This window comes from Ipomoea nil, unplaced genomic scaffold (assembly GCF_001879475.1).
Source record: "Ipomoea nil cultivar Tokyo-kokei standard unplaced genomic scaffold, Asagao_1.1 scaffold0684, whole genome shotgun sequence".
Taxonomy (NCBI): domain Eukaryota; kingdom Viridiplantae; phylum Streptophyta; class Magnoliopsida; order Solanales; family Convolvulaceae; genus Ipomoea; species Ipomoea nil.
The window spans coordinates 128554-200642 of record NW_017617112.1 but is presented as its reverse complement, the minus strand read 5'-3'; the positions used below and the strand labels follow the sequence as shown (position 1 = coordinate 200642).

Sequence of the window (72089 nt, the reverse complement as noted above, 5' to 3'; positions counted from 1 at the left end):
AACCGCGGAGGCCATGTATGGAATTGTGTTAATATCGCCCGAGGGATCTTTCATAGCGGCAAAAAATGGAAAATCACCTTTTTGTTTTGGCCCTAGCATTTAAGGAGGCACTTTCTTGGCTAATAGAAATGAATATTTCATCAGTGTGTCGTCTCACGGATTGTATGTGTAACACCCCGAAATTTTTAAACATTTGAAGCTTTATATAATAAAGGTGAAATCTTATTAATTCCCAAAACATAATGCAAAGAGTACGGGGTGCTATGCCACACCTAAGCTAGAGAGCTCGGGTGCACAGGCTAACTAACTACTATCCTCAATAATGCAATACATAATCATGGCACGCAGGCCGAAAGGGGGAACTAACTACTTCTACACTTCCAGGCTCTAGCGCGCTCCCGTGCCTACTCTTCTGTGCCTGAAAGCCAAATATATCTGTTCAGCGAGAGATGCTGGTAACCCACTCCAACGCGTTGAAATACAATACATATAGACATATATATAGATATACGAAAACCATTTTGAAGCATAAAGATATATCGTACGAGACTCTAGCTTTTAAAACAGGGATAGACTCGACAGATAGAGCTAAGCACAGACAACAGTTATACCAAGCATATACAGTTTACAAACAGGCAAGACAGATAAAGATAAGCACAATTAAGAACCATAACCCAACATATATGATTCCCAGTATAAATCCCATAGTCACATCCCCAAGACACTCATAACAACAACTCGCCCATATCTCATCACACAAGCACACTTTGTTGGCGCCACAGGACCAATCGCATGCCCATACATGTGGGTCAGCGCATATAGCTCTGACACGGTCCCGCAGCACCCTGCCCCGTATCGCAACACGGAGGGATCGATCGCAACCGACCGATGAACCGCATCTCATCATAGTGTTTGATCGCAACCAAACAGTGGACCGCAGCCCAAGAGTATGTCATCTTACCGCAGCCAGGAAATATGAACCGCAGCTCATGTAGAAACGTTTGATCGCAACCAAACAGTGGACCGCAGCCCGAGAGTGTAAATCTGACCGCAGCCAGCTTCTGAACCGCAGCTCAGGAATAACCAATCCGATCGCAACCGAATTGGGGTATCATGCACACATAACACATAGAATGCACAGGCAGCCCACATTACACATTGGGGAGGGGGGGAGAAAACGTATAACAAAACCTATGCGTGATCCTTCACATACTAAGAATAATCCTAAGGGGTTCATACTTCTTCCACGTAGGTCAACGGGATACCAATTCAACTAGCATGCAATATATAAGACTTATAAACCTACGAACGGTACCCGACACATCAAACTAGACATAGGCACGATAGACGGAGTCCGTTGGGACACCACGGGGGTCGGGGGAACATCAAACGGGGAAGCCAAAATCCCAAATTGGGTATTTTTCCAGCGGGTAGCCGGTGGGTGAGGGGTCACCCGCTGGCTGCCCGCCGGCGACGATGATTCCGGACAGCGGGTGCCCGGCGGGCAGCTACCGGCGACGTCAACAATGGCCGCAGGTAGGTGGCGGGTCCCCTACCCCCCACTGACTCTTTTATCACAAAAAACGTCCCGGGAACCTTTGTGGAACCCGAAACCATGCTCAGACACTTTTAAACGCAATTGACAACAACATGTGGACAATTAACGGATCTAAACGCAAGAAACATACGGCACATAACCTATCATGCTTTTCTAAACATAATCAACACCCAAACATGCGAATTCCCAGCCAATATACCAAGAATAATACCATACGTGTTTCACGATACAACCTAGGGTTCTAATCACTTTTAAATCAAAGAGAACACACTTCATCTTCTAATATCAAGATTCGGTAAGAATATCACATAAACATCAAGAACATCATACAATTATCACATAATTAACAAGATCATCATAACTCCTCAAGAACACCATATAAACATCAAGAACCTCTTATCATCATCAAGATCATCAAGATTACCCATGGAATCATAACAACAATTACCAAGATCAATATAACGAATCATCAACAGACGAGAGTATAGGGAAGGCCTAAGAGGGGAATCATAGCTATGAAAATAGGTTTTGTTGAGACATGGGTTACCTCTTAGCCTTAATTAATTCCTTGGCTATGAAGGGTCTTTCTTTAAGCTTTCTTCTTTCTTGATTTCTCCTAAGGGGATTCTTGGAACTTCTTGTGTGGTGAGAGATTATTGTGGTGAAAGATCTAGGTGCCTCCTATATCCCTATTTATATATTTAAGACTCCTAATTAGGGCCTGGATGGTATGGGTTTACTAATTCTATTCCTTATAGGACTAAGGGCTTATTTTAGGGATAAGGGTCCATGGTCCATAGTGGACCATATTAATTAATTAAAGAGAATTCTAATCATAATCTGAATAGTAAAAGGTTTACTTTCTTTATTCCTAGTAGGCTTAAGACTCTAATTTAGGCAAGGGTTCACGGTTCATGGTGGGCCTTTGTTAATTAATTAAAGGGAGACCTAACCGAATTAAATCATATTTAATTATTATTAATGGGATTAATTAAATAATTAATCCGGGATTGAAGGCCGTAACACGGGGTGTTACACTCTCCCCCCCTTACGAGAAGCTTCGTCCCTAAATCTTAGAAATCATTTCAGGGATAACGAGTCAAAAGTAATATGGTGGTCATATAGAGAGAATGTATTCTATGGGGAGAATATATAATAGTATATCTATGTGTACTGGGTTTTTTGGGAACGATTGGGTTAAATGGATTAAGAGAGTGGGTTTCAAACTTGAGGACAAAGTGGATTCAGGAATTAGGATCAAAGTTTTCAAGGTTGCAACTTAGGGTGTGAGGTTGCCACCTTGTATGGAATCGTTAAAATAGGGAATCAAGAATGTGGTTTGAAGGGTAGAAAGGGTTTTGAAATAAGGAGGGGGGCCGATTTTCCGAGGGAGGGAAAGGAATTCGGCTAGGATGGGTTAAGGGTTCTCGATCTTAAGTGACTATTTTGGTTTGATGTTTTGATCACGACGTATTTGACGAATTGATGATCCTTCTTCCTTGGTGTTGGCACTTGCTTGACTTTAAGATCCTTGTTAGACCTTGCTTCCCAGGCTAAAGTTTCGTCCTTCTCTCCTATCTTGAGGGAATCTCCCGTGATGATTTAACACTTACTTCTTTAATGCGTCCAAGGTCTTTACCAAGCTTGGTCAACCAAGCCAATCTCTTAGGGCGCACTTCCCAAATTCTTCCCAAAGTTTCTTGGGAGTTGATAAACTTTGGGTTGACTTGCTCTTCCTATTGAATTTCATCTCCTCTTTAGGGAATGAAATTCTTAGTAAGACTTCATGTCTTCCCCGAGGTTCGGCTTGTTGTGCCCTTTTTGTGTTACTTTTAATGATGAAGGTGTCCTTGCATGCTCTTGTTCTTCTTGAAGCGCAGTTGGTTACCTAATCTCGTTGTGGAATGACACGGTGAGTTTACGAGTCATCTCATTTCCTTGTGGGTCCTTAATGACCCTTGAGATCTTGGCACAAATGTGCTTTTTACTTTTTTCCTAGCACCACGGACTACGTCGCTCTTGATTCCATACGACTTGAAAGGAGTCCTCTGTTTTTCTTGAACGATATCCATGGTTTGAAGGAGTCCCGATCCATCCTTAGAATTTTGACTTGTAAGGCCTTTGTGAGTCCATAGCACGAGTTCCCAACTCGCCTCCTTGGTTTGCACAATCCTTTATGCCAATCATCCCTAGTCGGTTGCATCATAGAGTCCAACTTCAACTCCACGTGTAATGCAATCGGTTGTTCTTTTCCGACGGTGTCTTGTGTGTCAAGGTCTTTTACCGATGACACCATGTTTGGGCGACCCATGGTTCCTTACCCAAGACTCGCGTTCATCAATCGAGGCAGACAAGTGCGCCATGAATCAATAAAATGAGGAGTTAAGAAATCAGCACATTGTACCAGTGGGCGCGAGGTGGGCGGTCGTCCGCCTGCCACGCTCCTGTCAGGGCCCCGTCAAGGACCTGTTAGGGTCCCATCAAGGTCTCGTTGGGGACCCGCGGGAAGGTGACTATGAAGGGCGAATTCCTTCGGGAAAAATCCCAAAAATGCACAGATTCCTGTCCCGACAAGCCCCATTCCCATGTGCACAATAAAAGGACTCGAATACATAAGTTGACCCATCGTACAGTGTTATTGATCCTTAAGTACGAGTTCTAGATGAGTCAAGACTCTCGTATGTTCTTTCCCTTCAGTAGGTCGGGTCCGGTTCCCAATTTAGCGACCTCGTCATCTTCATCGGGTAGTTGGTTATAAGCCGACTTTTGTCTTTTCCTTGTTTGATTAATGTTAAGCCTTCTTGGTTTTTCTTGGTGTTCGGCTTGTCGCTCGTCCTTTGTTCAATCCTTTGGTGACCAAGTGTTTGGCGATGCATTTCTCTTCCTTGGAATGCATTTCATTGACTGCCCTTGACGTCGCCTGGTGTTTTGGCGATTTTGTGTGTTACATGTACTTCTTACGGTGCCTTAAAACCATCAAGGTCCTTGTTCCAAGGTAAGACCCTTATCGTCGGGAGGCTCTAGTTGTAAGATACTTTCCATGTGTCTGTTGCCTCTTCTTGTCATATTGAGCCCTTTTCGACAATTCGTGCTAACGATTAAGGAAAGCTGTTGTTTACGTACTACTTTACTTTCTTGCATTTAATTGGCGTTCCCAATCTCCGGGCTGGGATAGTTGCGCCCATTCTTAACCAGTTCCGAAAGGGTTCGCTCATGCTGGAGGGAGCGGTCTCCCACTTCTGTTACTTCTTCTTTCGGATTTGTTCCTGAATTTCCCCGTCCGTAGAAGTTGGCGTTTTACTGGTGTAGGCTTCGTTGGGTGTTCGGGGTTTGCTTACAATTAGGGCCTTCTGGGTTTTGTAGTTTGGGGTCTGTCACCGACTTCTTTATCTTGGTTGTCTCTGTAGGATCTAATTCAGGCGCGAAACGAGCCAGCTGGAGGAATTGTTTGTGGTATTCCCTGATGGTGGCCATCCCTTGTTTTAGGTGGATAATTTCCTCGTACATGGTTTCCCTTATGGGTGCGGGGTGGAATTGTCCTCGTAGCCGTGCCCCTAGGCACTCCTAGTTGAACCCCCGGTTGTTTCCCATAAGTAGGTTCTTCGTGGATTTATCAAAGATTAGCCTCGTGTCTTGAAGTAGAATGAAGCTATCTCTACGCGGCGTTCCTCTAGGCATTCCACTAACCCGAGGATTTTGTTGAAGGTTCGGATTCATTCTTCGAGGAGTGTGGGATCCTTGACTGTCTTCTTGTTGGCGCCATGCTGCTGGTTTTCAGGGCCAATATTTATTGTAATGATGAGTCAGTGTGCTACACCCTTACCTTGGTGTGGTAAGCGTAGGGGAAGTTCTTTTAAGTTAGAGAGGGATAAAGTGAGGGGAGGTTATGTGCAGGTTTCACAGTCTCACCGCGCGTCCTAAGGTTCCTGAATCCTATGTTCCTAACTACCTAGAGTTCAAGCCTAATGTCCTAAGGTCTGTCTTAATAGTCTTATCCTAGGGTCAAACTTAGGCTCTGATACCAACTGTAACACCCCGAAATTTTTAAACTTTTGAAGCTTTATATAATAAAGGTGAAATCTTATTAATTCCCAAAACATAATGCAAAGAGTACGGGGTGCTATGCCACACCTGAGCTAGAGAGCTCGGGTGCACAGGCTAACTAACTACTATCCTCAATAATGCAATACATAATCATGGCACGCAGGCCGAAAGGGGGAACTAACTACTTCTACACTTCCAGGCTCTAGCGCGCTCCCGTGCCTACTCTTCTGTGCCTGAAAGCCAAATATATCTGTTCAGCGAGAGATGCTGGTAACCCACTCCAACGCGTTGAAATACAATACATATAGACATATATATATAGATATATGAAAACCATTTTGAAGCATGAAGATATATCCTACGAGACTCTAGCTTTTAAAACAGGGATAGACTCGACAGATAGAGCTAAGCACAGACAACAGTTATACCAAGCATATACAATTTACAAACAGGCAAGACAGATAAAGATAAGCACAATTAATAACCATAACCCAACATATATGATTCCCAGTATAAATCCCATAGTCACATCCCCAAGACACTCATAACAACAACTCGCCCATATCTCATCACACAAGCACACTTTGTTGGGGCCACAGGACCAATCGCATACCCATACATGAGGGTCAGCGCATATAGCTCTGACACAGCCCCGCAGCACCTTGCCCCGTATCGCAACACGGAGGGATCGATCGCAACCGACCGATGAACCGCAGCTCATCATAGTGTTTGATCGCAACCAAACAGTGGACCGCAGCCTAAGACTATGTCATCTGACCGTAGCCAGGAAATATGAATCGCAGCTCATGTAGAAACGTTTGATCGCAACCAAACGGTGGACCGCAGCCCGAGAGTGTAAATCTGACCGCAGCCAGCTTCTGAACCGCAGCTCAGGAATAACCAATCCGATCGCAACCGAATTGGGGTATCATGCACACATAACACATAGCAAGCACATGCAGCCCACATTACACATTGGGGAGGGGGAAGAAAACGTATAACAAAACCTATGCGTGATCCTTCACATACTAAGAATAATCCTAAGGGGTTCATACTTCTTCCACCTAGGTCAACGGGATACCAATTCAACTAGCATGCAATATATAAGACTTATAAACCTACGAACGGTACCCGACACATCAAACTAGACATAGGCACGATAGACGGAGTCCGTTGGGACACCACGGGGGTCGGGGGAACATCAAACGGGGAAGCCAAAATCCCAAATTGGGTATTTTTCCAGCGGGTAGCCGGTGGGTGAGGGGTCACCCGCCGGCGACGATGATTCCGGGCAGCGGGTGCCCGGCGAGCAGCTGCCCGCCCGCCGGCTGCCCGCTGCCGGCGACGTCAACAATGGCCGCGGGTAGGTGGCGGGTCCCCTACCCCCACCTACCCCCCACTGACTCTTTTATCACAAAAAACGTCCCGGGAACCTTTGTGGAACCCGAAACCATGCTCAGACACTTTTAAACGCAATTGACAACAACACGTGGACAATTAACGGATCCAAACGCAAGAAACATACGGCACATAACCTATCATGCTTTTCTAAACATAATCAACACCCAAACATGCGAATTCCCACCCAATATACCAAGAATAATACCATACGTGTTTCACGATACAACCTAGGGTTCTAATCACTTTTAAATCAAAGAGAACACACTTCATCTTCTAATATCAAGATTCGGTAAGAATATCACATAAACGTCAAGAACATCATACAATTATCACATAATTAACAAGATCATCATAACTCCTCAAGAACACCATATAAACATCAAGAACCACTTATCATCATCAAGATCATCAAGATTACCCATGGAATCATAACACCAATTACCAAGATCAATATAACGAATCATCAACACACGAGAGTATGGGGATGGCCTAAGAGGGGAATCATTGCTATGAAAATAAGTTTTGTTGAGACATGGGTTACCTCTTAGCCTTAATTAATTCCTTGGCTATGAAGGGTCTTTCTTTAAGCTTTCTTCTTTCTATTGATTTCTCCTAAAGGGATTCTTGGAACTTCTTGTGTGGTGAGAGATTATTGTGGTGAAAGATCTAGGTGCCTCCTATATCCCTATTTATATATTTAAGACTCCTAATTAGGGCCTGGATGGTATGGGTTTACTAATTCTATTCCTTATAGGACTAAGGGCTTGTTTTAGGGATAAGGGTACATGGTCCATAGTGGACCATATTAATTAATTAAAGAGAATCCTAATCATAATCTGAATAGTAAAAGGATTACTTTCTTTATTCCTAGTAGGCTTAAGACTCTAATTTAGGCAAGGGTCAACGGTTCATGGTGGGCCTTTGTTAATTAATTAAAGGGAGACCTAACCGAATTAAATCTTATTTAATTATTATTAACGGGATTAATTAAATAATTAATCCGGGATTGAAGGCAGTAACACGGGGTGTTACAGTATGGTTCTACGGAGTACAATGTAGCAGCGAACCACACCCATTCACTTGTATGTTGGAGTCATGATTGACCAATGCAGAACTTTTATGTCTTTATTTAATTCTGTTTCTGTAACACCCCGTGTTACGGCCTTCAATCCCGGATTAATTATTAAATTAATCCCGTTAATAATAATTAAATATGATTTAATTCGGTTAGGTTTCCTTTAATTAATTAATAAAGGTCCACCATGAACCGTGGACCCTTGCCTAAATTAGAGTCCTAAGCCTATTAGGAATAAAGAAAGTAAACCCTTTACTATTCAGATTCTAATTAGGAATCCTAGACCTAGTTATCTATTAGGAATACAGGAAGTAGGCCTTTTACTATTCAGACTACGATTAGGATTCCCTTTAATTAATTAATATGGTCCACTATGGACCATGGACCCTTATCCCTAAACCCAATCCTTAGTTCCAAAAGGAATAGAATTAGCAAGCCTATAATATTAGTTCCTAACCAGGACTCCTAAATATATAAATAGGGGACTTAAGAGGCACCTAGAACCCCCCACCACAATAAACGTTCCACCACCCCAAAGTTTTCCAAAAATCCCCTTAGAAGAAATCAAGAAAGCAAGAAAGCTTAAAGAAAGACCCTTCATAGCCAAGGAATTAATTAAGGCTAAGAGGTAACCCATGTCTCAACAAAACCTATTTTCATAGCTATAATTCCCCCTTAGGGTTTCCCCCATATTATTGTGTATTGGTGAGATATGATGATTATTATTGATGTTTGATGTGATGATCCCATGAGGGATCTTGATGATCTTGATATTGGGAGATTCTTGATAACTATGGTGTTCTTGATAATTATGTGGAGTTCTTGATGATTATGTGTCGTTCTTGATAATTGTGTGATGCTCTTGATGTTTATGTGTTATTCTTACCGAATCTTGCAATTAGAAGACGAACCGTATTCTTGTTGATATAAAAGTGATTTAGAACCCTAGGTTGTATCGTATGATCTTATTCTTGGATTATCGGGTGGGAAAATCGCATGTTTGGGTGTTGATTATGTTTAGAAAAGCATGATAGGTTATGTGCCGATCGTTTCTCGTATTTGATCTGTTAATTGTCTACGAATTGTCGTTAATTGCGTTGTAAAGTGTCTAAGCATGGTTTCGGGTTCCACAACGGTTCCCGGGGCGTAAAGTGATGAAAAGAGTCAGTGGGGGGGGGGGGGGGTAGGTGGGGGATAGGGGACCCGCCACCTACCCACGGCCGAGAAACACCGCCCGGCAGCGGGTAGCCGGCGGGCGGGCAGCTGCCCGCCGGCGACCCGCTGCCCGGAACAGTATTATCCGGCGGGCAGCCGGCGGGTGGCCCCCACCCCCCGGCTACTCGCTGGAAATTCATCCCACCCGGGATCCCGGCTTCCCCGTTTGATGTTCCCCCGTTCCCCGTGGTGTCCCAACGGACTCTGTTTATCGTGCCTATGTCTAGTTTGATATTTCGTGTGCCGTTCATAGGTTTACGAGTCTATTATATTGCATGCTAGTTGAATTGGTATCCCATTGACCTAGGTGGAAGAAGTATGAACCCCTTAGGACTATTCTTAGTATGTGATGGATCACGCATAGGTTTTGTTATGCGCTTCCTCCCCCTTCCCAATGTGTAATATGGGTTGCATGTGCTTGCTATGTGTTATGTGTGTGTGTTACCCCAATTCGGTTGCGATCGGATTGGTTATCCTGAGCTGCGGTTCAGAAGCTGGCTGCGGTCAGATTGATACTCTTGGGCTGCGGTCCACCGTTTGGTTGCGATTAAACATTTCTATACGAGCTGCGGTTCGTCCTTTTTCCTGGCTGCGGTCAGATGACATTCTCTTGGGCTGCGGTCCACTGTTTGGTTGCGATCAAACACTATGATGAGCTGCGGTTCATCGGTCGGTTGCGATCGACCCCTCCGTGTTGCGATACGGGGCAGGGTGTTGCGGGGCCGTGTCAGAGCTACATGCGCTGACCCTCATGTATGGGCATGCGATTGGTCCTGTGGCGCCAACAAAGTGTGTTATGTGTGGTGACATGGACGAGTTGTGATTACGAGTATCTTGGGGGATGTGACTATGATTATGTGTGGTGACATGAAGATATATGGGATTTATATTGGGGATTGTTCATGTTGGGTTATGATTATTGTTTATGCCTTGCCTTATCTGCCTTATCTGTTGTGAACTGCATATGCTCGTTATAACTGTCGCTTGTGTCGGGCCTTATCTGTCGAGTCATTCCCGGTTTTAAAGCTAGAGTTCGTAGGATATATCTTCATGCTCAAAATGGTTTTCGTATATCTATATATATCTCTATATGTATTGTATTTCAACGCGTTGGAGTGGGTTACCAGCATCTCTCGCTGAACAGATATATTTGGCTTTCAGGCACAGAAGATTAAGTCACTGGAGTGCGCTAGAACTTAGAAGTAGATAGTTTCCCTTTTGGCCTGCGTGCCACGTTTACGTATTTACGCTTTGAGGATATTAGTTAGTTAGCCTGTGCACTTGGGTTCTCTAGCCCAGGTGTGGCATAGCACCCCGAACGCTTGTATTTATATCTTGGGATTTAATAAGATTCTACCTTTATTATAAGTTTTAAATGTCTTGAAAATCTGGGGTGTTACAGTTTCGTTAAGTTATGTTCTTAGATTAATTTGCATGCTCATACCTTAGCTTCGTTAGTTTTTGCTCAGGATCATTCTATGTATTGGGATTCTATCCCGCCTGACTCTATTACAGCTTTGATCAATTAATACAATCAGCAGATTGGTTTTTCAAAAAAAAAAAAAAAACACTCTGTTCTAATCACTTATTGAAATGAGATCAGATTTAGTGTAAGTTAATTGTCGATATTGTTGTAAATTAGAAATGAAATCATTACATTATGTGTTTGCCCATACGCACAACATGTGTGGGCTGCTTCTTACCTAGCTGTGCCGGTTGGTACTGGAGAGATTTTTACACAATGGAGGGAGAGGATTCTCAGCAATGGTGATGGCATGACATGTGTGAAAATGGTGGGAATTCTTCATGCAATATGTTCTAAGTTCTAACACGGTACGAGTTGCTCTTTGGAAGTTTGTTGAGGCAAACTGGAGTGCGTGGGCTGATTGTATGTCTTCTCCAATGAATTTACCCGAAGCAGTAGAGGTAAACACCACCGGTGAGCACGCCATGAACTTACTTCCTCATCTGTAATGTGTCTGCCAGGCTATGTCCTTTTTTTTTTCATGGTGAAAGAGTGTTCAAAGCTGACGATAATGACCCCCTCCAATGCTTTCAAGAGCTCCTTTTGGCAGAAGCATTGGCAATGAATGAGGTTCTAGGGTGGATCAAAGATAGTGACCTAGTCAGCGTTCCGGTGGAAACAGATTGCCTTATTATGTTTTGTTCTAGCCTATTGGATTCTAATGAAGATTGCTTGTATGTGTTAAATAATCCTTTATGCGCTATAACTTAAATGCGGAAGCACAATTAACAATGATCGCATGTAAATCAAATCAATCAACTAAACAATGTTCATGATCATAGACTTTTAATTAAATAGGAAAGATAGGACTTACTTGGTTCCATTGAAGATGTAATCTCTAAATTGAATGAATCAATAATATAATGCTTCACCTCTCTGATCCGTATACCTTATTCAGCTCCTGATGATACGGAGACTAGAAAACTTAGAGATTTGAAACCGTTAAGATCCCTAGAGTTTTCCTGGGTATTTATAGATGTGATGAGAAACCATCTTTCAAGAGGAATGGGGAACCTCCTTTAGGAATAGAAATCCCTTTAGGAATAGAAATCCCTTTAGGAATGTGACCTCCTTTTAGGAATGGAAATCCCTTTAGGATTGTGAAACCCATAACCTTATCCATTATACATCTTTTAACCCTTATAAACTTAAAATTTTAACAGAATGAGAGGGAGGGAATTTCACCCAGTAATTCTGCCTTTACACATCACTAATCATCAACGTGAGTACCTTATGGAATTACAACCTTTATTATATAAATCATTGTTAGGAAATAATTATTTCTAACAGTCTCCCACTGATTCATATGAGCATGACACCTTAATTATATGAATCAACGTTAGGAATAAATTATTTCTAACAATCTCCCACTTGATTCATACATGCGTGACTTTACAATTTTCAATCCTTAATTTGAGCTAACTTAATATGAAAATGTAAATGTCACCACCTTATCGAACTTTATTAACCGAATCATGTATGGCGGTTACAGGCCTGACATAGCGTCCTGCTCCCTTCCATGTATCACAGTTAATAAGAATTCGAACCATAATACTAAGGTAAAATCCGAAAGTACCTTATTCCTTATGTCATAAATAAGACCATTGTTATCACTTCTGAATTATGCATAAATAAGTGATCAACATCAACCATAACAAAATCAAAACCTGAATAGATATTTAAGAGTATCATCAACCTGATGTGCCATCAAACATAAATCCATACATGTATGGTAGAGTTAACCGATATACAAGGACTTTACCAGTATGCCCATCCTTCCAACATGGCCAATGAAGGTCATGGGCGCCAATCCCTTAGTCAACGGATCCGTGATCATAAAATCGGTGCCAATATGCACTATTGATACTCTTTTGATTTTGTACCTTCTCCTTAACAGACAGAAATTTCAAATCCATGTGCTTGGCACCACTAGTATATCTGTCGTTCTTTGAGAAGAACATAGCTGCTGTATTATCACAATGAATCCTCAATGGTTTGGCTATAGTGTCGACAATGCCCAAACCATAAATGAAATTACGCAGCCATGATTATTGAATTGTAGCCTCAAAGCATGCTACAAATTCTGCTTTTATAGTGGAAGTAGCAATGACAGGCTCCTTCACACTCATCCAAGATATTGCTCCATGAGCAAGTGGAAAAATATATTCGAATGTGGATTTTTGGGTATCCAAACATCCGGCATAGTCTGAATCCGAATAACCTATAACCTCCAGGTTATTCGTTCCTTTTATAGGTGAGCATGTGGTCCTTAGTGCCTTGTAAGTATCACATGACCCTCTTTTGCAGTTTTCCAGTTTATATCTTTCTAAAACTTTGTTAATGTACGTCTTCTAGGATAAACCTAAAATCCCATGCGATCTATCACAGAATATTTCTTATTCCAATCACATATGAAGTCTCACCCATATCCTTCATTTCAAAGTTCTTAGAAAGATATTCCTTAACATCACGCAACATCCCTTTTATTATTATTAGCAAGAACAATGTCGTCAACATGTAATACTAGGATTACAAACTTGCTTCCATTAAACCTTTATGTAGATACACTGATCAACAGTGATCAAAACCAAATGACAATTTCAAGTATCATTGTCTAGAAGCATGTTTTAATCCATAGATCGACATCCTCAATCTACATACCAGATTTTCCTTTCCTGTGGCCATGAAGCCTTGCGACTAATCCATGTATACTTCCTCTTTTAATTTACCATTCAGAAAGGCAATTTTAACAATCATTCGGCGGAGCTCAAGAACACAATGAGCCACCAAAGCCAAAATAATTCTCAAGGAGAATTATTATCCTGTATGGCTTGGTTAAATGAGACTGGATAATTATCAATGCTCAAGTCACTTTCATTCTCAAGTGCATAAACAATATAGTCATCAGGAATGTCTGATCTTTTCTATCTAGTAGATCTCCTTAATGCCACTTCCTGCTGAGATTGCACTTGATCATCATCTTGAGTTTCAACCTCATCTTCATTTACAATAGCTTCCTCATGTGGAGTTGGAGCATCTAGTTGTTGTTGTTCTAAAGTATTTCCATAAGGCTACACTGCAGCAATAGGAACAACAACAGGAAAAAAGGATCACTTGATGAATCTGGATCCATCAATGACTCATTAATCTCAACATTACAAGCTCCCACACTCCCATAGACTTCGCTATTTTAAATGAAGCGAGCATCACCAGACTCAACAATCCTCGTACTTATGATTAGGACAATAAACATGTACCCTTTAGACCTTTCTGGATATCCAATGAAATAACCACTAATGGTTCTGGATTCCAATTTATTTTCATGTGGATTATATATCCTCACTCCAGCTTGACAGCACCAAATGTGAAGATGCCTCAAACTAGGTTTCCTTCTTGTCCACAGTTCATAAGGTGTTTTAAAAAAAAAAAGAACAACCTTACTAGGAAACCTATTGAGTAAGTATGCTGTTGTCTTTAATGCATATATCCACAATGAAACAAGCAATGTACAGTTATTTACCTTACTCCTAACCATTTCCCTTAGAGTACGATTTCACCTTTCTTCCACACCATTTTGATGTGGTGTGCCTAGCATTGTGTATAATGCACAAATGCCCTTAGATTCGAGGAATTTCTTTAAATGGGCCGAGAATTTGCCCAACTTTTGATGTTTTCCCATAATACTCATCATCTTTATATGATCTAGTTGTCTTTACCTTTCTATTTAATTGACTCTCAACTTCAAATATGAATGTCTCTGGGACATCCACAGACTGAGATCTTTCACGCAGTAAATAGATGTAACAGTACCCAGAATGATCATCAATAAAGGTAATAAAGTATTTATCACCGCTCCAAGACGGATCATCAAAGAGATCACAAATATCTGTATGTATTAAATCAAGTAATCATGAGCTTCTTGTGGCTGAGTGTACTGATACCTGTCTGACTTGCTTTACCTTTATGCAATCGACACATGCACCATTCCAGTCAGTAAAATCCAATTGAGACAAAAATCCAACTTTAATAAGTCTCAATATTCTTTCTTTGGATATATGACTAAGCCTTTTATGCCACAAGTCAGCTGAAGATTCTTTTGGTGCACTCCTTTTAACACAAACATCACATTGAACAAGGATTTAACAAAGTCATCATTAAGATTGAAACAGTATAGTGTATCCAACAAAACACCAGAACCATAAAGGTTTTTGTTGATATGAACATTTGTCTCCAATCTTAAAGTAAAAACCCAATGTTTCCAACCTAACTGTTGAAACAAGATTTCTAGAACAATTTGGAACATACAGACAATTCTCAAGATCAAGGCAAAAACCTGTATCCAGCTTAATTCTGTAAGTTCCAATACCTTCAATTCTAGCTTTCATCATGTTTCCCATGAAAAGACACTTTTCATTTTCCATGTGAGGTTAAAACATCAAAAATCTTGCTTAATGTTATAAACATGTGTTGTAGCACCAGTGCCTAACCACCAAGTATTAGAAGGAACCTTAACAAGATTGGATTCAAAGCATACTGAAACTGAATGTATACTTTTATTTCCATCCAAGCTTTCCTCTTCAGGCATTCAGCCTTCTTGTGCCCAGGTTTGTTACAGAATAGCATTTCTACACTTTCTGAACATCACCTTGCACCTTCATAGGATGCTTGACCTTCCTTTTTAAAGTTGCTGCTATTACTACTGACATCAAAACTGTCACCATTATAGCGTGATACGATAGTGTTCACTGCAACATTTATCTCACATATCAATTGCTCTAAGTAACAAACCTTTATTCAGACAATTTATAGACCTTAAGTTTGCATTTAAATTTGCCTTTGAGTCAAATTTACCGACATGCATCATTCACACATACTTGAATGAGACTATTCATCAAGTTTCAATTTAATATATAGGCCATCTTTGGACATGCACTACATATTAACAAAACAAGAATCATAATCTCCTAAATTGTCATTAATCACATGTCTGATCTACCTTTGGGCAACCGCTAGAACCATGTGTTAATGAACACAAATGTTTATCAATCATTTAGTGTCATTCAATGATGCAAAAAACCTGTGTACGATAAACATTTGTAAACATAAATAATTATTTAGCTATTTCCTTGAGTGGGCAACTTTGGTGACTAACGCACTCGCCTTATGCTAATAATTTATTTATGTGAATAAACTTTAATTTATTTTGTAACATAAACATAAATGGTTATTTAGCTATTACCATGAATGGGCCGCTTTGGCGACTAACGCACTCGACTTATGCTAATAACTCTTTTATGTAAGTAAACCTTAATTTATGTTGTAACATAAACATAAATGATTATTTAGCTATTACCATGAGCGGGCCGCTTTGGCGACTAACGCACTCGCCTTATGCTAATAAATCATTTATGCGAATAAACCTTAATTTATATATATGTTATATTCATAAACATAAATGATTAATTAGCTATTACCATGAGTGGACCGCTTTGGCGACTAACACACTCGCCTTATGCTAATAATCATTTATAAACATATATATATAAATTAATAATGGATATAACCTCCAACCATAATTGATCCCAAATGAGCATATAATTTAAAACAAGTCCTTAATGCCTTAAATAAATCAAACGGCTCAAATATAAACCCAAATTAAATGAGCCTAGAATTTAAAGCAAATCTATAATACTTTAAATAATCCAAATAGACTCAAATATGAACACAAATTAAATGAGCCTAAAATTTAAAGTGACTCCATAATACTTTAAATAAACCCAAATAGACTCAATTTAATTGTCCAAACAAAATAAACCTTAATTTATATGTCGTTCTCTTATAACATATAATTCATGATTTGATAGAGACAAACCATATAACATATGAATCATATACCGTACGAACACAGTACAACTAACATGATGTTTCTTGATTCCATATGATTCAATTCCAAAACATATACTCCGTATACATTATAGTATATACATACCAACCATATATGTTTGTTAATTGAACAGTACGCACATATGCCACATATAATATATATACTATACAGTACATTCATTGTACATAGCTTATATGTATATCAACACCCAAATCCAATGCAAAACAATAGCTTATATATACACAGTATAATATCCGGATATATCCATGTATACGAAAAATAGCAAAAGCACAGTATATGTAATGCATATTCAACTAGACGGAGATCAATTAAGGGCTTTGATTCCATTTGATTCAAGATTTGATTCCAAATCAACAAACAAAAAATAGCAAAAGCACAGTATATGTAATGCATATTCAACTAGACGGAGATCAATTAAAGGCTTTGATTCCATTTGATTCAAGATTTGATTCCAAATCAACAATTATATTCAAATATAAGCAGTACGTACAGTACATAATTGATTCCAAAAAAAAAAAAAAAAAAAATCAAACATGCCAATCAATCTTAATATATGTATGAACAGCGTACATATTATTGATGGCATATGAAATCAAAAGTTAATTGAACCATAAATTACGACAGTGACAAATGGATTCCAATTAACAAACCCATAATAAATTAAACCTGATAATTAAAAAATTCCCAAATATCATGAACCCTAATTTTAGTGATTAATCATTTACAAGCAGGCTCTGATACCAAATGTTAAATAATCCTTTATGCGCTATAACTTAAATGCGGAAGCACAATTAACAATGATCGCATGTAAATCAAATCAATCAACTAAACAATGTTCATGATCATAGACTTTTAATTAAATAGGAAAGATAGGATTTACTTGGTTCCATTGAAGATGTAATCTCTAAATTGAATGAATCAAGAATATAATGTTTCACCTCTCTGATCCGTATACCTTATTCACCTCCTGATGATACGGAGACTAGAAAACTTAGAGATTTGAAACCGTTAAGATCCCTAGAGTTTTCCTGGGTATTTATAGATGTGATGAGAAACCATCTTTCAAGAGGAATAGGGAACCTCCTTTAGGAATAGAAATCCCTTTAGGAATGTGACCTCCTTTTAGGAATGGAAATCCCTTTAGGATTGTGAAACCCATAACCTTATCCATTATACATCTTTTAACCCTTATAAACTTAAATTTTAACAGAATGAGAGGGAGGGAATTTCACCCAGTAATTCTGCCTTTACACATCACTAATCATCAACGTGAGTACCTTATGGAATTACAACCTTTATTATATAAATCATTGTTAGGAAATAATTATTTCTAACAGTATGTTGGCTCCATTGTCCACGAATGTATTAGTCTCATTAATAGCATAGTTGGATGTATGGTACGGTTCATTTTATTCGTAGAAGTGACAATCACGTTGCCCATTCTCTTGCGAAAGCGAGGGAGCGTGGCTGTGTCACTCGGTTTGGCGGGATGTAACGCAGAATTTTTTGAACTTGTTGCGAATTGTTGATTCATATATAGTTGTTAGGATAATAATTATTGTGGCTCAAATTGAAGACAATTGCATGCAGCACTCCCTCCACTATCGCAATTGCCGCAAGCACGTACTTCATGTATTGCCTAATTGTTGTGCCATTCCTCCCATCACATGCGCATTTCTCTCTATTTTTCTATGTATAAATAGGTTAGTTTCATTGTTTTCATTGCAACATCAATATTGAAATCTTCTTTCTTCCTTTTGCATTCTCTCACGTAGATAACATATCTAATCTAAAAACATAATAAGCTTTAATCCAGGTTATGTCCCTGGTTTTATGTCCGTTTTTTCTATTAACTTTTTTTTGTACCTTATGCTATAATTGTTGTACTACATAATTATTTGGAGAAAAATATTCCTGCCGTTATAACTTCTGTTATCTTTCACATTATTATTACCATGCACATGCATACACAATATCTTTTTCATACATTCTTCAATTGGTAAGTTTGATTTTATTTAGATTTAATTAAATGTTACCATAGTTATATTTAGTAATATATCATTTCTATAATTCTTACTTCATTAATATTAATATGAATATAATTCTACAATATATATATATATATATATATATATATATATATATATAGATTTTGAATCCGGTGCACACCCCCTAGTTAGCCGAGCCCATGAGCACACTCCCCGATCGTTGATTTTAATTTTTTGACGATTCAGATTGATTACCACTTAGATCCCATGTTATACTGATTTTAGATGAAGCATGAGTCTTTTTGTCCTTAAACACTATATTTATTACTTTCCATTTCATTTATTTCCATGTTTATAAAGATTTGTAGCGTTATTTCAGCTCTCCTTAATCAATATTTCTCTCTCTTAGTAATTTTCTTTTGAATTTTACGGCGGTGTGTGCGTGTGTGTGGAATGGTGTGTGCGTTTTACTGTAGCATGGCTCGTACACCATGACGTGCTGGTTGTTTTCATAAAATTATGCGTTTTGGTATGTGCGTTTCATGATACAGGCATGTACATTTTGGTTTGTGTTTTACTAGTTTCGGGCGTGTGCGAAACGTAGATATAGTATTGGTTTGTGAACCCGACAAATGGACTGACGAAATTGTTATTGGGTCGATGTTGAAATTGTTATTGGGCCAATTTAATTAATTGGATCATAGAAATTAAATTGATTTAATTAGTCCAATTAAATTTGATTTTGGGCTATTGAATTAATTGATTAGTTGGCCCAAGCCCACTTCATATTTGAATTTAAATTATAATTATAATTTAAATATAATATTAATTTTATTATATTTGAATTAGATAATTATAATTTAATTTGAATATGAATTAGATTATACAATAATGAACCTGGACTTGATCTTAGACAAGGTTCATTTTCCTAATTAATTAATTAATTAATTAGTTAACTAAAAAGGGGAGTTGGTTGAGGAATTTTGGTTAAGCTTTTAGTATAAATAGGGCCTTCGTTTTCATTCCAAAACACACTTGAAAGCTTGAAGAACTTGAAAGCTTGAGGAACTTGAAGGCTTAGAGCTTGAAGAACAACGCTTGACAACTTGAAGACTTGAGGAGTTGAGAACATTTGAAGAACAACTAGAGCATTTGAAGAGCTTGAAGGCATTGAAGAACGCTTGGCATTTTTGTTGATTTTGCAGGCAATTTGAATCCATTGCAGGTACTTTGGAGCTTTGCAGAATTGATTGTCTCGAAGATCTTGACGTCTTTTGAAGGCATTTGAGGATCTTAAAGCAGCTTGAATCCATTGCATGTGTTTTGAAACTTTGCAGGGTTGATTATTTCTAAATTCTTGACATTCGTTGTTGAAAGTCACGCCAATTGAATCCCGGAAGCTACGCCACTTGAATCCTGGAGGCACGCGCCAATTGAATCCCGGAGGCTACGCTATTTGAATCCCGGAGGCACTGCAATAGATAACGGCATTGAAGAACGCTTGAAGACTTGAAGGCATTTTTGTTGATTTTGCAGGCAATTTGAATCCATTGCAAGGTCGATTATTTCTAAATTCTTGACGTTCGTTGTTGAAAGTCACGCTAATTGAATCCCGGAAGCTACGCCACTTGAATCCCGGAGGCACGCGCCAATTGAATCCTGGAGGCTACGCTATTTGAATCCCGGAGGCAGTTCAATAGATAATGTCAGTGAAGAATCAGAGGACTAGACAGAGATTTTGTACCTGCATTTGAATTATACACACGCTATACACGGAATTTTGTGAATATATACCAAGTTTACTTTTTGTGTTTACAGATTTTGGCACGCCCAATGGGACAACTCTGCCTCTCATCTCTTCACTGTTGATTCACGAGCTCTACAAGGAAGGAATCCAAATGGCATCAAGAAATCCCTCCTCCAAGATGACCTATGCTCAAGCTACCCGCTCCAAGGGATCATCCGTGGCTGGTTCCGGTGATAGCCAAAATGTGAAAGGAGCAATGACTCGGAGCCGAGTGAGGAACCTAGGGGTGCAACTGAACGAGACCCAGAACATGGTTCGTAACATCGTCTGAAGGATTGAAAGCAACTCCACCAAGTCATGGAAAGCTGCATATGACAAGGGTTCATCTTCGACGATGGAAACTGTTAGCGACAAGAGTCATATGGGCCCTACTACCACAAAAGGAACTCCCAGCAGCGGAAGTATGACTCCCCCAAAAGGAACCCCTGGCAACGGTAGCTCGTCTCCTACATCTCAATCATCACCTCTGCAGAAAACATCGTCGGAATTGACTCACAGCTACACAGTCATGCCCGTTATGACGACGAACGCAGCTTCGGTGGAGGAACAACTAGCAAACATCACCAAAGCTCTTGAGGGGATAACTACGTTCATGCATAACCAAGACAGGAGAATCAATGAGCTTAGTGAAAAGGTTGAAAGTGGAAGAAACGGCGAAACAAGTCGAGCTTCTGAGAAGCAGCCTCAAACTCAAGAGGATGAGATTGATGTCGAGTCACCGCGTCATGAAAGTAGGCCAGGAATGGAAGAGACAATCTCTCGTCCACCACCCGCTGAGAAGAGTATTCCAATTTCTGAGGGCATGATACCTGTAGACCAGTTGAATGACTACATCATGGGAGCGATCAAAGGGAAGCTTGAGGGAGGACAATCTCCATACACTTACACTAAGCCCTATACTCAGAGGATTGAAGAAATGAAGATGCCGTTGGGCTATCAACCTCCCAAGTTCCAGCAGTTTGATGGAAAAGGCAACCCAAGGCAGCACATCACCCACTTCATTGAAACCTGTAATGGTGCAGGAACATACGGAGACCTCCTCGTCAAGCAGTTCGTCCGCTCTCTGAAGGGCACTGCCTTTGATTGGTACACCGACCTGGAGCATGGTTGCATTGATAGCTGGAATGATATGGAGCGCGTGTTCTTGACCCGCTTCTACAGCACAAGAAGGACTGTCAGCTTCTTGGAGCTCACCACTACCCACCAATGGAAGGGTGAGTGTGCGGGCGCTTACATCGAGAGATGGAGGGAGTTGTGCCTTAACTGTAAAGAAAGGATATCCCAAAGCTCCGCAATTGAAATGTGCATCCAAGGGATGCACTTCGAGCTCTCTTATATCTTGCAGGGAATCAAGCCTGGAACATTTGAAGAATTATCCAGTCGTGCTCATGACATGGAATTGAGTATTGAAGCCAATGGGGGACTAAACATGTCAAGTATGCCCAGCTCATCAAAGGCACCTACAAACCAAGATGTCAACAAATGGAGTAAGTTCTTTCCAAAGCAAGAGAAGAAAGAGACGATGAACGTGATGACAGGACCAATGCAGGTTTTCACCAAAGTGTCTGAGAAGCCCAAGCAAAGATCATTCCCTGGCCCATCAAGGGGGGCTAGAAAAACAATTGTTGAAGAGTGGCAGGAGAAACAATATCCATTTTTGGATTCTGACGTTTCTCCTATGTTTGACGAGTTGCTGAAACTCAAATTAATTGAATTGCCTGAGATGAAGCGCCCCGAAGAAGCTTCTAGGGTGGATGACCTAAACTATTGCAAATATCACCGTCTCCTCGGCCACCCAATTGAAAAGTGCTTTGTCTTTAAAGATAGAGTCATGGCGCTTGCTCGAAATGGAAAGATAGAGCTTGCAGATGCTAGCGCAAGCACAAACCAAATTTCATGTGGGAGGTTTGCTCCATTACTTCTAGAAGATGAGGAGAATAATGGGGGCAAGCAACATAAATGCACACTTCCATTTAGAGTAAAGCATGCTGGCGTCCAGTATTTAAAACCATCACAACTTGATCCTGCTAGTCATATTAGACCATTAAAGAAAATGACAAAGCAATGGGTTGAGAGGAAGTCGGCAAGGAACCCTGTCCATGACTCGAAGAAGAAAGGACTTCCCAACAAGCCACGGGCACCAGTTACCCTAGCTCAATACATGCCAAAGGGGTTTCGCCTGAAAGCAGCGAGGTCCAAACTCGCAAAGCCGCATCTTACACTGCGGAGATAATTTTCAAAGATGAAGATCTATTGCTTGGTGGTGCACCACACGATCGCTCGCTGTTCGTAGACGGTTATGCACGCGAGCGAGGAATCAAAAGGATTTTGATTGATCAAGGATCGGCTGTGAACATTCTGTCACTCCGAGCTATAAAAGAACTTGGCATCTCTACCGACGAGCTCTCTCAAAGCCACCTGATGATTCAAGGTTTTAATCAAGGTGGGCAAAGGGCACTAGGTACCATCAGACTCGATCTCAGGGTCGGAACATTGAACTCAAATACACTATGTTATGTTATAGATGCAAGGACGTCTTACAATTTGTTGCTAGGCCGACCTTGGATACATGAGAACGGAGTAGTCCCCTCATCATGGCACCAGTGCCTCATGTTTGAGAAATGCGGTGTGATAGAAAAGGTGGTCGCTGATGAAAGTCCATTCACCGAAGCAGAGTCCTACTTTGCAGACGCAAAATTTTACTTGAAGAAACAAGTTATTGTTGAGGAGATTGACAAAAGCGATGTTGACACACCTCCCGATCCAATGTGGAAAAGCAAACAAGTCGTAGACCAACCTCATTGCCATAAGGAACTTGTTTTCCCGCTTACAAGAATTGAACCATTGAAAGCTCCCCCAGCCAAACCGCTTGGAGAAGAAACCAAAGATAACGATGCTCGGGACGGAATAGATGAAATGTTGCCTGTTAAGCGCACTAATGGCTTCGACCCCAATGCTTATAAACTTCTAGCTAAAGCTGGCTACAATCCCAATGAGCCGCAGAAGTTGGGGAAGCTTATCCCAGAAGCCGGCGAAAAAGGCAAGTCAAATCAGCAGGGACCGCATGAACGTAAAGGATTAGGCTATGGGCTCCCTAAACCAGTGCGGATCTTCATAAACAGAGCCGCAAGTAATTGCATCACGTCTACCGATGAGGAGGAACAACACAAGAGGCAATCAGTCTTTGATAGGATTGGCGAGGTAGAACCACGACGGTCAGCCTTTCATAGGCTTGGGTCAAATCCCAAACCTGCTAAGAGGAAGTCAATACATGACAGACTTGGAGCTTCTCGAGTTTTAAAAGAACACACCAGTACTTCTTTTGAAATAGAGTCTTCAAAAAGGCTTAGAAGTATAGTTCCCTCTCATATGAGACGAGAAGTTGATGTCCATGTTTCATGCAACGAAGTTTTAAAGGTCCAGCCAAAGACCATTATATACACCCGTGTGCAAGAAGGAAAAGAAGAAGACCTTGATTCCGGTTATGGAGCGACACCAACTCAAGATGAGGTGCCGTCTTCATTCCACATTAATTGACATGATGAGATCCCGGTTGCGGGGGGCATGTACAACTTTGATGAAAATGATGCGCAAGTCGGCCCTATTAATTAAGTAAACGAGACTACTTGATGAATGATGTCCACCAAAAATGCAGCACGTGGTTAAACTGCTAATGCATCTCGCTTGTCTATGGGTAGGCCCAAGTCATAGACGCTCCTGGCCCGCATGAGCTTAAACTGTGAACGGCTTTACTTAAAAAAAAAAAAATTGAACAACGTTTGACTTGATCTCTTTCGTGGGAGTACGTAGGCAGCTTAGAAATTTTATTGTCTAAGTTCAGTCATAACAAAATTTTTATATTTTTTTTTCCAAGATAGTGATTCTATTCAAGAACATGTTAATTATTGGCATGGAAAGGAGGAGAACAGGTCTAGGAAGCATTGCGAGTCATGGAAAATAATTGTCAAAGCATGCATTTTCGCAACAATCGGTCACTGTTCGGTATTTTGGTCATATCTCGATCTATAATAGTCCGATTGAGGTGGTATGGGTATTGTTGGAAAGCTAACTTACAGAGCTACAATTTTCATGAAGACATCTAAACTTGAATACGACTTTTGAAGGGTCAAAATTCGAGGGGAAATAAAGTCACGAATCTGTCCAGAATTTCCTACGTTCATATCTCATTTAAATCTTTCAAGGAGAAGGTTTATGGGTAGTTTTCATGGTTCCTTTTAATGTTCAGGAATATTAAAATGCAAGAGAAGTATGCTAACAATCCAATAAAGGAATGAGCTAAAGCGAAACAACAATACAAATTCGAAGCTATAATGAAAAAGTGAGCTAATGGAACGACAGCTTGCGTGGCATCGAATTATTGTTGAGCATGGGTAAAAAGAGTTTCAATTATTGGTCATGAATTTCTTTGAATTTCTCTTTCGTGCTCAGGGGTCCAGTTGTTAAGGGTGGTGGATTAATTGCTATGATCGTTAATTGCTATGATCGTTGTATATCACCAGGCTCTTTAATCCCAAACCGTGTGTTTTAAAATTATACCAAATTCGAGAAAACCGCGACAAGAAGTGCAATAATAATTAATGTTATTATTATTATCATTATTATTATATTAGTATTACTATTAAAATATCAAAAGAAACAAAAAACGAAAACAAAAAAAAAGGTGAAAAGAAAAAAAACAAAGCAGAAAGTTTACAAAGGGAAAATGAAAGACAAAATGAAAAAGCAAGCAAAAGAAAAAGAAAGAGGGGAATAGGGGATACGAACTACGAAGCAGAAGAAAGAAAAAACGTGAGGCAAATAAAAAAAAACGAAAGGGGATGGGTGCAGCTGTCACAATGGGCTGTGATCATTGTCATCACATTGGACACTGTGTTGTCATCTCTCCATTAATTCAAGTTTCATGGTCTCATCCCTGAAAGAAGAAAGAAAATAAAAGAGTTCAGTTTGCAGTAGACCAGTGGTGGCTCCCTTCGTCCGTTTCTTCTCTCGGTACATACGGCAACGACGGGGGTGCATCTGTCCACGTCCAGCAGTCCGGCAACCTGCAACAAACGGTAAAGAATTCCGGCGACTTCGATGAAGAACAGTCTCCGGAGCGGTAATCTTCAAGCGGCTCCAACAGCGTTAGTGGGTGAGCGGCAACTTCTGAAAAAAAAAAAAAAAAAAAAAAAAAAAAAAAAAACTAACTCTGGCAAAGGCAGTGACGAACTCCAGCTCACCGGTTGGCCTTCTCCGATGGTTGAGCAGCAGGCTCCGGTCTCCATCTTGACGCGAGCCTCCCTCCTGCAAAACAAATCTTGACATGAGCCTCACCCTCATGTAAAACAAATCTTGACATGAGCTTCCCTCCTGCAAAACAAATCTTGACATGAGCTTCCCTCCAATAAAGCAAGAAGTCACCGCAAGCAGCGTTGATGGCGAGGAACAGTCTCCGGCGAAGGGGCTGAGCGGCATCAATAGTTGAGCGGCGGTTTCCAGTGACTCCGATGAAGAGCTCCGTCGGCAACGAGGTACGAGCACGGCAAGTAGAAACTCACACTCTGGCGGTATGGTTCCCGCTCTCCGATGGTTGTTCTACTTCCTTGGCACCATTCACGTCGCTCGTTGTTTCATGAGGTTGACAAAATTCTCCGAGGCGCTTCAACAGTGGCGATTTACAAAATCCAGAGCTCCCGGATTGCTCCTTACACTTATGTTGCTCCTTTCCTTTTTGATATTATATTGCAGCCATACGTGTTGTCATTCCAGCTTCATATAGGAAATTATTTATATATGATAAGAATGGCATTTACCTTGTTGAGGGACAAAGTTCCAGTGATCAGCATCTCTTCCTTGCTCTTCTCTGCTTTGTGATTGGCGTGAATGTGGATGTGTTGAGGCTCCCATTTATAGCACACGATGGGATGGTATTGTAGTTGGAGTTAACTGAAATTTAGCATCCTAATATGATTGAGACTCCTGCAAAAGTGGGATTAGTTATGCCGCTACAATCTTGCATGAGACGGTTGTAGTGAGCTTAGCTTCTCTGGCTATACTTGAAATTGAAACAGTCTGGAGGATCATATAGATTTGGGGCTCATGGAAAATCCAAGCTTATAATTAGGCTCATAAAATTAAAATGCATTTTAATCTTTCGTGATTAAAATGGCTTGAGTTCATGGAATATCCCAGCACGCAATTGGGCTCATTTTGTGCCAATTTAATCTTTTGATTTGGGTTCACGAAATATCCAGGCAAACATTTAGGCTCATGGAATTTAGATGCACTACGATGAATTTAAAGGACCGTTAATTTTCGAGACTTCCTCGGTCCAAGCATATCAAGTGGCGTGTCCCGACAAGTCTCGAGGGGGCAATTTGTAGACACAGAAAATTTGAACCCGACAAATGGACTGACGAAATTGTTATTGGGTCGATGTTGAGATTGTTATTGGGCCAATTTAATTAATTGGATCATAGAAATTAAATTGATTTAATTAGTCCAATTAAATTTGATTTTGGGCTATTGAATTAATTGATTAGTTGGCCCAAGCCCACTTCATATTTGAATTTAAATTATAATTATAATTTAAATATAATATTAATTTTATTATATTTGAATTAGATAATTATAATTTAATTTGAATATGAATTAGATTATACAATAATGAACCTGGACTTGATCTTAGACAAGGTTCATTTTCCTAATTAATTAATTAATTAATTAGTTAACTAAAAAGGGGAGTTGGTTGAGGAATTTTGGTTAAGCTTTTAGTATAAATAGGGCCTTCGTTTTCATTCCAAAACACACTTGAAAGCTTGAAGAACTTGAAAGCTTGAGGAACTTGAAGGCTTAGAGCTTGAAGAACAACGCTTGACAACTTGAAGACTTGAGGAGTTGAGAACATTTGAAGAACAACTAGAGCATTTGAAGAGCTTGAAGGCATTGAAGAACGCTTGGCATTTTTGTTGATTTTGCAGGCAATTTGAATCCATTGAAGGTACTTTGGAGCTTTGCAGAATTGATTGTCTCGAAGATCTTGACGTCTTTTGAAGGCATTTGAGGATCTTAAAGCAGCTTGAATCCATTGCATGTGTTTTGAAACTTTGCAGGGTTGATTATTTCTAAATTCTTGACATTCGTTGTTGAAAGTCACGCCAATTGAATCCCGGAAGCTAACGCCACTTGAATCCTGGAGGCACGCGCCAATTGAATCCCGGAGGCTACGCTATTTGAATCCCGGAGGCACTGCAATAGATAACGGCATTGAAGAACGCTTGAAGACTTGAAGGCATTTTTGTTGATTTTGCAGGCAATTTAAATCCATTGCAAGGTCGATTATTTCTAAATTCTTGACGTTCGTTGTTGAAAGTCACGCCAATTGAATCCCGGAAGCTACGCCACTTGAATCCCGGAGGCACGCGCCAATTGAATCCCGGAGGCTACGCTATTTGAATCCCGGAGGCAGTTCAATAGATAATGTCAGTGAAGAATCAGAGGACTAGACAGAGATTTTGTACCTGCATTTGAATTATACACACGCTATACACGGAATTTTGTGAATATATACCAAGTTTACTTTTTGTGTTTACAATTGCTATGGATCGTCCTAGGAGGACAATTAAAAAACCTGCTAGGTATGCTAGTGATGATGAAACCAACATGGTTGCTTATGCTTTTTCAGTCGCATAGGAAGTTGATGTTGATCCATCCTACTATTCTGAAGTTTTTCCTATTGCTAAGTTCAAGCAGTGCTTGAGTTTAGTCGACTGTTCCAGTTGTTGATTCTCATAATGAATTTGATCCAAGGTGGAGATTGTTAAGATAATAATTATTGTGACTCAAATTGAAGACAATTCCATGCAGCACTCCCTCCACTATCGCAATTGCCGCAAGCACGTACTGCATGTATTGCCTAATTGTTGTGCCATTCCTCCCATCACATGCGCATTTCTCTCTATTTTTCTATGTATAATAGGTTAGTTTCATTGTTTTCATTGCAACATCAATATTGAATTCTTCTTTCTTCCTTTTGCATTCTCTCACGTAGATAACATCTATATATATATATATATATATATATATATATATATATATATATATATTTGCTTTTGTACTCTATATTTAGAGTTAATATATATATATATATATATATATATATATATATATATATATTTTCCCACATTATTAATTTCTTTTGTCATTTTATATATTTCCCTATTATTTAACTTCTATAATTCTCAATTTTCAATTATTCGCTTCCGCATTATTTCGCTATATTCCTAACAATAGTTAAATTGTTTGTTTTAAAAAAAAGAATTAACTTCTCTATTCTAATCACTTATTGAACTGAGATTTAGTGTAAGTTAATTGTCTATATAACTATATTGTTGTAAATTACAAATGATATCATTACAAAAATTTAAACACATAAATTAACATCCATCTTTCAAATTAACAAATCAAATCTTATTTTCACTAATGAAAATATAACTTTATTATTGGTGCATGGAAAATTAACATGTAAAAATATCAAATGATGCAAATTAAGTGCATCATTTGATGATAAGAAATGACACTCTAATAAAGTACGTGATGAACCAATATGACGCATGTGGCATGTGCATGACTTGCATATATGCCTTCCCCTTCCTAACCTCTAGAGTCTAGATCCATAAACCAACTGTTATGCATCCGCTCCGGCCTAAACCGGCCTTCTTTATTCTCTAGCTAGAGTGCAAAGTGCAGACTGCGGAGGACAAGACGGTTCAGAAAAGATTTGAGAAAAAGACACATAAGCATTGAACTCCATGTCCTTGTCTAAATTGCACATAACTTCCTGTGCCAATCCAATCCACACTTGTATTCCCCCATCTTCTGCATCCAAGAAAATAGCCAAATCCTCCAGTGTATAACCCAGGCCAATCCATATGGGCTTGCCCCACCCAAAATTAACTTGAGGAAACGAAAAATTACACATACTACTTATACGTAAAACCTTAATCTCATCAGCATTATGAAGCGTCTTTGTTACGCCTAATAGGGCTCTAAGATACCCACCCTCGGCGTGCATTTCCCTCACGTAGTCGTCGGTAACCTTGTGGATGGCTTCCGCGACTCTTCCTACAAGAAACCCGGCAGTAACTCTTCCACCCCCGTCGGCTTCCGATTCCCACCGAGCGGCCACCACTTGGTTGATGTTGCCTAGGCACTGCGAAGGGAATGGCGGGTTCAACTTCTTTCCCAAGTTCACCACATTTGTCAACAAATGCGTCTTGAGGTTTGGGTTCGCCTGTAGACTTGCCCGTATCACCGCCGCCCATATGAACGCCGACAACGCCTCCACCCGAGACGGACGGCGGCGGTGCTCCGATGGCTGATAATAATCGTTCCTTAGCCGCTCGATATCCCGCTTGCCAAAAACAAATCTTTTCGATGAGTACTTTCCCGGTTTCTTGAGGGAAAGGGGCTTTTGCGGGGAGCTGACGAAGTTCCCCGGCCTGAAAATTGTGGAGGCGTCCACGACGAGACCGCCGGGATTATTGGGTTCTTCCCCACGGTTGATTGCCGCCCATGTGTTAAATAATCCGGTCATCGCGGCGCCGTCCGCCAGGCCGTGCCAAATGCAGAACGCCACCGCAGTTCCGCCGCACCGGAACCTGTTCACCTGAACAGCTAACATTGGCTGGGCGGGGTCAATAGCATTTGGGTAGGGATCAAGTGGAAGCATCTGGCGTATATCTTCGAGTTTGGGGTTCCGGAGAAACTCACCCAAATCACAATTTGTAACTTTAGCTCGGACAAAATCCGCACCCTCGTCGTTGCATTCAATGGTCGATCCATCTTTAATTCTTCCGGCGAGCGGGTACAAGACGGACAGTGTCTTCATGAGCGAGTCCTTGAGCTCATCATAATCGTGGCGACCAGGGCCGCCGGCAGGGGAGTCGTAGAAGAAAACAAATGGGTTATAAAAAGTCGAGATTAATATATCAAGGAGAGAAAGCTTGTAGTTTCTCAAGGTTTGGGGAGTTGGTGAACATGGCCTCACTTTCTCTTTCTGATAAACTTCAACTTTTAGGGCCATTGGATCGATGGGTACTTTATTTCATAATTCCCACTTATGATCACATACGCTGTATTTATAACCAGTAGCGGCTGTGAATAAAATAAAATTTTCTTTTATCCCAAATGAAATGAAATATATTTTTATGAACACGTGAAAGGAAGTGTGAATTTAATCTAATATACACGTGAATGGAAGTGTGAGTTTAATATAATATTTCACCATTAATCATACTAAATTTGCAATTTTTTAAATTTGTAAATTGTAATTTGTACAAACACTACTGGGAATCTTCTATTTACTGACCATTTTTCCGACCATTCTCAAAAATGGTCGAAAAAATTGACTTTTTTTTCATTTTTCCGTCAAAGAATTGGGTTGTACGGAAAGGGGTCGAAATTTACGACAACTTGTTTCTTAGTAGTCGGAAAATGCCGACCAAGTATATGCGGTCTTACATTTTTTTGGACCATTTAAAATTTTGTTTAAATTGATTGGAATGTTTGAATTAAAGAAAATCTTTTTATATCAAAAACTTATTAGTTACTTCACGCCTCTGTTCTCTCTAATATTCACGCTTCTCTTCTCTCTAATAGTCAAAATCCCTCCCTTCTCTCTGCGACGCAACGGAGATGGAGAGAGTTTGGGACGGAGGTTGTCCAGACGGTGCCATTGTTCCATTGCGACGGAGGTCGTCAACGAGAAGCTCTCCAGAAGCTCCTGGAGAACTTCTGAAATTTAAAAAATATGTAAATTCTAAAATTATTTTGAAATGAGTTTTTTAAAAACTTTATATTAATTAAGAAATGTCACAAAAATATTTTCGAATGAGTTTATGCCAATTTTGGAGTCAAAATAGAGATTGCTAACTTCACGAAAATTTTCATGCAACATAGCTTAACAAGTGTCCATGACTTACAAGTTGATGAAGACATGGAGTATTGGTCTTTTTGACTGTTACAGAAATTTTTTTTGCTTTGCTTCCTGCAAGGAGTGATGATGATTCTTGAATGCTATTTCTAGCCATGGAAGGGAATATGAACTTTAATCAAAGAAAAAATATATGATTTGTTAGGAATAATTATTGTATAAATTCGGTTGTAACCATAAGAGCTTTTCGACAAAAGTCTAGCCTTCAGCAAACCTTAGGAGCTTTAAGAGAGGCCCCGTTCCATCCTTTTTACTGTTACCCTCGTTCCCATTATGGTTTGCTGCTTGTTCGATCCATTTTTTCCTTTCATACTTCTTACTATTTCTTACTATTCCTTTCATACTTCTTACCATTATGGTATTGTTTCACCTTCCTTGGCCGGTGGTTGGTCTTTCTGGCATCGATAACTACTATGCCTGTAAATGCCACACTTGAAACATACAAGGTGGATGCCGTCGTGCTCAATCATGCGCACATTTGGTCTCAAACTAAATCGAGCAAGCAACAACTTAGTAATGTCCACTTCAAAACACATTCGCACGAATTTACCCCTAGAGATTAGGCACCAATTTAAGGTTTGTTTCCATGACCTAGGAATCCACCCACACCTTCTATTTCTCAATTGTTATGTCATGGACTAGGATTCCCCTTGCATTGTGATCCTTAGTTCAAACAGTTATGTATGATAAATTGAAGGCACATAAATTGTTAACTATAAACACATAATTTGTTAACTGCAGACAAATAATATGTTAACTGCATATTTATGTGTGAGGAAAGATAAGTGAGAGATGGAAGATTCATGAGATAAGATGATGGTTTAACTGTTTCATTAGTCTAGCAGAAAGCAAAGCAAGCAACATATATACAAGGTGATAAGGCGGCAAAAGAAATTATAACAAACTAATAAGCCAATGAGTAAAAGACATTTTTGGTCCTAGACTTATAGTGGCTTGGACAATTTTAGTCCTTTATAAAAAAATTTGTCATTTTATGGACAGAGTTATTGTGGCGAGGACATTTTTGGTCCTCCGTCTATATTTCTGTTAGATAACCGTATGAGAGAGGGGCAATTACGTCAATTTAGGCTATCTCTTTATTGTGAGATGGACGATTTTGGTCCCACAACCATGCCTTTATTCTGACCCTCATTTATTTGTTGTTTTGCACTACGAAATGCTCTGCCCACAACCATGCCTTTACCGCAACTTGGACTCTCCGACTCCTTCGAATTATGACCGAGAAGAAAACAAAACACACATAGATATAATAGATAGAAGGAGATAGCCTAAATTGACGTAATTACCCTTCTCTCAGACGGTTATCTAACAAAAATATAGACGGAGGACCAAAAATGTCCTCGCCACAATAACTCTATCCATAAAATGGTAAATTTTTTTATAAAAGACTAAAATTGTCCAAACCACTATAAGTCTAGGACCAAAAATGTCTTTTACTCTAAGCCAATTTACAAAAGAACCCTACTAATTCTTTTCATCTTCATCAACAGTGTCACCTTTATGCTTCATTACCCCCCCCCCCCCCTAAGCTGGAGCATGGAGGTCTTGTATGCCCAGCTTAGACTTGAAGCAACCATACTGTGGAAGGTGAAGAGGCTTTGTAAATCCATCCTCTACTTAGTTGGCAGATGATACAGATAGCAGCTTTATAAACCCTTGGTTCAGCTTTTCTCGGACAACATGGCAGTCAATATCAATGTGTTTGGTGGGCTCGTGGAAAACATGATTCTCGACAATGGCAACTGCCGATTTGTTGTCACAAGATAATGTTGCTGGCATAGTTGTTTCAATCTGCAAGTCATTCATCAAATATGTTAGCCACTGAACTTCACAAACTGTGGCTGCAAGGGCACGGTACTCAGCTTCGGAGGATGATCTTGAGACAGTGATTTTCTTCTTCAACCTCCAGGAGACAAGTGAAGGCCCAAGGAACACACAGTATCCTGTTATTGACCTACGAGTATCACTGCATGTCACCCAATCCGAGTCTGAAAAGGCTTTGAGATGCAAATCAGTGTGTGTAGGATATAGCAGTCCCTGACCTAGAGAACTCTTGATATACCTCAAAACACGACTAGCTGCTGCTAAGTGTAAGTCCGTAGGGGCATCTACGAACTGGCTTAGTTGCTGGATAGCATAGGTAATATCTGGTCTGGTGGCAGTGAGGTATAATAATTTGACAACCAACCTTCTGTAGGTACTAGCATCTATGAGAGGAGTGCCTTCATTACGCATGAGTTTCAGCCCTTGGATCATAGGTGTTTTCACTGGTTTACATTCAAGAAAACCAACTTCTTCCAAAATATCTAACGCATACTTGCGTTTAACCCTGCTGCTGTCATATTTGCCTCAATTCCCAGGAAGAATCCCAACTGCCCTAAATCTTTGATCTTGAAAGTACTGTCCAAGAACACTTTGAGAGACTGAATCAGCTCTAATTTGTCACTAGCAACAAGTATATCATCGACGTAGATGAGTAAGGCGATGAAGTTGTCTCTATCACCCTTAGTAAACAGAGAGGATCAGCCTTGGATTGCCTAAAGCCAATTCGAACAAGAGCATTAGTGAGCTTTGCATTCCACTGTCTACTAGCTTTCTTAAGGCCATAAAGAGGCCTGAGTAATCTGCATACTTGGTGTGGTCTTTCACTTTCAAAGCCAGAAGGCAATACCATGTAAACCTCTTCATTCAAATCACCGTGCAAGAAAGCATTGTTGATGTCCAATTGATGAATACTCTAATTGTTGGACACGGCTATAGCTAGAAACGTACGTATGGTGGTTAATCTTGCCATGGGAGAAAAAGTTTCGAGATAATCAACACCGAGCTGCTGAGATAGCCCTTTGCCACAAGTCTCGCTTTATAGCGTTTTATTGTGCCATCAGCTTTCAATTTTACTTTGTAAACCCATTTACACCCTATAGGGGTCTTTTCTAGGGGTAGATCAACGAGTTCCCACGTTCTATTCTCCTGGAGAGCAATGATCTCTGCAATCATTGCCTTTTGCCAACAGTCATGTTGCACAGCCTGGCTGTAAGTTCTTGGCTCACTAAGAGAGTTGACAGTCATGGAAAACACCTTGTGGGAGGAAGCCAGGTTGTCATAAGTCACCCAAGGAACCAAATCATGTTGGGTACCTAAAAATGTGTAATTTATTTGCAGGAAATTTGGTACTTCGATAGTGGATGTTCGAGACACATGACTGGAAATAAATCTAGTCTTGTGAATTTCAAAAATATCGAAGGACCAAAAGTCGTATTTGGTGGAAATGAACGATACGACATAACCAAAGGAATTGGTACAATATCTCGCAATGGTTTAAAAATTGAAGATTTATACTTTGTTGAAGGTCTAAAATTCAACTTGTTAAGTACAAGTCAATTTTGTGACAAAGGATATCTAGTAAAATTCTTCAAAGACAAATGTAAAGTGAAGAATGATTCCACAGAAGAAATCGTACTCGAAGGAACAAGAAAGAAAAAAATGTACATAGTTGACTGGAGTATAACCAAGAAATCAACATGCTTGATTGCAACAAATTCAACTGCAACAAGTTGGGAATGACACAAAAGATTAAATCATCTAAACTTTAAGACCATCAACAAGCTAGCAAGAAACAAACTCGTTGAAGGTCTACCCGACATTTTTTACAAGAAAGATCAAATATGTGATGCTTGACAAAGAGGAAAACAAGTCAAGTCATCCTTCAAGTCCAAGTCTCAAGAATCTACAACAAGACCGCTAAGTCTACTACACATGGATCTATTCGGTCCAATAGACCCAGTAAGTATAAGTGGTAAGAAATATACAATAGTAGTTGTTGCTGATTTTTCCAAGTACACATGAACGATATTTCTCAAAAAGAAAAATGAAGTGGAACAAAAACTACCAGAACTTCTAAAGTTACTACAAAACGAGAAAGACTTGAAAATTGCAAAAATCCGAACTGATCGTGGAACTGAGTTCGAGAATCAAGTGATTTAATCCTACTGCAATTCTCAAGGAATTCCACATCAATTATCCACCGCACGTACACCGCAACAAAATGGTGTAGCCGAAAGAAGAAATAGAACGCTAAAAGAAGCCGCATGTGTGATGATTACGTCAGCCGAGCTACCTAAAAGATATTGGGCTGAAGTAATCAACACTGCATGCTATACGCAAAATCGAAGCTTGATACACAAGTCTTACAACAAAACTCCGTACAAGTTATGGAAAGGGAGAAAACCTAAAATCAACTATTTTCATACTTTTGGTATCAAATGCTTTATTCTTAATAATGGTAAAACATATCTAAAGACTTTTGATGAGCGTGCAGATGAAGAAATATTTTTGGGATATTCATCTACCAGTAAAGCTTTCAAAGTACTAAACAAAAGATCAATGGTGGTAAAAGAATCAATTCATGTTACATTTGATAAAGTCCATAAGAAGGAAACCCAAAGCAACAAAAATGATCAGGAAAGTTGTCAAGTTGAAAAATCATTTAATGATACTGGCATCTCTTTCAAAGATAATGTTGTACAGGGAATAGAGCAAGTGGACATTGATTACAACAGTGAAGGACACGTGGAAGGAAATGAATAACCACACGTGGAAATACAAAATTCTCAAGCAGAAGCACAAGTTGGAGAACAATCTGAGGAGCAAATTGAGCCCACCTCCAACTTACCCACTGAGAAAGGAAACGTGGAAAATCCATGCAATCCACAACCTGACTTGAGATGGCTCAAAAATCACCCTCCAGAGCTAGTTATTGGAGATCCACGTGAAGGAGTAAAAACAATATCCTCAAATATAGATGCTTTATTTTCTTGTTTTCTTTCTCAGGTGGAACCCACAAGTATTGAAGAAGCCCTAAATGATCCGGACTGGATTAATGCAATGCAAGAAGAGGTGGATCAATTTAAAAGAAATAATGTATGGGAATTAGTTATAAGACCCGAAAATTACAATGTAATTGGAACAAAATGGGTATTCCGGAACAAAGGCAATGAAGAAGGAATTGTTGTTCAAAATAATGCAAGATTAGTGGCAAAAGGATATTCACAAGAAGAAGGAATAGACTTCGACGAAACATTTGCACCCGTTGCAAGACTCGAAGCCATCAGAATATTTCTAGCATATGCCGCATACAAGAATTTCACCGTCTACCAAATTGACGTGAAAAGTGAATTTTTAAATGGCTTACTTGAAGAAGAAGTCTACGTCGAACAGCCACCCGGTTTCGAGGTAAAAGGTGATATTAATAAGGTCTACAAATTAAAGAAGGCGTTATACAGGTTAAAACAAACACCTAGAGCTTGGTATGACACCCTATCAACGTTCTTAATTCAAGAAAATGATCACATTTTATTGGTACAAATTTACGTTGATGATATTATTTTTGGAAGTACTAATAAAACTTTATGTGACAAATTTTCCAAGCTTATGCAGAATAGGTTTGAGATGAGCATGATGGGAGAGTTGAACTACATTCTTGGTTTACAAGTAAAGCAACTCAACGATGGAATATTCATCAATCAGGCCAAATACACAAAAGATCTTATAAAAAAATTTAGTCAAGATGGAAAATACTCAATTAAGATCTCGATGAGTGGTGAGCTATCGTAGGCTCCCAAATTAAAACCTTACAAACGTAGTAGCGGGAGTAAGGATCGATCCCACGAGGAGTAACTAGTTTAAAATATGTGCTCAAATTAAAGGAAGGGGGGTTTGGAATATATCGAGAATAAAGATAAACTAAAAGAGAATTTAAATAAACAAGTAATTTAACTGAACGAATAAAGCAATGAAAATAATATATCGAAAACACTTATAATAAGAAACCTTGGTAAGTAAAGATCCACCACCGGAATTCAACACTGATCATTGATTAATAAAGTAATTAATATGCAATTGAATATTTGTCGTGAAATTATTTCGTTTCTGTTTTCCCTTAGTTGTAGGTAAATAAAGCACAAGCGGTTTAATTACCCCTAACTACTAAATAATCTAAGACAAGCGCTATAGATTTAATTTAATAGCAGCAATAGGAACTAGGAAAACCGACAAACTAAATAACACAAGCACAAGCGGTTGCATTTAATTTAGGAAAATATTCTACCCGAGACCAATTATCACTAAGCCGTCAAGAATTAACCTCAGTTGCTACTGAATATTAGAATAATTTGTAGCACAACATTATCTAATATAGCAAATAATTATATCAAATAAATAACTAGTAGGCCTCCCTAGCAATTAAATGATACAACTATTCAAATAATTTTAGCAGAATATTTAATACTCAAATGCATAGAAACATATATAATAAAAATAAATAAATAATCTTACAGCATAATCAATTCCGGGGCATCAATTCACTAAGCCAAGGTAGAAGAAATTAGCCACGAATGGACATTGGTAACAACTTTAAAGAATAATCGAGAGGGGAAGAATGAACATTTTACAATAAAACACTTATACTATTTATACACTTTCTAAAAATAGGTCAAATGAACGTCCACCGCCCATTTCCTCCGTTTGTGATGTTTGAAGAGTTCTCCGCTGCGCAAGAATCGGCCGATGATGACATTTTCATTGCTTTCGTACGTGAGCTGCGCATGGGGAAACAAAAGAAAATTTTATTTGTTTGCTTTCTTTTATGTTAGTAATTGAACCAACAACACTTAAAATAATATTAAATAAAAGTAAAGACTTTACTAAAAGCTTTAGGTTTCAAAACATAACTTTATAACTAAATATTATTATAAAACACTTATTTAACTAATTAATTATTAAATTCTAAAAAGAAATAATTATTATATAATAGTAAATAATTAATGCAAAATAATTATAAAGATGTATATAAAATAAGAGTGTAAAATATGCCCGTCAAATTCCCCCACACTAAAACGTTTGCTTGTCCCCAAGCAAAAATATTATTTGCGAAGTAAATTAAAATGATATTCCCAAAACTCATAACATATCATGAACAACAATCTGAAGTACCGTGCAATTAATAAGTTAGCACCCTGTTTGAAAATGGAGAAAACTAAATAAGTAAGCCCTCACAGGAATATCACTCATCACTCAAGTGTTTGATGGGTATAAATTTCACTCAAGTTCATTCCTATAAAATTGATCTACCATAGGCTTGCATATCTTCTCAATCACCACTACAAGAGTCATGCATGACACAAATCATAAGGACTTTTCACAGGTTGTAATGGGGCTAGGGTTAAGGTAGGGAATTTTTAGGAAATTAGCTTAAACAAAAGCTTCAAACTAGAGGAACAAATAAATACAAGTAATCCAACACCCTCAATTTCCAATCAAAAAACACATCCCATTGAGGTACAGAATGCTTCCTCAATATTACCAGAATTTCCCCTTACTTCATTTATTTAGAAGTAACTTCAACTCAAAATCAATTGCTGATTCTTTTTCATTTTCTCATAAATTTTCAGCAATATTCTTCTTTTTCAAACGTATATTCTTCATTTTTCCATTTCATTTTTTTCAATTTTTCATGTTTTTTTTTTTTTTTTGAATCGTGAATTGCTTCCTCTTTTCTTTTTTTCATAGAAGACCAACGACATATTGGCAACGAAGATACAACTCACCTCACTCTCAATCATATTAATAAGAGTAAGTGATCTCCCCCACACTTATCCTTCCCAACCTCACGTAGATTACAAAAATAATCCAAAATTTGCTCCACTAGTTATTCAGCTGGGTGAAGGCATTATTTTAGATATAAAAGGCTTGTAATGTGGTTCAAAATAAAGAAAGGAATGGCCATAAAGCTCAAAGTGGTTAACAAAGGGAAATAAATCATAGGACAAACCGGTTATTTGGCTAGTGAGGCTCAAAATCAAATAATGGCCTTAATCACATTTGAATCATGCATGGTCTAATTAGCTTTAAAAAGAGAATCAAGGCAAGTTCTAGAGAAACAAAATTATGGAAGAAAGCGCACAATAGAAAGAAAATAAGACCGAAGTGTCGGTCAATGGCTCAAAACACTCACAGGTTTATTGTTTACTTAATATAGCCACTACATATCAAACAAGAAATGCTAACAAACTAATCACAATTTGCCAAACTATTTATTCAATCACATTATGAATTTCAGGAAAGGAAATATAATTTTTTTTTTTCAAAATAATACTTATTTTGCATAAAATACTAGTAAAATATTTGTGAAAATTTTTGAAAATTATGAAATAAGAAAACAAATAATAATAATTTTTTTTTTGACATAAGCAAACAAACAATAAAACTAAATTAAGCAAACAAACAATAAAACTAAATTAAGCAAACAAATAATAAAACTAAATTTCCTCCCCCACACTTATTACCAACATTGTCCCCAATGTTGAATAAAAACATGCAGAAAAAGGGAATAAAATAAAATAAAATAAAAATGGAACAAACACACCTTAGGTTGCCTCCCAAGCAGCGCCTTTGTTTATCGTCGTTGGCTCGACTTATGATATTTCTTTAAATTTCCATCGCCTTTTTGAGTACCTTCGATGATTATGATTATTCAAAAAAATAGCCCCTTCATGCAGATTAGGACTCAAAGATGATTTATTATTTTTTTCTTCTTTATTTTCATTAGAAGCAATTTCATCAAATGTAACAAAGTTCAAAGAATCAACAAAAATTGCAAAATTATCATCACTAGGAGATTTCATGGTATCATAAATATTAAAAGTCACAAGTTTACCATTAGACTCCATAGTAAGCATACCACTATGAATATCAATTTTTGTTTTTGCAGTTTTTAAGAATGGCCTTCCTAACAAAATATGATTATTATTTTCCATATCAAGCACATAAAAATCTGCAGGAAAAACCAAATTATTAACTTCAACAAGAAAATCCTCAACCACACCCCTAGGATATGTAGTAGATCCATCAGCCAATTGAATTATTATACTAGATTTATTCAGGGGTCCAAGATTTAAAGAAGCATAAACAGAATATGGCATGACATTAATAGAAGCTCCTAAATCTAACATAGCATTTTCAAATTTCACCCCACTTATCATGTATGGAATAGTAAACATACCTGGGTCTTTGCACTTTTCAGGAAGATTGCTTTGACTAGCCATAGAGACATTCTCTTGCACTTTCACTTCCTCAATTCTTTCATTATTTTGTTTCTTTTTCATAGTGCGTACCTCTTTTAGAAAATTTGCATAGCGAGGTACCTTTTTCATAGAATCTAAAAATGGTTTATTAGCCTCACATTCACGAAATGTCTCATATAAATCATTATTTGAGTTTCCTCTTATTGGTTCTAAAAGAGCTTGAGGGAATGGGGGTACTGGTTCATAATCAGAAAAATAAGAAAGCATACCTTGAGACGTCTCTTTATTATTGACAATGATACCTGCACTTATGTCCTTATTCAAATCAACATTCTTTTCCAGCGACATACTTTCAACATTAATTGCACTTACATTCTCTTTAGGATTAACAACTGTTTGAGAGGGTAGCTTGCCAGAACTCTGTGCTTCCAACCGACTAACCGTAGTTGCAAGTCGGCCCATTTGTCTTTCCAAGTTTTGAATACTAGCCTTTGTTTCTTGAATACTAGCTCTTGTCTCTTGTTGGAATAGTTGTGTTTCTTGTTGAAACTGCAAAGTGTTAGTAGCAAGAGATTTAACAATATCTTCTAGATTCGTACCTGAGCTAAAGTTTTGGGTTGGTTGTTGTCTTGAAGGAAATGGTTGTCTGTACTGTTGAAAATTAGAACGATTCTGAACAAACTGGTTCCCTTGTGAGTTCCCATAGCTAAGGTTTGGGTGATCCCTCCATCCAGGATTATATGTATTGGAGAACGGATCATACTTACCCTGAGGTTGTCCAGGAAAACCTCCAGCCATGTTGACTTGTTCAATAGGTTCTTCTTGAAGAGTTGGGCAGGCATCAGTTTGGTGCCCAACTACCGAGCAAATTCCACATGCTTTTACAGTTTGCATATTGCCTACTGCTAATTGACGAACAAGAGTAGTTAAACCAGTAATTTGTTGTTCAAGAGCAGAAATATTTACCTCATTCACTTGCTTAGGCGGTTGGACAAGTTTATTGCCAAATTGTTGAGAATTTGCAGCCATGTTTGCAATTAGGGTTCTTGCAGCGTCTGGTGTCTTGTCAACTAACGCACCACCACTTGCGGCATCAATCATGCTTCTATCCATTGGGAAAAGTCCTTCATAAAAGTACTGAATGAGTAGTTGATCACTAATTTGATGGTGTGGGCAGCTTGCACATACTTTCTTGAAACGTTCCCAATATTCATACAACGACTCTCCATTGTTTTGTCTTATACCACAGATTTCCTTTCTAATGTTGGCCGCCCTTGAAGCTGGGAAATATTTTTCAAGGAACATTGTCTTCAAGTTATTCCATGTGGTGATGCTTCCGGAAGGTAAATAATATAGCCAATCCTTCGCTGAATCTTTCAAAGAAAATGGGAAGGCTCTCAACTTGATTTGTTCTTCAGTAACACCTGTGGGTTTTATACTTGAACACACCACATGGAATTCCTTCAAGTGCTTGTGAGGGTCTTCACCTGCAAGTCCATGAAAAGAAGGCAAAAGATGAATTAATCCAGATTTTAATTCAAATTGGACATTAGCATCCAGAGCAGGGAAAGTAATGCATAAAGGTTGCTGATCCAAATTTGGAGCTCCAAGCTCTTTTAAAGTTCGATTTTGAGCCATGGGTTCCTCTTCTAAATCAAAATTGGCAGAATTGGTAGCCAGATCACTAAACTCCAATTTTCTCAAACCTTGTTTCCTCCACCTGCGTACAGTTCTTTCAATTTCTGGATCGTACGGCAAGACTTCTTTGTTAGCAGATCGAGTTATAGGCATAAACCGTTAAAGATAGTGCAACAATTATGTAAGAGTAACGAAAGAAAAGATTTTTTTTTTTTAAAAAAAAAATTTTGGGACAAATTAATGAGAAAACAAATAAACAAATAAATAATTAAATAAATACAAAATAAACAAGAAAATCTCCCCGGCAACGGCGCCAAAATTTGGTGAGCTGTCGTAGGCTCCCAAATTAAAACCTTATAAACGTAGTAGCGGGAGTAAGGATCGATCCCACGAGGAGTAACTAGTTTAAAATATGTGCTCAAATTAAAGGAAGGGGGGTTTGGAATATATCGAGAATAAAGATAAACTAAAAGAGAATTTAAATAAACAAGTAATTTAACTGAACGAATAAAGCAATGAAAATAATATATCGAAAACACTTATAATAAGAAACCTTGGTTAGTAAAGATCCACCACCGGAATTCAACACTGATCATTGATTAATAAAGTAATTAATATGCAATTGAATATTTGTCGTGAAATTATTTCGTTTCTGTTTTCCCTTAGTTGTAGGTAAATAAAGCACAAGCGGTTTAATTACCCCTAACTACTAAATAATCTAAGACAAGCGCTATAGATTTAATTTAATAGCAGCAATAGGAACTAGGAAAACCGACAAACTAAATAACACAAGCACAAGCGGTTGCATTTAATTTAGGAAAATATTCTACCCGAGACCAATTATCACTAAGCCGTCAAGAATTAACCTCAGTTGCTACTGAATATTAGAATAATTTGTAGCACAACATTATCTAATATAGCAAATAATTATATCAAATAAATAACTAGTAGGCCTCCTTAGCAATTAAATGATACAACTATTCAAATAATTTTAGCAGAATATTTAATACTCAAATGCATAGAAACATATATAATAAAAATAAATAAATAATCTTACAGCATAATCAATTCCGGGGCATCAATTCACTAAGCCAAGGTAGAAGAAATTAGCCACGAATGGACATTGGTAACAACTTTAAAGAATAATCGAGAGGGGAAGAATGAACATTTTACAATAAAACACTTATACTATTTATACACTTTCTAAAAATAGGTCAAATGAACGTCCACCGCCCATTTCCTCCGTTTGCGATGTTTGAAGAGTTCTCCGCTGCGCAAGAATCGGCCGATGAAGACATTTTCATTGCTTTCGTACGTGAGCTGCGCATGGGGAAACAAAAGAAAATTTTATTTGTTTGCTTTCTTTTATGTTAGTAATTGAACCAACAACACTTAAAATAATATTAAATAAAAGTAAAGACTTTACTAAAAGCTTTAGGTTTCAAAACATAACTTTATAACTAAATATTATTATAAAACACTTATTTAACTAATTAATTATTAAATTCTAAAAAGAAATAATTATTATATAATAGTAAATAATTAATGCAAAATAATTATAAAGATGTATATAAAATAAGAGTGTAAAATATGCCCGTCAATGAGCACGTCTTTAAGATTGGATAAAGATGATGAATCCAAGGACGTTGACGAAACGAAATATCAAGGAATGATTGGATCATTACTATACCTCACTGCAAGCCGACCAGATATATCTTACTCAGTGGGTGTATGTGCTAGATTCCAATCAAAGACAAAAGAAAGTCATTTTCTTGCCGCCAAGAATCATTCGATACCTAAAAGGAACAGTCAATGTGGGATTATGGTATCCCAAAGAAGGTAATTTTACACTAACTGGTTTTTCAGATGCAGATTTTGCAGGGTGTAAAATTGATCGAAAAAAGTACCTCAGGGACATGACAGTTCTTAGGGGGAAGATTGGTATCATGGTTTAGCAAAAAGCAAAACTCCATAGCTACAAGCACAGCCGAAGCTGAATATATAGCTGATGGGAGTTGTTGCGCACAAATTCTTTGGATGAAACAACAACTGAGAGATTATGGTGTGAATTGCGAAAATGTCAACATATTTTGTGACAATACAAGTGTTATAGCAATTACACATAATCCCGTGCTACATTCAAGAACAAAGCACATTGATGTGAGACATCATTTTATCCGAGATCATATTGAAAAGAAGGAACTGACAATAGAATACATTCCAACGGAAAATCAAATAGCTGACATTCTCACAAAATCTCTGTGTGAATCAAGATTTTCGAAATTGAGACACGAGATGTGCATGATTGAATTGAGCTAAGTTCCTAAACTCTATTTAAATTAAGAGCTCAATTTTCATCTGTAAATACTTTGTTTTATCTGATTTAAGTGACTAATTTTCGTGCCTATGTGTCCTACATGCAAAAATGTGTCACTTCCGAGTATTTATATCTACCTATCTTAAATGCACATTGAAATGAAGTGTATAGTGTGCATGCCTCTTCAATCGTGTGTGTATATATATATATATATATATATATATATATATATATATATATATGTGTGTGTGTGTGTGTGTGTGTGTGTGTGTGTGTGTGTGTGTGTGTGTGTGTTCAAAATTCTAGGTTACATGTCAAGTATCAATGCTATGTGCGTACAAGATCTCTGGATGTCCTCTGATTCTTCAATTGGATGCCTTGAACACTCCACCATTGAAGGGCCTCCCGTTTTCAAGTGGTTTGATCTTCAAAGAAGGGCTTGTATATATAGCTTGTTCTTCTTGAAGGGCCTCCGGGTTCAAATGGCTTGATCTTTAATGTAGGTTCGGATCAACAGGCAACAGGCACGATTGGATTGGAGATGGGCTTTTACTTTCAGGATCACATTTTTATTGTGATCTCTTAATAAGCTTCAGAGTTCTTAGGATATTTCTATGATTTTTCCTAGGATGTCTGATTACATAAAAATGAAATGCCCTATTTATAGTTGTAGGATAGAAGAGTTTTGATAAGCTCAAACTCTTTTGATATTATCTAATTAAACAAATTAGATAATATCAATATTATCCAAAATCTTTCAAATATATTCAAATATACTAATATTGATAAATAATCAATATTTATCAAAATTTAAGTGTCAACAAATGCCCCCTCGAGACTTGCTTGTACGCCACTTGAGAGCATATACCACTTGAAAGTATGTAGTGCAAGGAAGTCTCGACACTACAACTTTAAGATATAAGGCCGTTTCAACTCGTGCCAAGGAGTATCTTGAAGGATATGATATGAGGCCGTTTTAACTCGTGCCAATGAGCCTTGAAAGATATGAGGCCGTTTAAACTCGTGCCAAGGAGTCCGAATATAAGGTCGTTTAAACTCGTGCCAAGGAGTATCATTTAGCTTCCTCCATTTCAAATTTCATACAGGGTTTGCCCCATATCAGTTGAAAGTGCCTATGAAGAGATGAGAGGCAGAGCTGTCCTACTCGGCATGCCAATTTGTGAACAAAAAAAATTGAATATATATTTAGAAATTCAAATTCTGGGTTACATTGAGTATCAAATGCGGTGTGGGTACAAGTCTCTGGATGGTCCTCTGATTCTTCAATTTGATGGCTTGAACACTCCACCATTGAAGGGCCTCCGGGTTTCAAATAGCATAGCCTCCGAGATTCAATTGGCGCGTGCCTCCGGGATTCAAGTGGCGTAGCTTCCGGGATTCAATTAGCGTGACTTTCAACAACGAACGTCAAGAATTTAGAAATAATCAACCCTGCAAAGTTTCAAAACACATGCAATGGATTCAAGTCTCTTTAAGTTCCTCAAATACCTTCAAAAGACTTCAAGATCTCCGAGACAATCAATTTTGCAAATCTCCAAAGTACCTGCAATGGATTCAAATTGCCTGCAAAATCAACAAAAATGCCTTCAAATCTTCAAGCGTTCTTCAATGCCTTCAAGCTCTTCAAATGCTCTCAATTCCTCAAGTCTTCAAGTTGCTCAATGCCTTCAAGTTGCTCAATGCCTTCAAGCTCTCAAGCCTTCAAGTTGTTTTCAATGTATTTGAGGTGTGATTTAAAGAATGAAATTGAGGCTCTATTTATAGTGAAGTTTGTAACTAAAATCCATCAACAAACTCCACTAATATTTATTTAATTAAATTAATTAATTATCTACTAAAATGAACCTTGCCAAAATCAAGTCTAGGTTCATTATTCTATCATCTAATTCAAATTCAAATTAAATTATAATTATCTAATTCAAATATAATAAAATCATATTATATTTAAATTATAATTATAATTATAATTCAATTATGAAATGAGCTTGGACCAATTAATTAATTAATTCAATAGCCCAAATCAAATTTACTTGAACTAATTAAATTAATTTAATTATCATAACCCAATTAATTAAATTGGACTAATGATCAACCCCGAAATTGGGCTCAATAATGATTTAGTCGGTCAACTTGTCGGCTTCAAATTTTCTGTGTCTACAAATTGCCCCCTCGAGACTTTCTTGGACAAGCCACTTGAGAGGATACACTGCTTGAAAGTATATATGTAGTGCATGGAAGTCTCGAAACTATAAGGTCATTTCAACTCGTGCCAAGGAGCCTTTTGGGATATGAGACAGTTTCGACTCATGCCGGGGAGCCTTGAAGGAATATGAGGCCGTTTAAACTCGTGCCAAGGAGTCCGAATATAAGGCCGTTTAAACTCGTGCCAAGGAGTATCATTTAGCTTCCTCCGTTTCAAATTTCATACAGGGTTTGCCCCCATATCGGTTGAAAATGTCTATGAAGAGATGAGAGGCAGAGCTGTCCCACTGGGCGTGCCAATTTGTGAACAAAGAAAATTGAATAAAATATTTTAATATTCAAAATTCTAGGTTACATGTCAAGTATCAATGCTGTGTGGGTACAAGATCTCTGGATGTCCTCTGATTCTTCAATTGAATGTCTTGAACACTCTACCATTGAAGGGCCTCCCGGTTTCAAGTGGCTTGATCTTCAAAGAAGGGCTTATATATATAGCTTGTTCTTCTTGAAGGGCCTCCGGGTTCAAATGGCTTGATCTTCAATATAGGTTTGGATCAACAGGCAACAGGCACGATTGGATTGGAGGAGGGGCTTTTACTTTCAGGATCACATTTTTATTGTGATCTCTTAATAAGCTTCAGAGTTCTTAGGATATTTCTATGAATTTTTCTAGGGATGGCAATATGCCCCGTCCCCGATCCCCGCCCCGAAAGAGACGGGGATGGGGAAAATTTTTGGGGGTCGGGGACGGGGACGGGGAATATGTGTAATTCCCCGTAGGGGACGGGGACGGGGACGGGGATTCCCCTCCCCGCCCCGCCCCGCCCCATCCCCGAATAATATATATATATATATATATATATATATATATATATATATATATATATATAGTTAATGTTGTTACTGTTTATATAAGTTGTTGTATTGCTACTGTATATACTTCATTGCATATATAAATATAAATAGTATTTTGTTAGTATTTTATTTATTTATTTATTTGTAGAGTTAGTATTTTAGTTTTGAAACTAAGACTTAGATTTTAAATTTTTTATTAACAAAAATTAAAATTTTAACATTTTGACTAGGAGTTGACGGGAAATGGGGAATCCCCGTCCCCGCCTAATTCCCCGTGGAGATGGGGATGGGGAATATTTTCAATTCCCCGCCGGGGATGGGGATGGGGACGGGGATGGGGACGGGGTCGCGGGGACGGGGAGTAAACTCCCCGCCCCCGCCCCGCCCCGTTGCCATCCCTAAATTTTTCCTAGGATGTCTGATTACATAGAAATGAAAAGCCCTATTTATAGTTGTAGGATAGAAGAGTTTTGATAATCTTAAACTCTTTTGATATTATCTAATTAAACAAATTAGATAATATCAATATTATCCAAAATATTTCAAATATATTTAAATATACTAATATTGATAAATAATCAATATTTATCAAAATTTAAGTGTCAACAATATATATATATATATATATATATATATATATATATATATATATATATATATATATATATATATATAGGCGGGTTCAGGTGCGGCAGTGTCTTACGGTGCGGTTATTTCTTACGGTGCGGCAACACAATAGTTCACCAAATATGCACCATCAACGTTAGGAAATACACCACACAAAACAGAGTAAACAGAGCCCTGCATCACCAAACACACACCATTAGGTGTGAGTAAAAACACCATACACTGTTCGGAAATACACCATTGGGGGTGGTGAGTTATATGGTGTGTTTTTTTGAGTCTGTGGTGTATTTTGTGATGTTTTATTACATTTCATTGGGGTGTGTTTTTATTACACTGTTGGTGCATATTGTTAACACTGTTGGTGTATTCTGAAATTTGACCGCACCGCCGCACCGTAAGACCCCGCCGCATATGAGCGCTCTTCTATATATATATATATATATATATATATATATATATATATATATATATATATATATATATACATATACACACACATAAAATTTGTTAGATCTACAAAATATTTACCGTTAAGGTTGACAAGATAGTGTGATGATTATTCTTTCTAACATAAATGAGAACATCTTTTTATGGTAGTTGAACATACTTGCTACAAAAAGTTTCTCTCTCTCTCTCTCTCTCTCTCTCTCTCTCTCTCTCTCTCTCTCTCTCTCTCTCTCTGTTACCGTTTTGATTTATTGGAATAAATTTAACACTACTTGTATTATTATTTCATGAAAAATTGGTATCAGTATATCCAATTTTGGAACCACAAAGTAGACAAACTCGATGGAGAATATAGAACCTAAACTAACTATCAGTTAGGTCAAAGGTTGAAACTCTTGGAATTTTCAAAATAACCCTCAATTCCTTAATGATCTAAAAGAACAACTAGAGGATATTTTTGTAAAAGGCCCCCCTTCACCAATCGGCCAACAGTCACCATTTTCTACTCAAAACATCAAAACCTTTCATCTTCTCAACCATCTTCTTCCATATCCAAAAACTCTCGAACCCTACTCTCATTCTTTATTAAAAATACTATGGCAAACATGGGAGATTCAAGCTCACAACGGAATGAGGAACAACCTACACAAATCAATCTCACCAAACTAGCCATTGGAATCAAAGCAGGAGGAAGCTTTGACCCCCACGGATTTCTCAAAACGGCCAAGAACGCGGAATTGGCTTAGAAAAACATCCATGCACTCCAAAGCAGCGAACTTATGAGGTTATGTTCCTATCCATACTCTGTTTTCTATGATGAAGACGTAACAGATTTTTATGTCAATGCCAAAGTTGTTGGTTGGACTATTGAGTTCACCGTAAATGGAACTCTCATCACCATTGATGAACAAGAGTTACATTCAACTTTTAGACTACCCGTGTCTAGTCCAGAACAACCACTGTTGGACTTAGACATACATGCATATGATCAAGCCGAAGTTTGGGTAGAAATTCGACATGATCATGCATCTCTTGAACCCAATCTTTCTGGCAAAAAATCTGACTTGAAGCTAGAATATGAAATGCTAGTCAAAATTATCTACAAATGTATTCTGTGCAAGTTACACAGTATGGAGGACATATCACCTACAAGAATTGGTTATTTGCATGCTTTGATATCTGGTTTTAAGGGAGACTGGAACAAGCTAATATTGAGCCGGATTGCTCATTTTGTGAAAGGTGCAAAAATTAAGAATGGGAGGTTTAACAGTGTTCTAGGTTTCGGGTTTCTTATTGGAGAAATAATCAAACAAAAGGGATTGACTATGAGAGCTAGAAAGCCCTTTGGGAATAACCGGATATTCTACAAAGATCATGAGATTTCAACCGAGTCCACTCCCAAAAGAAAACAAAAACTGAGAGGTATTCCAGCTAGAAAAAGACCAGTAGCAGAAATTCTTGGTTTAAACCCTCAACTCACAACCCAACCTCATGAAAATGCCACTACTAGCCTCAATCCTACCAAAAGTTCCAACCCTACCTCAAGTCATGACCCAAATCCAATCTACAATCCTATCTCAAGCCATGACACTAACCCAAGCCAAACTCATACCACTAGCCTCAATCAAAATACCAACCAAAACACTACCACAAATCTCTTGAACCCATCCTCTCGGATAGCCCTACTAGAGAACATGCCAGATGAGACAATTTATCAAGTTGATGGATTAGATTCAACCTTGGCAAATTTATATCAAAGAGTCATAAATTGGAGACAATGGAGACTTAGTTCATATCATGAATTGATGACTCAAGGTCCAAGCATGGAAAATGAAGAAGTGTTCTCTTTGAATTGGACTGACTGCCAAGAAGTTGCCCGAGCAACAATGCTATCAACCATAAATGGAGCTTTCATAACCAAGCTAAAAGCCAAGCTGGCCGAGACTTCCCAAGCCAACATCATACAAGAAAACATGCCATCTGGAAATGAATTTTTGGTTGATGATGATGATTTTGATCAAACCATTGAGTTTTCTAAACACGTCACAAATTCAGGAGGAGCAAATGGCACACATGCCTCAACTTTTTTATCACAACAGTGTGAGTCCAATTTCTATGGACATTGATCTTTATGATGTTAGTGTGTTGAATCAGACTGAAATTAGCTATGAAAACCAAGCCATGCAAGCCAGCCATCATATGGTGGAAACACAGTCACGACATGCAGAAAGTGTTCAAGGTGATACACCCGTGTTGGAAGAGCACACACCGGAAGGAGCAAGAAATTTGCTAGAAAATCAAGCACAATCTCACTTGCTTGGAGATAATCCTGCTCAAGAAGGAGCAAGAACTCTTCCCGCAAACCAAGAAGAGCACAAGCTTGATGGCACTGCTTCAAATGCTCACTTGAAAAATCTGGAAGGCATTGTGCTAGGTTTAGTAGACAGAATGGAGAGTATGATTCAAGGAATTTATACTCATATGGATCATATTGTCAAGACACAAACAGGAAAAATCGAAGGCTTGTTTGATGAAAATAGAAAGAGTCAACAATACTTTATTGATACACACCAATCACTGGAGAGACAAGTTAGCGGGTTGAATGCTAATGTCAAAGGATTACTCAATGAGTTCTTTATCCAACTGTCTCAATCTCTCAAAAATGATAGGAAGGCCAGTGAAGCAATTTCTGTGAATTAAAGCAAAGGAATCCTTAATGTTATGCATCAACAAGAAAATCAACTCAAGGATGTTCACACCGACATTGATTCTATCAACACAAAAGTGGGATGTCTTCGAGGTTCCTATGAAACCATCTCAGAATCTGTCTCTTCCCTTCGTGCATATGTGCATGAACTTATTGATTACGCAAAAAAGGGGGAAGAAAGATTTAGTCATTTGGAAGGCACGTTGGAAACCATCATGACTGCCATGCCTACCAAAAATATTGGTACAAGCAGCAGTAGAGGAGGCAGATCTGGCAGAAGCAATGTTGCAAGAAGAAGAGGAATGGAATATTGGTTTGGTGGTGATGCAGGCAGCCCAGGAGGATGAAGCAGTACTAATACCACTAACAGATCATTTCGTGACATTGTTTGTGCAGGTGGAAATCAAGAACAAATCAATTGGTTCAACAAAGTAACTCTTTATTTGGAATCCACACCAAGGGATGTCAGAGTTGAAATGCCAAGATTTGTAAATCTAAATGATCTACCAAAAGGGATGATTAAGAGTGTTCCAAGTGACCAAAATATGTGGATTTCGAATGAAAATTTTAGAAGAATCAAGAGCTATGCAAGGTCCTTAATGATCATGGTGCTTCTAGACTACATCAAATGAATGATGATGAACTACAAGGGGATAGAAGCCTAGAAGACTACATAATATGGTATGAAGAGAGTATACTGCCCGGAGACAACATTCTTGAAGCTTTCAATTATTACGTGATTGGGCAGGTATGCAAAGACTATGCTATTAGTAAAAATTTCATTGAAATTAAGAATCATATCAATCATGTGTTAGAAGAAAGGAGAAATAGAATAATCAAGTGATTTGTATGATTGATGTCACAATATTTTTGTTTGGTCTACAAACTTGGAATATAACCATAAACAATTTGCTATGATATTTTGCTCAAATTATCTGATTATGATGCTTATAGTATTTTATCTATTGTTATTTTAATTTGTCTTGAAAGGTAAAATTTTAGCTTAGCTTGTATAAATCGCATAATTTGAAAAATTGTAAAATTCATTAACTTTAAAAATCCAAAAAATGCGAATAGGAAATTTTTGCTAAAAATACCTTTCCTAGAGTCAAAATCAATTGTTAAACTCATCATGGCTATGTCAAGTTTAATAAAATCTTTTGAAAAATAATTTTTTTTTTAAAAAAAAACAAGCCAAATGACTGAGTATAGATTTTGGCGTCATCAAAAAGGGGGAAAATTGATAGGAATATTTTTGTAATAACGTTTTGATGAGCCAAATGTACTTTAGATCCCCTTAGAATTTAGGTCTTTAGTATAAGCATCATGAATCAGTATATCAAGTCAGTATGCAAAGGAAAGACTGTCATATGAAGAACAAAATTAATTTGGAGAATTAATTTTGGTCCTACAAGTATTCATCCGGGAAAGAAGTATTAAACAATGGCGTTACAACAAATGATCGGATGAGCCTAACGGTGAAATGGTAGAAGTCCTTATTCACAATAATCACACCCAAGATTGATTCCCCTTAAGGATTTTTTTTTAGAGCACAATGTCAACAAGGAAGATGTGCCCCAAGGAGCACAATGTTGCCTAATCAGAAAAGCACGATGTGTCAAGTCAAACAAGCAATAAGTGCAGAGGTCAAACAAGCAAGATCCCAAGGAGCACAATGTTGTTAACAAGTAAGATGTATCCTGCCGAGGTCAAACAAGCAAGATCCCAAGGAGCACAATGTTGTTAACAAGCAAGATCCCAAGGAGCACAATGTTGTTAACAAGTAAGATGTATCCTGCCGAGGTCAAACAAGCAAGATCCCAAGGAGCACAATGTTGTTAACAAGCAAGATGTATCCAAAGGAGCACAATGTGTCTTTTAAGGAGCAAAATGTGGCAAAGAAGCAAGATGATAAGAAAATAGATAAATTCGAAAGAATTTATTTTGATTCATCCCACATGCCACAAGAATCCAAATTTCCTGAAGATATGATCAGAACAGTGAATAATTTATGAAGGCATGAATAAAAAATCTTATCCTATAAATAAATTCTATCAGAAGAATTTATTGCAAAAGAGACGTTGGAAATTCATATTGGCAAAGATAATAATATTTTAGAAATAACTTGAAAATCAAGTTGAGATAAAATATTATCTTGTGAGACAAGTTGACAATCAAATTAAAATTGAAGACCTACTATTGTCAACAATATCAGGCTATGAAGATTCAAATTTCAAATATCAAATTATCCCACTCCAACGGATATATTTGATTATCTATAAAAGGCTATGAAGACTTGAAGACAAAGGACAGCACAAGGAAACAAGACACACAACACATAGAAGTGATGTGCGAAAAAGATCTATACGAGCAAAATTCTCTTGTGTCAAAATATTAATTGAAATATCTAGAAGAGAGACTTAGTCTGAATAATCTCAAAATTAGTTGGAGAGAGAGACAATTACCTTTGTATTTGTAATTGTAAAAAGAGTATAGCTGTGTGCAAAATACTCTAGTCAGTGTAGCTGTGTGCAAAACACTCGTAGTTGCTAAATGTAGCTGTGTGCAAAACACTTAGTTGGCGTTTGAGTATAGCTGTGTGCGAAGTACTCGAAGTTGAGTGTAGCTGTGTGCGAAACACTCGGAGTTGGGTGTAGTTGTGTGCAAGACATCCGGAAGAAGTGCTTGTGTAGCGCTTATTCACTATTATAACTGTGTGTGGAAAATAATGAATTACTCCTAGAAGTAAATGGAGAAAAGTGGACTAGGAAGATTACGCCACTTCCGAACCACTATAAATTGTCTCTCTCACTTACATAACGCACTTACATAATTCGCTTTATTTATTTATCATTTGACTAACCCGTTTACTATTCACTGTCAATCTTAATCTTTCGGGTTTAGTGTGTTTTCACGTATGCATGTAATTCAAACTTTCATTGCTTAACATTTGAATTATTCTAAGCAAGTTTGACGTGTTGCATGTGACACATATCATACGGTTGACTTAGCACGAAGTCTTATTTATAATCTTGAATAATATTGTTAAATATTGAGTGAACCATGTCCTTTAAATATTCAAGATATTCATGTTACTTTACACATCATCTGAACTTGTCTAACATGTGCATGTGATTCAATTTATTGATTGGGCATAACTCTTTACACATATTTATTCCGCTGTGCACTTCAAGTTAAATACTTCTCTATTTACTTGTCATTTAGAGTTGAAATTACCAAAGAGTCATTAATTGTGAAAAAGCTTAGAAAGTCTATTCACCCCCCCCCCTCCCCCCTCTAGACTTTCTACCACCCAATCGGGACCAACAAGAACTTAGATGCACAGGCTAACTAACTAAACAGAACATAATCCAACAAGAACTTAGCGCACTCCGAAGCTACTGATCTGCACTTGTAACACCCCCTAAAAACATGCTATTTAAAAGCCTTAAACATGCAGATAACTGAACTAAACAACAAACACAACGGAAGACTAAAAGATAGATAGATAAACATAATCCGAAACACGGGGTGTTATGCCACGTTCACCAAAAGGATGAACGCTACGGCAACATCTGCAATGTAAATCTTAACCCATAGTCTCAAAGTGCTGCATCTAAACTGGCACACAGGCCACAAAACAAAGAGGGAGAAGCTATACTAGCAAGCACTAGACCGCGCACTCGTCTAGACATCACCTGAAAGAACACAATAAAACATGGGACGATGCCTGGTCAGCAAATAATGCTGGTAACCCACCAATACATGTGAAATAACATACATAAGTAAGATATAAGTTGTAAAGCCAATTTCGAAACAGAATACGTAAGTATATAAGTACAAAACCAAGAGCAATAGTCAACACAAGACTCAAAACTCTTAACAAGGATACAGGAACACATCCCAAAACCACAAAGGATAACCACAACACAAAGGATTAAGACAAGACCGATGGCAACACATACCTAGGCAACACATGTCCTGGTGACTACACACGTCACAAGAAGAGAACTCACCACAACGGCTACACAAGCCCTCGTGACATCACCCATTACGAGTTGATATGCCTTCCTTATGCCCGGTTCCAACCTTATGGCTACCCCCAACCTTGTATCTTCTTCCAAACATTACCTCCAGGACCCCTGTACTTCTTAGTCCAACCTTTTCCCTCCTGGGACCGTCGTCCCCCACCAACGACCACCAACGAGACCACCAATTTCATAGTACACGAGGGTATCGTACACACAGACGGCAACACATGCCACCCAAGAATCACGTGAACCTTACACAAAGGTCACAACCCCATAATCACGTCACGGCCACCACGAGGACCGCCGCAATACCTTGGTGACTAGTGTCCCATACCACTAATCGTTCAATCCAGGTAAAGCCACACACACATCACACCTCAACAGGAATCAATCAACGGATCACAACGAAGATATGAAACCATACTCAATCAAGGAATGGATCACAGTCCAACAACAACCACGATGAATAACAATAGGTTATCATCAACCAATAGGAAGGTACAAACAACACACATGCTAGCATTTAAACACCAAACTAGCATGCTTATCAAACGGGTAAACCAAAGATAGTTCCGAAGAACACACAAGACTCATCACGGTTCAATGAAACACAATGTTGAACACTTAGCACGATTCAAGACACCAAAACCTACATGGATACCTACCACATAGTTCTAGACATACGAAACATCAAGAAGACACTCAAATAGTTCCACAAAAGAACATCGGGAAGTCCAAAGAGCAAATACCAAGTCAAAAGAATCACGGGGAACAAACCCCCGCCATCACCACAATACGTACCCGCGGGTAGGCCCACGGGTAGGCCTTTACCCGCGGTTCCGCCCGCGGGTACAGGCTCCCCAACCTGTGTACCCCGCGGGTGGGCGACGGGTTGGACGCCTACCTGCCGTTCCGCCCGCGGGTACACCCCTGTACCACAATAAAACACTTCGCGGATTTTCATCTCCAAACACAAATTCAAGTCCAAAACATGCCAAATCTCTCCAGATACAACAAAATGACTTGAATCAGAGGAAATGCCAAGCAATGGCACAAATGAACCCTAAACACAAGCTCTAGATATGCATTTTCACAAGACAATGCATAAACACTCACATTTCATAGCAAAATCACATGTAGGATCCAAGAAATCACATATAGGTAAGCAAAATAGATTTTGTAGAGCATGGGTTACCTCTTGTAGACTAAAGACTTCACTTTACACCTCAACAAGCTCCTCATTAGGCTCACCTTCCAAACCTACTTCAAGAACATACCAAAAGATCATAAAGATCCTATCTTTAAGAAAAGACACCTTAGATAAAACCAAAAACACAAGATGAACTTAGATCTTACCCTCCTAGATGCCCAAATATATGAAAGGTTGAATCTTGGAAGCAACTCTTGAAGTTTTGGCAAAGCTTCAACTTGGCTTGGAAGAAAAGCTACTCACCTTTTTAGAGAGAAGGTGGAGCTAGATTTTTAGAAAGTGTAAGGAGAGAATAAAGGTGGTCTACTAGGTTAGGTAACAATACCAACAACAAGTGAAAGGTCAAGAATACCCTTACTAACACAAGGAAGTGTAAGGAACAAGGGAACTCATTACAAAGCTCAATGTACAACTTTGACTTTGGGGTTGACTAGTCAATTACTAGTCCCCAACTATTAAATTTCAGGAATTTAAGGAATTAAATTAAAAATTGAAGTATGATTAATTACTTAAATAATCCCTTAATTGAATTTGGATTTCGGGGTGTCACATCCTCTCCCCCTTCAAAGAAGCTTCATCCCCGAAGCTTGGGTACGACGAATTAAAGACAAACGATGGTAGGAAACAACATTGTGACAAGAGGTTCAAGAACAAATTCTTTTGGTCAAAATTCAAAAGAATTCACAAGAATTTCAAAGCAAGAAAGTAGGCATATCAAATCAAGGATTGGCAAGAGTTTAACAAACGGATAAATTGAGCATCAAGAACTCTAGCCTCAACACAAACACCGACTTCTAGACAACAACTAAGAACTAGACAACCAACACCAGCTACAAAGCTAACTAAACAACAAAGCAACAAGCAAAAACAAGCATTCAAGGCAAACAACGAACTACTACCAAACTAACAACGACTAAGAAGAAAACAACAACAAAGAAAAAGCGAACGGGATAACCACAACACAAGCTAGAACTCCTCACTCTCCGACTCCTCGGTCTCCTCAGATTCTTCTTCATCTTCTCTTTTGCGGCTTGAACTGGCTTCAATCTGGTCTAGCCTCTGGTTCACTGCGACAAACTGTGTTTTCATGTAGGCGAAGCCCTCCTCGATCATGCAGTTCTGCTGGCGAAGCAAGGTGACAACACGCTCCTCATGCGTCATGGAGTCGTGCTCCCTCTTGGTGCGGGCTTCTCTTCTTCGTTGGTTCTCTTCACTTTCCGAGTCACTTTCTTCGGCCTCAACAGCTTCCGGTGCTTCCACCTCATCCTCACGATCGACTTCATCTTCAACTTCTTCATCGCCTCCCAAACTCTGGACTGCGAGGCTCAACTTCCCAGCATGAATCCCAAGCTCCGTTGCCAACTCGGCCCTTTCCTCCGGTGCTTTCCTTGCCACTTCTTCAAGCGTGATGTAATCACCATCTTCCAACTGAAACAAATTACAACTCCGAAGATTGGTGGCATCCAACACCAACTTTCCCACGGCCTTCGGGAGGCAACCATCCACGCTTACACCCTTTCTAACCAAAATCCAGCTCAACACCATCCCATACGGTAGACTTTTCCGGTTATGATCCCGACAGAAAACCATATGCTGCAACATCAAAGCTGGCAAGTTGAACTTAACCATATTCTTGAGGCATAAGGCAAAGGTACACTCCAACTTTCCCAACAACTTACTTTTGTTGTTATTAGGCAACAAACAATCCGATACCAACATAACCAAAATCCGTTGCTCCGCGGGCAACCACTTTTTCTCCGGCCTTGAAGCTTGAGTGAAACCACTCGTACGGCCCAACAAAAAGCTCAAATAGTCCCGGTACCCCATGATATCCGTACTAATCCATGAATGACCACTATACTGAGCAACTCCTGAAGTAGATAAACTCAAAAGCTGAGCCAGCTTTTTTTCAGAAAGCACAACCTTCACACCTCTCACTTTAGAAGTGATCTCAAGCTTATCACCCTCCTTTGTGACAACCATGTGACGATAAAATTCCTTTACTAAACTCGGTAAGTCTTGGCCCTTATGTCGAGAAACCCATCCAACAAACCTTGGAATCTAAGCATATCCAACAAAGAATCAGAAAAAGATTCTGGATCAAAAGCTTTACCTTCAAGAATGAGGTAATGGGCATCCACCCATTCCGCTTTTCTTGCCAAACATGACCTTCTAGGCATGATTGATGATGACCCAAAGCTCAACAAAAAGGACCCAAGACTTTCTCCTCTTTTTTTTCTTCTTCTCTCTCTTCTCGCTGCTCTCCTTCTCGCGGTTCGGCTTCGCGGCGGCACGGCAGGTCGACGACGAGGCTCCGGCGGTGGCGGCTGCTGGTGACGGCGGCTGGTGCGTCGGCAGGTGGTGACGGGTTGGGGAAGGGGTGGTCTCGGCTGAACACACGGGTAGAGAGAGGGGAGGGAGAAAGGGAAAGAAATTGGAATTTAGGGATTTTGGAGAAAATTTGGGGAAAAGATGATTTACTTTGGGGATTTGGGTAAAGTGAGGATTTTATAGTTTAAATGGAATTAAAATTGAATAGGTTCCAAGGAAGACAATTAGCTCAAGTGGTTTAGAGGTTGGGTTAGCAAAGAGTAGGCCCGGGTTTAAAACTCAAGGGTTATAATTAAACATTTTGGCTTTCCTTTTAAGTTACTTAAGGAAGGGTTTTTGGTATGGATTTGCTAATTTCAACATTCAAAGAATACTTGGGAAAAATTTAGAGGATTCTCAAAAGGATAGTTGCAAGAATGACCAAATATAAGGAGTGTAGAATTAACCGAAGCACAACTCATTCCAAAGATGGATAGCTAACTCCCCAACGAAACTTATATGCCAAACTAAAGAAGTCACTTAACAAGAAGAGTTTACACCTACTCCAAAGGAATCATTACCAAAGGAAAACATGCCAAGGATTGCCAAGTAACTCATATAGACAACAACGAAACACAAGATAACACTTCAAGACAACCAAGAACACGATATTCGCGAAAAACAGGGATAGGCTAGGATAGGATTACCTGCCAACTCCTCCTCCACCAAACCCTCAGACTCTGCCTACGAACGCCCCATCACGAAGACCCTACCTGGTGGCCTAGCTCCAACTGCTCCACGACCCGAACTACCTCCCTGGGCTCCTCCGGCTCCCTGGGGTGGTGGCAACGCTCTCTGACCGGCTTGCTGGGGACACTCCGCGACCTTGTGACCACGATCTCCACACCGGAAACACCGAAGCACTTGGCCATGACAATCTTGGCCCGCGTGCACCTTCTCACATCTACGACAAACCACCGTCTTAGCTTGATCCCTTAGCTCCATCCGATTAGGTCCTTGAGATGAGGATGACACGTTCTTGGCTTGAAAACCCGGTCGTGGCTTCTTGAAGGTGGAAGAGCCTCCGCTCTCGACCCTCTTCCTAGCTAGCTCAAAGGATCCTCTCTGAAGCTGCTGAACGCGATACAGATCGGCGGCACTCACGTAGGCATCTTTAAGAGAACTCGGCCTGCTCACAGTCAAAGCTTTTCGCGCCTCATAATTCAAACCGGCCACGAATTTCTCGACTTTAGCGTGCTCCGTAGGCACGAGCATCCTAGCAAAACGTGCCAACTCCAAGAACTTCTTGTGGTATTCGACCACAGACAGGGATCCTTGCTGCAGGTGGAGAAACTCTTCATACATGGCGGCTCGCACATGTGCTGGGTACAACCTCTCGTGCATCCTGTCCTTAAGCGCGGACCAGTCGAACTCAGGCTCTTCAAGGTAAGCCGGACCCTCATGAACCCACCACAGATCCGCTTCATGGCAAAAGTAAAATGTTACCATTTCTACTCTTCTCTCTTCGGGGCAATCCACAATTGTGAAGATCTTGTCGAACACCCTCATCCATTCTTCCAAGACCACCGGGTCTTCTTCACCCACGAAGGTTGGCGGCCTATGTCCCGACACCAAGTGACCTATATCGCGGTGCCCAGCAGGTTGGGGAGGCGGCACAGCGTGGTTGTTGTTCCGCAAGGCTTCACTGAGCGTCTACATCGTCTGCGTCAACTGGTGGAGATTCTGAGCGAGCTGCCCATTTGTTGGGGTCTCCGGGGTGCGTGCTCGGGGACGAGGAGGCATCGCAAACTTCTACAACAACGACACGGTTACCAAAAGATAGCAAACAAGCAAAGAACAGAAAGCAACACTCAGCTCACCGCGCAACCTAGAGTCCTAAGCCTAACACTTAGATTCTTAAGGTCGCTTAAAGGTCTCAAACCACACTTAGCCACTTAGTAAGTCTAGACTTAACTTCTTCATAGGCTCAAACCTAGGCTCTGATACCAACTGTAACACCCCCTAAAAACATGCTATTTAAAAGCCTTAAACATGCAGATAATTGAACTAAACAACAAACACAGTGGAAGACTAAAAGATAGATAGATAAACATAATTCGAAACACGGGGGGTTATGCCACGTTCACCAAAAGGATGAACGCTACGGCAACATCTGCAATGTTTACATCTAAACCCATAGTCTCAAAGTGCTACATCTAAACTGGCACACAGGCCACAAAACAAAGAGGGAGAAGTTATACTAGCAAGCACTAGATCGCGCACTCGTCTAGACATCACCTGAAAGAACACAATAAAACATGGGACGACGCCCGGTCAGCGAATAATGCTGGTAACCCACCAATACATGTGAAATAACATACATAAGTAAGATATAAGTTGTAAAGCCATTTTCGAAACAGAATACGTAAGTATTTAAGTACAAAACCAAGAGCAATAGTCAAAACAAAACTCAACACTCTCAACAAGGATACGGGAACACATCCCAAAACCACAAAGGATAACCACAACACAAAGGATAAAGACAAGTGTAACACCCTGGGTTACGACCCATAAACCAATTAATTAATTACCCAAAAAGAAAGATTAAAATCTCATTAACTAGGAAAGGCCCACCATAAGCCCATGGACCCTTATCCCTAAATCCAACCCTTAGTCCCATAGGAAATAGAAGTAGCCAATTATATAAATAGGGGCATAGGAGGCACCTAGAATTCACACCACAAATAATCCCTCACCACACAAGAAAGTTCCAAGAACCCCCTTAGGAGAAATCAAGAAAGGAGAAATCTTAAAGAAAGACCCTTCATAGCCAAGGAAATTAATTAAGGCTAAGAGGTAACCCATGTCTCAACAAAACCTATTTTCCTTGCTATAATTATCTTCTTTGGCCTCCTCTCTATACTTGTGTCTTGATGAATCATTTATGATATTGATGATATGTTCTTGATAATTGTGAGATGATTTTATGTGTGATCTTGATGATCTTGATGATGATAAGAGGTTCTTGATGATTATGTGATGTTCTTGATGAATCTTGATGTTTTGGCAATTAAAAGATGAACTATGATTTTATTGATTTGAATATAATTAGAGCCCTAGGTTAAAATTGGGAATTTCGTATTGTGTTATTCTTGATATAATTGGGTGGGATTTCACATGTTCGGGTGTTGATTATGTTTAGAAGTCGTGTTAGGATATGTGCTATATGATTCTTGCTTTTGATCCGTTAATTGTCTACGTGGTGTCATCAATTGCGTTCAAAAGTGTCTAAGCATGGTGTCGGGTTCCACAACGGATCCCGGGACGTTTATTTTGATAAAGAGTCAGTGGGGGGTAGGTGGGGGTAGGGGGACCCGCCACCTACCCGCTGCCCGAGAAGGGCGTCGCCGGCAGCGGGCAGGCGATTGCCCGCCGGGCACCCGCTGCCCGGAGACTTGTCGCCGGCGGGTGGTCACCACCCACCGGCTTCGTGCTGGAAATTGTCCAACTCGGGACTCTGGCTTCCCCGTTTGATGTTTCCCCGACCCTCATGGTGTCCCAACGGACTCCGTTTATCGTGCCTAAGTCTAGTTTGATGTTTCGGGTACCGTTCGTAGGATAAATGAGTCTTATATATCGCATGCTAGTTGAATTGGTATTTCGTTGGCCTAGGTGAAAGAAGTATGAACCCCTTAGGACTATTCCTAGTTTGTGGATGACCAGGCATAGGTTTCTTTATACGTTTTCTCCCCTTTCCCAATGTGCTAATATGAGTTGCATGTGCTTGCTATGTGCTATGTGTGCATGATACCCAAATTTGATTGCGATCAAATTGGTTATTCCTGAGCTGCGGTTCAGAAGCTGGCTGGGGTCAGAATTACACTCTTGGGCTGCGGTCCACCGTTTGGTTGCGATCAAACGTATTACATGAGCTGCGGTTCATATTCCTGGCTACGGTCAGATGATCACTCTTGGGCTGCGGTCCACCGTTTGGTTGCGATCAAACGTTTTACATGAGCTGCGGTTCATATTCCTGGCTGCGGTCAGATGATTACTCTTGGGCTGCGGTCCACTATTTGGTTGCGATCAAACATTATGATGAGCTGCGGTTCATCGGTCGGTTGCGATCGACCCCTTCGTATTGCGATACGAACCAGGGTGCTGCGGGGCCGTGTCAGAGCTATATGCGCTGACCCTCATGTATGGGCATGCGATTGGTCCTGTGGCGCCACCAAAGTATGCTTGTGTGATGAGATATGAATCGAATGATGACGTGAATAAGAGGAAGTGAATTTGTGACCATAGGATATATGCTAGTATCTTTATATGTTTGACTATAACTGTTGAATGTGCTTATCCCTATCTGTCGAGTCTATCCTTGGTTTTAAAACTAGTGTCTCTTAAGTATATATATCTTCCTGCTTCAAAATGGTTTTCGTATATCTATATATAAATATCTATCTATAATGTATTTCAACGCGTTGGAGTGGGTTACCAGCATCTCTCGCTGAACAGATATATTTGGCTTTCAGGCACAGAGGAGTAGACACTGGAGCGCGCTAGAGATTTGGAACGTAGAGTAGATAGTTTCCCTTTCGGCCTGCGTGTCATGCTTATGTATTTAAATTATTGAGGATATTATCTAGTTAGCCTGTGCACCTGAGTTCTCTAGCTCAGGTGTGGCATAGCACCCCGTACTCTACTATATTATGTTTTGGGATTTAATGAGAATTTACCTTTATTATATAAGTTTCAAAAGTTTTAAAATTTTGGGGTGTTACAACAAGACCGATGACAACACATGCCTAGGCAACACATGCCCTTGTGACTACACACGTCACAAGAAGAGAACTCACCACAACGGCTACACAAGCCCTCGTGACATCACCCATCACGAGTTAATATGCATTCCTTATGCCCGGTTCCAACCTTATGGCTACCCCCAACCTTGTATCTTCTTCCAACCATTACCTCCAGGACCCCTGTACTTCTTAGTCCAACCTTTTCCCTCCTGGGACTGTCGTCCCCCACCAACGACCACCAACGAGACCACCAATTATAGTACACGAGGGTACCGTACACACACACGGCAACACATGCCACCCAAGAATCACGTGAATCTTACACAAAGGTCACAATCCATAATCACGTCACGGCCACCACGAGGACCGCTGCAATACCTTGGTGACTAGTGTCCCATACCACTAATCGTTCAATCCAGGTAAAGCCACACACACATCACACCTCAACAGGAATCAATCAACGGATCACAACGAAGATATGAAACCATACTCAATCAAGGAATGGATCACAGTCCAACAACAACAACGATGAATAACACAAGTTATCATCAACCAATAGGAAGGTACAAACAACACACATGCTAGCATTTAAACACCAAACTAGCATGCTTATCAAACGGGTAAACCAAAGATAGTTCCGAAGAACACACAAGACTCATCACGGTTCAACGAAACACAATGTTGAACACTTAGCACGATTCAAGACACCAAAACCTACATGGATACCTACCACATAGTTCTAGACATACGAAACATCAAGAAGACACTCAAATAGTTCCACAAAAAAACATCAGGAAGTCCAACGATCAAATACCAAGTCAAAAGAATCACGGGGAACAAATCCCCGCCATCACCACAATACGTACCCACGGGTAGGCCTCTACCCGCGGTTCCGCCCGCGGGTACAGTCTCCCCAACCTGTGTACCCCCCGGGTGGGCGACGGGTTGGACGCCTACCCGCCGTTCCGCCCGCGGGTACACCCCTGTACCACAATAAAACACTTCACGGATTTTCATCTCCAAACACAAATTCAAGTCCAAAACATGCCAAATCTCACCAGATACAGCAAAATGACTTGAATCAAAGGAAATGCCAAGCAATGGCACAAATGAACCCTAAACACAAGCTCTAGATATGCATTTTCATAAGACAATGCATAAACACTCACATTTCATAGCAAAATCACATGTAGAATCCAAGAAATCTCATATAGGTAAGCAAAATAGATTTTGTAGAGCATGGGTTACCTCTTGTAGACTAAAGACTTCACTTTACACCTCAACAAGCTCCTCACTAGGCTCACCTTCCAAACCCACTTCAAGAACATACCAAAAGATCATAAAGATCCTATCTTTAAGAAAAGACACCTTAGATAAAACCAAAAACACAAGATAAACTTAGATCTTACCCTCCTAGATGCCCAAATATATGAAAGGTTGAATCTTGGAAGCAACTCTTGAAGTTTTGGCAAAGCTTCAACTTGGCTTGGAAGAAAAGCTACTCACCTTTTTAGAGAGAAGGTGGAGCTAGATTTTTAGAAAGTGTAAGGAGAGAATAAAGGTGGTCTACTAGGTTAGGTAACAATACCAACAACAAGTGAAAGGTCAAGAATACCCTTACTAACACAAGGAAGTGTAAGGAACAAGGGAACTCCTTACAAAGCTCAATGTACAACTTTGACTTTGGGGTTGACTAGTCAATTACTAGTCCCCAACTATTAAATTTCAGGAAGAGTTAATTACCGAAATGGTCCCTTGACTATAGTGAAATTACCAATTTTGTCCTTGACTATTTTTTTTTAACCAATTAAGTCCCTCAACTTTAAAAATCTTAACCAATTATGGTCCTCCGTTTGTTTGACCGTTAGTCAACCGTTAACTTGGGATCAAATTGGTAATTTCTCTATAGTTAAGGGTCCATTTTGGTAATTATCTTTAGGGGTTTGCAATTCAGTTTAGTTTTCTCTAACTGAACCGTATCAAACCGAACCGAACTAATTTGGTTCGGTAATATACCGAACAACCGAATGATATTGGATTCTTGTATACTGAACGGTTCAATAAAAAACCGATCTGAATTGTTCGGTAAAAAATTGAACTGAACTGAACCGAATACCGTTTGATTTTTTTAAAAAATATAATAATAATAATAATAATAATAATAATAATAATAATAATAATAATAATAATAATAATAATAATAATAATAATAATAATAATAATAATAAGTAAATCCAAGTCCCACACTGCTTGCTCTGCCGTTCAGCTCATATTTTCACGGGTATCTCTCGTAAATGTTTTATTTGATTTCTTTATGGTTTGTTATCAAAAGTTATATATTATGTGTTATGGTGTTTACATAGTCCATATCTAAAGTCTAATATATAACAAAATAGCAATCCAAAGTTCAAACGGTATTCGGTTCGGTTCGATTTTTACCGAACAAATTCAGTTCGGTTCGAGTTTTTATCGAACCGTTCGATATACAAGAATCTATTACCGTTCGATTGTTCGTTATATTACCGAATCTAACTAGTTTGGTACGGTTCGGTTCGAGAAAACTGAACCGAATTGCCCACCCTTAAAGTTAATTACCAAAATAGTCCCTTGACTATAGCAAATTACCAATTTGGTCCCAAGTTAACGGTTGACTAACGGTCAAACAAACGGAGGACCAAATTGGTTAAGATTTTTAAAGTTGAGGGATTTAATTGGTCAAAAAAAATAGTCAATGACTAAATTGGTAATTTCGTTATAGTCAATGGACCATTTCGGTAATTAACTCTTTCAGGAATTTAAGTTATTAAATTACAAATTGAAATAGTATTAATTACTTAATTAATCCCTTAATTGAATTTGGATTTCGGGGTGTCACATATGGTGTAACAACCGTCAGCGAATAATGCTGAGTAACCCAATCCCACGCGTTGAGTACAATATAGGTAGATATAAGAAAATCATTTCGAGACTGGATTACATATATAATCCTAAGCAACGCTAGCATTAAAACCAAGATCAAGACTCGAGACATGGCAACGGACTGGACACATAAAACAATCATAATAAGGATGCTAGCATGCAACCTAAAACCACAAGATAGGACAATATATAACAAAGCTCTGCAACAAACAAGACAATAATAAGGCTCAACAACAATAACAGACAGTAACGACACACATGTCCATGTTCCAACCTTATACATTTCCAACCTTCACTCTTCTCCATCCTTATATCAGTTCCAACATGTACCTCTAGGCCACCCTTATATCGCCTCCCTTATTCCTCTGGAGCATGCATGCTCCCCACCTACATACCGCCAACAAAACCACTGATCTGATAGCACCGCAGTACCATTAACACATGATTTGTGCCTATAACACAATAATTCAGGGGTCATGCCCATAGCACAATGAGATGGCACAGCAGCGCAAATAACTTGATTTATACCTTTAGCACACTAATCAAGGGGGGTCTGTGCCTATAGCACAATGACTGAGAACTCGTTGTGCTAAACCGCCAACAAATCTTTTCCACCAATCACATCTTTTTCTCATCATGGACAAATCAATCACAACAACTAATGCTCAATGATAACAGCAACCATCAGTACTCAATCAGTAATAGTAGTCAATTCTCAACAACGACAACAATCAAAGCTTAACACCAACAATACCACTACACACAATTAATAAAACGGTACCTGAAACATCACACGAGACTCATAAATACCAAATGGGGAACAACGGGGCATGGGGAAACAACGAACGGGGTAAAACAGCACAATACACCGCCTTTGATGTCACCGCGTGCCGGGGCTTCGTCGCACGCTACACCGGATGCCGGGGTGATGCAGCAGTCCGAGGAGTATGCAGGCAGTGATGTGTTCCGTGTGGGCAATGGCACAGGTTTGGGGATTTCCCGTGTTGGTCATGCTGTAATTCCGTCAGTTTCAAAGTCTTTACGTTTGTCTAATATTTTACATGTTCCCAATTTATATGTGTCGTCATTATCTATAAATCGATTTGCTAATGATAATAACTGTTTCTTTGAATTTCACCCCACATTCTTTGTGAAGGATTGCGTCACCAAGGCGGTGCTCCTTAAGGGACCTAGCTCGGGGAGCTTATACACTTTGTCAGTTCCGAGGTCAAATCTTGCTTTTTTAACAGCCCGTGCATCTTTCGTTGTTTGGCATCGACAGTTGAGTCATCCACATGGTCGGGCTCTCCAGCGTGTCCTACGAGATTGTCCAATTGAGCCCAATAAATCTGGTGCCTCGGGTTTATGTTCTTCCTGTCAGCTTGGAATGTCGTCTCGATTTCCTCTAGATAGATTAGTTTTTTCTAGTAATAATGTATTAGATCTTGTGTACACAGATATTTGGGGCCCCGCACCTGTTGTTTCTGTGGAAGGTTTTCGTTATTTTGTTCTATTCGTAGATGAAAACACCAGTTTCTGCTGGTATTATCCTCTACGACTAAAAATCGACATCTATGAGGTTTTTGATCATTTCCGGGCTATGGTAGAACGTCTATTTTCATGTTCTATCAAGTCCAACGGGGATTGGATCCTTTGTACACACACGAAAATTAGGATTTAACCTGTGAGCGGGTTGCACGACTCGCGATTTACCTCCACAACGGTTCTAGGGACAAGGTCCTGTGAGCTTATGATTAGTCTGGCAAATCTGGGATCCCTTAAGTTAAAAAAAAAAGAAAAAAAAAAAAAAAAAAAAAAAAAACTAATTTAGCAGAAGAATGTTTAGAGTAAATAAAACACCCACCACACCAATCACACTCTCATAAATAAATGAAGCCAGAAGAAAAACTAATTTAGCAGAGAAAGTTTTGAATAAATAAAACATCATACCCACACCACAATCACAGCACTGCACTCTCATAAATAAATGAAGCCAAGAGCATTATAATATCCGGTATAAATAATGTCAATCATATCCTTCATAGCTCAAAGACAGTAGGTTTGCAAAAATTAAAGAAGCTAAGCGACTAATCATCATGGGATCACCAGAAAAAATACCTAATAATGTTCTGATGTTTCCATGGTTGGCCTATGTGCACATAGTATATATACCATTTGTGGCACTAGGCAAGAAACTTTCAGACAAAGGTTTCCTGGCTCACATTTGTTCCACCGAAATTAACCTTGTATCCATGAAGAAAATGATCCCTGAAAAGTGTTGGAAAAATACAGAAAACATCAGGCAACAAAAAATGCATCATTTGATATCTTCAGACATGTAATCACTTTCCTATAAGCTTTAAATCTCCCTGTATAAAAGCAACAAGGTTCAAGATTTAATCTTATGGGATACAAGAAGATGAATAAAATTCTTAAATTGCTTTGTTTAAGAATTTCCTGTAGAAGTGTAAGACTGTGAAATATCTCATTGAAAAGCAAGTTGATTGCCTGTCTTGCAAGTCCTTATCAATTTCCTATACTTTCAGTTGCTTCTCCAAACATTTATAGATGCAAATATGGCTGTTGGAGAAATTACAAGGAAGTTACTGTAGTTTTAAAAACTCAACTTCCATAAAATATATCTAAAATGATATATTTATCATTTTGAGAAAATAAATTACGTAAATCATGTTCAAGATGAATTTTTGTAATTATGAACATTTGTAAGGTTATGAACCGTATGCAGATAATTGTGCAAATATATTTATATATATTATAATTTTCTAGCACACTTTTGCATGTAAGTTTGGGAAGTTTGGAAGCTCACGTGCTGTATAATCATTTTTCAAATGAAACAAACAATTCCCTAATATTGGCAATAGACAAAGTCTTCCAGCAAACGCATTCTCCAACTGAAACAATTCCCCAATGTTGGGGATTGGACAAATCCTTCTAGCAAACTCATTCTCCACATGTTGTATTCCAAATTTCCAATTAACTTTAGACCAAACTAAAATAATATTTATAACTCTACAACTCCAAATATTATTTAAACTTTCATGGTAGTCCATCTGAAACATTAAACTTCATTACTATATACATTTCCAACAAAAAGTACTCCAATTCCATTCAACTTACGAAACTCCTTCTGCAGGTGGGAGACTTCCTGGACTCACTATCACACCGCCAATGGCTTCCCGCTTCATCTCTACGACACTCTCTGAGATGCCTTCAGAAAGTCCAAACCCTATTTCGCTAACGTCATGAAAACCCTCACCCCCAATTTGCGAGTCATAGCAAAAAATGTGTTGTTTTGATATGATTTGGACAAAAATGTGTTGTAAAGTAAAACTCTATTTGAAAATGCCACAACAGAAGGCAATTGCATTGCCTTCTTTTCACTTTGTTTAATTAAAAGTTAAAAAGGAAATAGTATTGCCTTCTTTACTAATATATATTAATTATTTAGAATTGCAAGCACCATTAATTTGTTTAATATATGTGATTATATGATCTTCAAAGCAATTAAAGAATTGATAATGTTCTTCCTAATTCTATATTTAATTAGAACACAACCCTTGCAATTTTTATTTTTCGAATTTATTTCTTAAAAATTGTATTTTATTATATATTAATTAATAACATAAATTTTTTTTTAAAAAAAATAATCACATATACAAAGATTTTAAAATTTTAAATAGTCATTTGTAGTACGATGGATTGCATGATAATAATATCGTATTTTAAATATTTTTATTATGTATGTATTTATTTATTTATTTTATTATTTGTATTGCGGTGAACTTGTTAATTATAAATGTGTAATTATTAGTGCAACTATAATGTAATTTTTCATGACATTCATATTAACAAAGGAGCAATGGATTACATAGAGGGCATATCGTCATCGACGAAGGTGACGTCCAAAGTCCATTTCATTAGGAAATCGACTTCTACGTTGTTGACCTCTATGGTCCGGAAATTTGCGTAGTTGTTGAGGAATGGTTTCTCTTCGTGCTGCAGTGCTGACTGCTGAAGGGAAGAACAATAATGGTGGAGAACTGGGGTTACGTTGCTCAAACACATCTGATGAGGACGAAGCGTGTCAAAAGAAAAAAATATATCATTAATTGTAAAATGACAGAACTAATCTTGAGAAAACAGGGTTAGATAGCCTAAATTAGCGGAAGGATGGTAGAAGGCTAGAAATCAATAGTGAGAGGACTAATGGTGGTAGATTCAAAAGTTGAGGACCAAAAGTGGCGATGCCAACATAGTCAAAGGACGTTGGCTGGTATATGCTCATTATCATAATAATACCAAAGTTTGCCTCCATCTAATATATCCATCAATATAATCTGGTGGAAACAGATTGCCTTTATTTTATTTATTTATTTATTTATTTTGTTCTAGCCTATTAGATTCTAAGGAAGATTGTTCGTATGTTGGCTCCATTGCCCACGAATGTATTAGTCTTATTAATACTTTAATAGCATAGTTGGTTTTAAGCTTCATTTTATTCTTAGAAGTGTCAATCACGTTACCCATTATATTCTCTTGCTAAATCGAGGGAGCGTAGCGATCTTGATCACTCGATTTGGCTGGATGTACCTCCGAGTGTTTTGAACTTGTAGATTGATTAATATAGTTGAATTGTGTGCTAAAAAAAAAAAAGAATTAACCACTCAGTTCTAATCACTTATTGAAATGAGATTTAGTGTGAGTTAATTGTCGATATTGTTGTAAATTAGAAATGAACTCATGACAAAAATTTAAAGACAAAAAATAACATCTTTCATTGTAACACGTCAAATATTATTTTCACTAATTAAAATATAACTTTATTATTGGTGCACTGAAAATTAACATGTAAAAATATCAAATTAAATGCGGCATTATTTGATAATAAGAAATGATACTCTAATTAATAAAGTGATGAACCAACCCAATATGATGCATGTAACATGTGCATGACTTGCCTAGCTTCCCCTTCAATATATTCCTAAACCAGCCAGCTAGAGTGCAGACCGTAGAGAACAAGGCGGTTCGGAAACGATTTGAGAGAAAGACACATAGGCATGAAATTTCATGTCTTTGTCTAAATTGCACATAACCTCTTGTGGCAACCCAATCCACACTTCTACTCCCCCATCTTCTGCATCCATGAAAATAGCCGAATCCTCCATTGTATGCCCCAGGCCGATCCATATCGGCTTGCCCCACCCGAAATCAACTTGAGAAAACTGAATATTACACAAACTACTTATACTTAAAAACTTAATCTCATCCGCATTATGAAGCGACTTGAATAAGTCTGATGCGACTCTAAGAAATCCACCCTCCACGTGCATTTCCCTCACGTAATCGTCGGTAACCTTGTGGATGGCTTCC

General features: G+C 38.8%; 4 protein-coding genes across 4 annotated transcripts in view; all 4 read right to left on the bottom strand.

The window, feature by feature from the left end:
• Nucleotides 1–25279: 25279 nt before the first annotated feature.
• Nucleotides 25280–26375, bottom strand: LOC109175147. The gene is made up of 3 exons (XM_019324400.1): nt 26332–26375; nt 25727–25822; nt 25280–25642 (listed from the first exon to the last, which is right to left on the bottom strand). The coding sequence occupies exons 1-3, from the start codon at nt 26362–26364 to the stop codon at nt 25415–25417; spliced, it is 357 nt and encodes a 118-aa protein (XP_019179945.1). The 5' UTR covers nt 26365–26375; the 3' UTR covers nt 25280–25414.
• A 2627-nt stretch (nt 26376–29002) lies between these two features.
• LOC109175108 (vinorine synthase-like) lies at nt 29003–30602 on the bottom strand. Its single transcript, XM_019324357.1, has 2 exons — nt 29229–30602; nt 29003–29184 (listed from the first exon to the last, which is right to left on the bottom strand). The coding sequence occupies exon 1, from the start codon at nt 30600–30602 to the stop codon at nt 29238–29240; it is 1365 nt and encodes a 454-aa protein (XP_019179902.1). The 3' UTR covers nt 29003–29184; nt 29229–29237.
• Nucleotides 30603–33149: 2547 nt separating this feature from the next.
• On the bottom strand, nt 33150–34601 carry LOC109175107 (uncharacterized mitochondrial protein AtMg00810-like). The gene is made up of 3 exons (XM_019324356.1): nt 34356–34601; nt 33850–34036; nt 33150–33799 (listed from the first exon to the last, which is right to left on the bottom strand). Exons 1-3 carry the CDS (start codon nt 34599–34601, stop codon nt 33150–33152), a joined length of 1083 nt encoding a protein of 360 aa, XP_019179901.1.
• Nucleotides 34602–71713: 37112 nt separating this feature from the next.
• The window catches only part of LOC109175106 (vinorine synthase-like), a 1347-nt gene continuing 971 nt past the window's right edge, over nt 71714–72089 (bottom strand). The window contains exon 1 of the mRNA XM_019324355.1: nt 71714–72089. This exon is cut by the window's right edge and continues 971 nt beyond it. Within this exon, the coding sequence (XP_019179900.1) occupies nt 71714–72089 (376 nt within the window).

Coding starts and splice junctions, on each gene's coding strand:
- LOC109175147 (XM_019324400.1), bottom strand. CDS start 26,364: ATGCTGATCACTGGAACTTTGTCCCTCAACAAG. Junction 25,823..26,331: donor GAACTTTGTCCCTCAACAAG/GTAAATGCCATT, acceptor TTTGTTTTGCAG/GAGGGAGGCTCGCGTCAAGA. Junction 25,643..25,726: donor TCGTCACTGCCTTTGCCAGA/GTTAGTTTTTTT, acceptor AGCCGCTTGAAG/ATTACCGCTCCGGAGACTGT.
- LOC109175108 (XM_019324357.1), bottom strand. CDS start 30,602: ATGGCCCTAAAAGTTGAAGTTTATCAGAAAGAGAAAGTGAGGCCATGT.
- LOC109175107 (XM_019324356.1), bottom strand. CDS start 34,601: ATGACTGTCAACTCTCTTAGTGAGCCAAGAACTTACAGCCAGGCTGTG. Junction 34,037..34,355: donor AGGGCTATCTCAGCAGCTCG/GTGTTGATTATC, acceptor CTGTTTACTAAG/GGTGATAGAGACAACTTCAT. Junction 33,800..33,849: donor AGCAGCAGGGTTAAACGCAA/GTATGCGTTAGA, acceptor AATGTAAACCAG/TGAAAACACCTATGATCCAA.